At 38.1% G+C, this 72,089-nt stretch overlaps 1 protein-coding gene across 1 annotated transcript; it reads right to left on the minus strand.

The window, feature by feature from the left end:
• Positions 1 to 42,149: 42,149 nt before the first annotated feature.
• LOC127528832 (olfactory receptor 1073-like) lies at positions 42,150 to 44,344 on the minus strand. Its single transcript, XM_051929959.1, has 2 exons — positions 43,381 to 44,344; positions 42,150 to 42,611 (listed from the first exon to the last, which is right to left on the minus strand). The coding sequence occupies exons 1-2, from the start codon at positions 44,183 to 44,185 to the stop codon at positions 42,385 to 42,387; spliced, it is 1,032 nt and encodes a 343-aa protein (XP_051785919.1). The 5' UTR covers positions 44,186 to 44,344; the 3' UTR covers positions 42,150 to 42,384.
• Between the last annotated feature and the right edge of the window lie 27,745 nt (positions 44,345 to 72,089).

Below are 72,089 nucleotides of genomic sequence, written 5' to 3' on the forward strand. Positions count from 1 at the left end.
TGCCGCCTACCTGGATGACGTGGTCATCTATTCCGGCACCTGGGAGGAACATGTAGTGCAGGTTTATATGGTTCTCCTGACGCTAGTGAAAGCTGGACTTTGTATCAACCCCCGAAAGTGCTACTTTGGGATGAACAAAACCCGCTATTTAGGCTACCTAGTGGGAGGAGGATTAGTCAAACCACAGTGCACTAAAATTAAAGACATCTTGGAATGGCCCCGTCCGATGGTCAAGAAACAGGTGCAAGCCTTCTTAGGATTGTCCGGGTACTACCACCAGTTTGTGCCCCGCTTCTCTGAGAGAGCAGCGCCCTTGACGGATCTCACAAAGAAGCGGGCTCCTTTTACTGTGGTGTGGACCAAAGAAGCGGACCGTGCATTCTGTGACTTGAAACGGGCCCTTACCTCGGCACCAATTTTGCGCACTCCTAACTTTTCTTTGCCATTTCTTCTCCAGACCGATGCTTCGGACACAGGTTTAGGTACCGTGTTGAGCCAAAGCATCGATGGTGTCGAGCATCCTGTGCTGTACCTGAGCCGGAAACTGTTGGACCGGGAGACCAGGTATGCGGCGGTGGAGCGGGAAGCATTGGCTATTAAATGGGCAGTGACCCACCTGCGGTACTACCTGTTGGGACGGGAATTCACATTGGTAACGGACCATGCTGCCCTCCAGTGGATGGCCCTGCATCAAGACTCGAATCCTCGTGTTACCAGGTGGTTTTTGGACCTGCAGCCGTTTAAGTTCACTGTCGTTTATTGTCGTGGCTCCCTGCAGGCCAACGCTGATGCTCTATCCCGCATTCATGACCTCTCAGTTCGGGTCGCCCGACCCGGTGGGTCTGGGCTAACGGGGGGGTCCTGTCACGCACGAGCGATTAGGGTGCAGCTGATCGACCCGGGTTGTTGCGTAAAACGTCCCGTGAGGGAACTACGGCAATGTACTAATCCCTGTCTCTTTACTTCCTCAGAAAGACCGAGGTGGCCGGAGCTGTAAAGAGCGCCCGGACGTATCAAGAAAATGTACACTTTCGGGTGCCTTTGTAAATACTGACGAGCCCTGATGACGTCAGACTCCCAGAAACCACCGCAACACTTCCCAGCGTCCCTCCACTTTATTTCCTGTCCATCATTATAAAATGTCCGTCCTTCCCTGCTGTATTTGTCAACTTTGAGTTACTGGAACTGACTTGACCATATACAGTAGTTTGATTTACAGTATACGGGGCCTAAAAAACCCCAAACCCCTAATCTGTTTTCATGTGCTTATTCCACATGAGCCGCGGAACGATCCAAAAGGTAACACGACATCATATGCCAGACGGGAATGGCGGGGTACTAACCTCTCTCTCTCTATTTCTACAGGAAGAAAGACGCACCGCCGCCATGAGTCCTCCTAATCACGGAGAAAACAACACACCACTTCCGCCTTTCCCCTGTCTCACCCCGATGACGTCAGCAGTCCCACTATCCACCTCGGTTTTCCCATCAGCCCATGCTTCCATTTCCGGTACCTCTGCTTAAATGTTCCCCCCTCCGTCATGCCGGCGGAGGGTGTTATGACATTGCTTGTATGTTTATGACAGCAATCTGTGACTCTTTACAGTATACGGGGCCGGAAAACCCCAAACCTTTATGTGGTTCTTGTCTTTCTTTTACAATACATATATATATAATATAACAAATCAAGTGTACAGTTCTGAGTAGACATACTCCAAGACCATATCTAAATCCCAATAAAATGTAGTGAAAGGACTTGAAAGGAGCAGTTTACCTTTGAAAGTCCATTAGTATTTTTAATTTGAAGCACTTATGTATAGTTGAGTGGGACAACATTCCTTCATAGCACAATGGCAGACCTTGTTGAGGTTTAGATCAATTATCGATATGTCTTCTTATTGGTTTTAGATCTATTGACTATTGAAAGGAGTTGCTTGACATCTTTTTAAATGGCTTAGACAGGCACTATTATTTTATAGGCGGCTGTTTTTGTTTTTAATCTGTCCTGCTTGTTCTTTCACTTGCCTTGTTAGTTACGAACTAAGGATGCTGTGTTTTTTGAGGGAACTGAGTAAACAAGCTTTTGTTTGGGGACATGGCGGCTCTGCTGGACCTTTTGACTCACCAAAAGTCTAAAATAGTCAAAGTAAAATAGAAAATGTCAGAAGTTCATAAAACTAAACTGAAAATGAAATGATGGGTAAAAATAGTACAGAAATAAACATTGCCCCCCCCTCATCAAAAGAAGAAACACTATCAGCATTTTTGGAGGAAGTCTTAGCCAATGAGAAAGACTTGAAATATATATGATATAATATATGAAATTCATTTAAATAGAAATAATTTTTAATCATCTATTAAATTTAACAAAGCTAGTTTAGGTGTGGTACATTAATATCTTTAAGATTATTTTATATGCTACTTTATTATTATTAATGGTTAATTAAAAAGATGTAATACTGTAATACATATATTTTTACACAATAAATGGAGTCTATTAAAGCCTTATTTATTTTTACTGCATGTATCTCCACTATGGTTTATGGAGTGACAGATTCTAACATTCCCAAAGCCGCTTAATCTCCTTCAGGGTGGCAGCATCAGATGCAAGTCCATGACAGGGCCTCTTATGCACACACCTATTCCATTTGGAATCATCAGTTAGGTCTATCTGGATTTTATTTCGGTACCCCATTTCCCGTTATGTGAGGTACATGTTCTGTTGATTCGCTCAGTGGGTTATATACAGAGGTGTACTCTGCAACTGATGTGTTTCCTGCCTTGCACATAATGATGTCAGGATAGGCTTCTGCTTCCCACAGCCCAGTAATGGATACAGTATGTTCTGAAAATGGCTCAATGGATGAACACTAAACCTAAACCAGGTGCACCTGTGCTGCAGCATTTTTCATTGTTACATAATAAATAGAAAGACAAATCTTTCAGTGTACTGGCATTTATTTTATACATATACAGATGATATTTTATTTTCAATTAGTTTTAAAGCTATGTAATATGTCATTTTCAATATGAAACACCAAAAATAATATGTTAATAAGGTGTATTTTTGTAGTGATGTATTTGACATTCAGCACTCCGTTTTATTGGGCGTTACATTTGGGACATGCAGTAGTATGGACCAGTGGAGCAATATGAAAGTTTTATTTGGGGCTATGGTGCACACTCTTAGCTTTTTCTCAAAAGACTCATTCAGCTCCCCAGTATGTTCCCAATCTAGAAAGGTACACTAAAGTTAAATCATGTACTTGTATGCTGTCTGAAATGGACTGGATGTCTGTCTAAGGTGAAGTACCCTTTGTCACCATGCATCCTGTAATAACGAACTGGAAAAGCAGGCTGGGAACAACACTTACTGGAAGTATTCATCAATTTCCCAGATATGGCTAATCCAGTTTAAGTATCTTGAGTCAGGACAGGAACTGACACTGGTATGGGAAGAGACAGAGTATTTAATAAATGAAGATATTTCAGTATAATTATTTTGAGAGTATATACTGTAGTAAACTATAGTTATGAAATAAACTGTTTTCCCAAAACATTGGCTTTACCGTATTCTGTATATTGAAGTGCAGATATGAAAAAATGTGAACTTCTGTCTTGACAATACCACTGGATGCTTAACTTGATAATGTAAGAAGCACTGTAGTTAATAGTCGTCATGACGTTAATATTACTTAATCATGCATAAAGCATTTTAAATTGACTGTGGTAAGGAATCAAGCATGTGTTAAGATTGTAAGGAAAGAAGGCAGAAAATATTTTCAGATAAGTCTTAAATAACCAGTCTCAGATTTAAAAAAAAGATTTACTGCTAAAATAAATTTAAATCAAATACTATTGTTTTCCTTTATGCATAATAATATACTGTATTCTAAAACAAACAAAAAATCACTGTGTTACTCACTGTTTTCTGTAAGAATTTGACAAATTTATATTCAGAAAGGGTAGCACAATGGGCTGCCTCATGCATCAAGAGTCCTAGGCCTCTATGTCTGCTCATTTTCTGTGTGCAGATGGCACATTCTCACTGTGTCTGAATGGTGTGGCTACTTTGGGTACAGTTAAGCAGACCGTTTATCCAGAGAAGACCAGATTAAATAAAAAATAAAAGTTATATTAAGAAAAATGGTAATTGAAAGATATAACGAGATGGAACAATAATGTAAATACACTCAATAAAACAATAAACACTGTGCCTCTTTGGGCCTTCCAAAACAGCAGTACAAAACCTTCCCACCTTCAAAATTTTCCATTACAATTAAATTGCCTTCTACTTCCTCCCTTCCTGGTGGACCCATGTCCTCCCTCCACTATGAATTCTGGACTCAGCTGGGCAATGGATAGTAGTCTCTGTTACTGACCCCTGAGTACTTCTGGAGTCACTCTGACCTAACCATAAAGAACCTCCAGGTCAACCTGAACTCCAATAAAATTGTGAAATTGTCATTTTAGAACTACCTCCAGTGTCCCCAGGTTTTGTAGGTGAAAGAGTTACAGATGTAAATTACAACTCCCAAGCAATCCTGTCGAAAGCTGAACTGCTGTAACATATGATATATGTTACCATGTTTTATACGTTATGGAATGATTTTGAAATTTAACATTTTATTAAAGAAAGAAACATCCCCTAATAGGACAAATCAGTTATCTGGCAGGAGAAAAGCTGTTCATTGTATCTTTTAATTACTCCTCAGTAAAATGCCTTAGACGGAGCATTCTTCAAAATCAGTCTGTTACAGCATGGTCAGAATGGTCATTGAAACAAAGAACAGGGGTTCCTTTTATAGAATGCTGAATTTACATACAGTGTCAATCAATGCATACATTTTACTCTGGTTGGTTCATTGGTTTACACCCAAATGATTTATATAAAATATATTCTGGTCCTTCTTAAACCTTTGAGTTGCGCCACCACCCTTGAAATTTCTGTGCATATAACAACTGCCCATTCTCGTTTATAGGACATCTACTGATTTCTTTGTCATCTCTTAGTCATCCTTCCGTACAGTTTGTAAATTACATCAGCCTTTCTTCTGGTAATTCTTTATTTACTTCACTATCTCAGTATTTTTCCTAAACCAATTCTTGTATTTCAGTGTACATTTTGTTGTTCACTTGACCTTTATCTGGTTTCCGACATTTATTAACCCGTTATGCTATTTCCTAAAGAATCCTATGCTACCCTAAAATTATTCTTCCACAATGGCCATTCTCCATTATGTTATCCCATGTGAGAAATACATCATTCATTATCTTGGTTGGGGCTTCTACCTCCCAAACAAGTGATATCCCCACTGTCATTCTGGATGAGATATCACTCCTCTTCAAAAAATGCAGGTATGCATGTGTGTGTCTTGTGTTGGACTGGTGCCCTGTGATGTCTGCATAGACTTGAGAATGAATGTACACTGTCATTTATAACATACAGTATTTAGATGGAAGGTAGTTTACTCAGAAACATTCACTTGACATGTTTAATGCTTTGGTTTACATAAATACAACCAGTTGCACACACAGTATGTGCTTTTATGTTTCTTCTTAGATCACATGAAAATAAGGCTCTAAAAATAACTAAGCTTTTAAAATGAGTTTTATTAAAAATAAAAATGGATGCAAAAAGTTAATATGAAAATTCAGAAGGCTCAAAGGAGCAATGCACCTGTTAAATGCATTCACTTGGAGACTTTCACTGCAGTTGAGGAAGAGTGTTATGTTCGAACAGTGCTGAGAAAGATTTCAACTGAAAATTTTCAAAAAGTTGATTTATAAAATTTAAGTAATTCTGTATAACATGGAACTGGAAAGAAATCAAGTTAATGGTAACACCGGCTTTATGTTACTGGGATTAATTTACGATATCCAAGAACGGCTTATCATTGTTCCAATTCAAATTGTTTTTGTTATAGTACTGCTGGCAAATATTTTGATTATCAGGATTGTTCATTCCAAGGACACTCTAAAGAATCCCAAAAATATGCTAATCTTTCATTTGTGCATTGCTGATGTCTGTGGGCTTCTTACCTTCTGTCCTTATTTCATTACAAGATTCTGTTTGTCCAGTGCTGAACCTATTACTTTGAAATGGGGTCTTATTCAGTACTATTTTCTGAATGTTTTTTACATGCATTGAAACTTGGATGGTAACATTTATGGTAATTGATAGGTTTTTTATAATCTGTTACCCTTTTGACTATCAGATGAAAGTCTCTAACCATCGCATTAATTCATTTGTGATGATCTGTTGGATCACAGCTGTGATCTACCCCATGTTTTAGGTTTTTCCTTTTGCAGGTCATGACTCGTGTTACTTGGTCACATCCTATAGTTTTCTGTGCCCTGGGGCTTCTTTAGAGGCAAGTGTATGTGCGCCATCTATCACTATCTTTCCTAAATACTACAGATTGCTGATGCTTGCTATTCATTTGATGGGGGCTCTTTTAATTGTTGCCCTATCATACATTAAAATATATAGAGCAGCACAACATGCTCAATTAGATGAATGTTCAAAGAAAGCAATGAACACTGTTGTGACCCATGGTATTGTGCTTTTTATCTACTTTGCTAATGCTTACATACTGTTCATAACAGGGTGTTTGGAAACAAGTGATGCCCCCAGTGGAAGTGTTCTCACTGTGCTTCGTCTTACAGCAGATCTGCTTTACATGATCTGCTTTACCTGAATGTTCCACCCACCATGAATCCTATAATCTACGGTATACGGAATGAGGACATGAAAACGGAGATATTGCGTCTTCTAAGGACCAATGCAAAACTCATAAGACCGTTGGTAAAGTAATTCGTATGACTGTGCTTGGGAACAAAAGATTTCAAACTGGCCAATGTAAGACTGGAAAACATGATACTAAACGTAATTGTTTCTGAAATGATCAAGGCATAATTAAATTTATGTACTGCATGCTAAATTGTCTATATTAAACATTTCATTAGTAACTATACAATTTGATCAGCTTTAATGTTTATTGAAAGGTTATTTTTAAATGTTGCACCTTTCCCCACTTATATGTGATATTATGATATATTACATGCCGTACTTATACATGCTTGAGTTTTTCCTGTGGATCAGTCTAACAGATAAAGTTTGAAATCACCAGCATTTAGAGAAGAAAGAAGTCCAGTCTTTGCAAGTCAGTTATTAGATGATGTGAAAAGTATATTGACAGCAACAGGCAACAATCTGAACACTGGAAATGATTTGCATTTCGTTATTTTGTTACAACATGTATGTAATATGCAAATTGTATATTTTTTTCCCTGACAAACATACAAAAATAGTTGGGTGAATTAGAATTGAGGAAAGCATTTATACTTAGACATAGTTGAGATGCTCTTTGACATCTTGTAAAACACTTTGAGCTACATTGTTTGTATGAAAATGTGCTATATAAATAAATGTTGTTGTACATACAGTAGATTATGTATATATTATTACATAATTATATAGTTACACTTTTAAAGAATAAATGTGATATAAAGGTTTATACATCATAACATAGTCCATTATTATTTCCTAGAGAGGCTGCATAGAAAAACACATTCTTTATACTGTATACATTGAATTTTACAATCCATTTATCTACTATTTGTCTTATAAATAAAAAATACCTTACACTCATAACTTTATAAATATTATTAATAATCCTAACATTTATTCCTCTTGTGAATATATTCATATAGTAATTGCAAGGTGTGATAGTAGATGGCGCTATACCAGCACTTAACCCAGCACAGACAGACACAAGGGGCACACTCACTCAGGTTAACATTGTTATTTTCTTCTTCGGCACAATACACAATTCTCAAACTCACAAGGCTCAGTCCTTTTCTTCTCTTAAGTCGTCTGCCGCCTCTACTCCTCTACTTGCAAGGTCCGTCCTCTTCCACCCGACTCCGGCTCCCTGAATGGAGTGAGGCGGCCCCTTTTATAATGCACCCAGATGTGCTCCAGGTGTTCCCTGATGACCTTTCTGCAGTACTTTTTGGTCTCTGGGGTCAGCCATCTCAGCACTAAGTGGTGGTCAATTAATTGCTTAGTATCTCCCTTAGTTTCAGTTTCGAGAACATGCAGCTTCAAATCAAATTCTGATGTGGCAGGCCCTTCTTCCATATCATTTCCTTCCATTCAACTTTGTCATTCTCCACATGAAATCCTTATTTTATAAAAAAAAAAAAAGAACATTCAAATTCAAATTTTTAAACTGAGAAAATGTACCTTTTCAAGAAAAGAACAAAGACATTTTGAATTTGATGGCAGCAACATATCTGAAAAAAGTTGGGACAGGGCCATGTTTACCACTGTGTAGCATCCCTTCTTTTTTAACAACAGTCCATAAACATCTGGGAACTGAGGAGACCAGTTACTGAAGTTTTGAAAGGGGAATGTTTACAGTTCTTGACTGTTATAGGATTCTAGCTGCTCAACAGTCCAGGGTTGTCTTTATCGTATTTTTTGTTTCATAATGTGCCAAATTTTTTCAGTTGATGAAAGGTCTGGACTGCAGGGAGGCCAGTTCAACAACCAGACTTTTCTACTACGAAGCCATGCTGTTGTAATAAATGCAGTACGCGGTTTAGCATTGTCTTGCTGAAATATGAAAGGCCTTCCCTGAAAAAGACGTCTGGATGGGATCATATGTTGTTATTGTTCTTCTTCTTCTTCTTTTGGCTGTTCCCATTAGAGGTTGCCACAATGGATCATCTTGTTCCATATCTTCCTGTCCTCTGCATCTTGCTCTGTCACACCCATCACCTGCATGTCCTCTCTCACCACATCCATAAATCTTCTCCTAGAACTTCCTCTTTTCCTCTTGCCTGGCAGCTCTATCTTTAACATCCTTTTCCAAATATACCCAGCATCTCTCCTTTGCACATGTCCAAGCCAACGCAATCTCGCCTCTCTGACTTTGTCTCCCAACCATCCAACCTGAGCCAACCCTCTAATGTACTCATTTTTAATCCTGTCCATGTGTTGCTCTAAAACCTGTATATACCTTTCATCATTGATGGTGCCTTTCCAGATGTGCATGCTTCCAATTCCATAGGCACTAATGCATTCCCATACCATCAGAGATGCAGACTTTAGAACTAAGCGGTGATAACAAGCTGGATGGTCCCGCTCCTCTTTAGTCCAGCATCTATGTTTTCCAAAAATAACTTCAAATTTCAATTAGTCTGACCATAGAACAGTTTTCCACTTTGCCTCAGTCTGTTTTAAATGAGCTTTGGCCCAGAGAAGACGGCGGTGTTTCTGGATCATGTTCACATGTGGCTTTTTCTTTGCATGATAGAGCTTTAACCTGCATTTGTGGATGACACAGCAATGATTTCTGGAAGTGTTCCTGAGTCTATGTCGTGATTTCCATGACAGCATCATGCCTGTTTTTAATGCAATGCCTCCTGAGGGCTCAAAGATCACGAACATCCAATATTGATTTTTTGCCTTGTCCCTTGTACACAGAGATTTCTCCAGATTCTCTGAATCTTTTGACGATATTATGTACTGTAGAGGATGAAATATTCAAAGTCTTCACAATTTCATGTAGAGGAACATTTATTCTGAAATTGTTCCACAATTTGTAGACACAGTTTTTTGCAGATTGTTGAACATCTGCCCATCTTTACTTCTGTGAGATTCTGCCTCTCTAAGATGCTCTTTTTATACCCAATCATTTTACTGATCTGTTGCCAATTAACTTAATGAGTTGCAAAATGTTCATCCAGCTGTTTCTTTTTAGTATCATTTACTTTTTCAATCTTTTGTCGTCCCTACTTGTTGCTGCCATCAAATTCAAAATGAGCTAATATTTTTCATTAAATTGTAAAATGTCTCAGTTTCAACATTTAAAATATTTTCTATATTCTGTTCTGAATAAAATATGGGTTTCTAAGATTTGCAAATGATTGCATTCTGTTCTATTTTACATTTTACAAAGCATCCCGACTTTTTTGGAATTGGGTTTGTAATGCAAATATAGAACATACAAACCACTCAGAATTTTCACTCTGAAATTTGAACTGGAATTGAGGAACATTGCACATCCTCTGATAGAAGCTCCAATTGTATGTTATCTAAAGCTGCTTCTGTGGTCGAATCCAGTAAAGAAGAGAGACTACCCCAAACATCACAAGTTTGTAATTGTAACTGTAGGTTTTGTGGGGTGAGTTTGACTGGACTACATGGATCACCTTGTAACTTGGCTCTTACCAGTGAACACAGCACTGATTTTGTTACTGAAATATGTCTATCTATCCATCTCCGTAGTTAGATTCAAACCAATTCTACTTGACAGCGAGTACAACCAATATGTAATAGATACCTCTCACTCAATTTCTGATTGCCTTTTTTACCATCACTTTGATGCTGTTTTTACATTAAATACAAACATTGAAACAAGGATCTGGACCAAGTCTGATATTTCAGTCAAGGTGGTTTCAGTACAAGCGAGAACTCTAAAGATGTACGTTGATTGCATCAAATGTAATTGGTGGATATTGGCGTAATTGCTGAAGTAAAACAAATCTTTGAAGTAAAATAAATGAAAGTACAATGGTGTTTGGAAGATGAAGGGTGCTTTGGAGGCATACTTGAATCCCTGAGCAAAATGCAAGAAGCCAATGTAATACAAAGAAAGAATCTTTAATATGAAAATACATTCACAATGGATGGTTCATCAAAAGAATACTAGTGGACAACTAATTTCTGATGGATCTATGGCCCTTCAGTCATATATTGCCTTGTGTATCGAGTGAAAGGGGCTAGCTGAATTCCCAACTTATTATCACTGTCCTCTTATTTCTTAACCTCCTATTCCTCTTTTTTGAACCTCCAGCCTCTTTTCCTTCCACCAACCAATTATCCTAATTCACTTCCCAGCTTCAAGCTGTGGCAAATGGCCAGGGCCCTTACCTTGTTGGGACACCTATGTTATGGAAGGACAGGGGGAAAGGACTTGCACAGGGCATTATCTCCCCCCGGAGTGCTAGATGGCACAGGGCTTCATGGGAGTTGGGGTGCAGGATAGAAGAAACCTGCTGCCACTGCTCCAGGAACCAGAGTCAGGAGGACTTGCTGGACAAGACAAAGCTTGCTGGAGGAGGACCGGAGGTGGAAGAGGGGAGAGAGAGATAGAGAGACAAAAACACAAGGAGAAGAAAAGACAAAGGCAAAAGAGTGTTTAATTACTGTGCTTTACTGTACTGTGTTTTGGTGCTGGTGAGAAAACAAAAAGCAAGTGTTTCCAACAGCTGAATAAAAGCCATGTGTGTGAAAGAACTTGTGTCTATGTTTGTCTTAATAATAATTCTTTGCATTTATATAGCTCTTTTCTCACTACTCAAAGCACTCCGCAATTGCAGGTTAAGGGCCTTGCTCAAGGGTCCAACAGAGCAGAGTCCCTATTGGCATTTATGGGATTTGAACCGGCAACCTTCCGATTGCCAGTGCAGATCCTTAGCCTCAGAGCCACCACTCCTGGTGCGCCCCCTGCAGCCCACAAATCGCAAATTTGACAATACAGTGACTAAGACTATTAAGGGACTCTTTGATGTAAGATCACTAACAAATAAGACATTTTTTGTAAGTGACCTTATTTTATAGACAATGATCTAGACTAGGAGTTTTCAAAAATTTTCAGACCAGGGACCCTTAGAAAGACAAAAAATGTGTGCAAATCATTTATTATCACAGAATGCATAGAACTCTTGGAACTAAAACACCTTTTCAGAATATTAAGATTTAGAACTGCACTACACCACATTTTTGCATATATTTTCAATGATAATGTGCCTCGTAAATTAGTGAGATGTGTGTGTGAATATGTCTCTGACTGTACAGTTTTTCAGTTCTTTGAGTGATGAATGACAGGCAGACTCTGAGATCATCCTCCACAAGCAGACGTGCCCTGTACTTTGTATAGATAGACAAACCTCACTTGTGTTCTTCTTTTAAGATGTTACATTGTATTGGATTAATAATATGTGAAGATTTTCAAGTGTGTTGTTTTGTATTAATTGACATTTAATCAAGGGATGGATATTACAAGTATAAATATTAGTTATATGAAATTTTGGGCAGCAGAGGAATAGATTGGTTAGCTGTGATGTCTCACCACTCTGGGGCTTTTGTTTAAATTCTGGAGTTTGCATTTTTATCTCCACTTCTGTGAGTCTTTTGTTCTAGCTGCTCTAGATTCTTCCTGTATCCCAAAGACATTATTGTTTGTTCGACTGATGACATTACATTGCCCTGGTTGTGTATGTGCATCAGTGTGTCCTTGATGGATTTGAACCTTTCCAGGATTAGTTTTTGTTTTGTGCTCCATATTTCCTCAGATCAGCTTTGCATTTTTCATCCTTGAATGGAATGAGACAGAATTTTTTTTAGAACTAACTAATTATATTTATCTACTCTCTATATATAAAATCCTAAGCCTAAAAGTGCAATGATTTTATGCAACGATTTTATGTGACTTTTTTTGTCATGCTTTAAATCGGCTTATTTTAAAACCTACATATACATGTATATGTTTGGTATCATTCTTTCACAGTTTATCGAACTTTAATGTGATGTTGACAGATTTTCAGATTCTTGTTCTGTTTTTAAATTATAAACTAAAATATCAAGAAAGTCGTGGTTGTTAGTTTTGATCGAGTAAACTTTCTTTCACAGGAACAACCTATTAAAAAAAATTATCTATTCATAACACCAATGTTTGTATTTTGGTGATTTAGTTAGCTGAAGGTCGAGTTACGATGACCCATTGCATACCACTTTAGTTTTCATGTGATTTTTCCTGTTATTTAAATGAGTAATTTTTTTAAAAAAGTTTTTTTATCTATAAGAATGTCAGTTAAAACAACTGGATCATTTATTTTGTGTCTTATAAATACTCATCGAGCATAGTGGACCTCAGTTTAACGGGAAGACTCCAATCGGTAAGACAGTAAATATTTTATTCTCATTTCATGATTTTTACTCAGTTAAATAATAATTAATTTTTCTTTTATATATTTATAGAATTTCGTGATTTTGACTCCAATAAAAATTTTTCTTTTGTACATTTACAGATTTTACTATTATTCTGGCCGCAACTGGGAGTTGGGCACCAAAGGTGCCAGGGGGCTTGGCCCCCCTAGTTTATTATTTAATTTTTATTTATCTCAAAATAGGCAGCAGGGTGGCCAGATTAGACTGGAGTTTTAGTCTCTAATCAAAGTCAAAATTCAGCACAATCATAGAAAACTGTTATCCAATATTTGTTACTCTACCCTCTAGTCATCTCACATCTCCGACCCCAGTCTCACTTCAACAGTAGTTATAGCAGGCTTTCATAATTTCACCCAGCACAGAAGTGATCCATTGTTTTAGGGTGATACATTTCAAGTTAATGCACTGCAGATATACTGCTTCTGCATTCTGATATTTGATTTTGATTTGATATACATTTTTAATCCCTGAGGGGAAATTGTCTTGTCACATGACATTTGGATATTCATTTGTGCTTTTGTTTGTTTTAAAGCCAGACTGTTTTACCTCCTCCAATGCCTGTAGTACTAGGGTATTGTACCATGTTAGCCATTATGGATGTAGTGAAAAGTCAAGCAAAACGACACCTTTTATTGGCTAACTAAAAAGATTACATCTTGCCTAAAGAAGGGGGCTTGAGTTGCCCTGAAAGCTTGCATATTGTAATTTGTTTAGTTAGCCAATAAAAGGTATCATTTTGCTTCACTCCTCCAAAGCCCACATTTATATGTAACTGAATAGAACTGAATGGTTAAAGGAACTGTAAATATACTGTATGTGAATCGAACTATTACTACAGTATATGCTTTTAAATTTTAAAAAGAGCACCCTTTTTTAGTCACTGCAAAACCAGGCACAGTTTTAAGAAATATCAACCACAATTTAGAGTCACACTTAGCCATTTGTTTTATTTACAATGATTTTACAATTAGCCTAACTGGGCATGAAACTGCTCAGTCTGGCAATTGTGATGTCAGTGATACTCCTACATGAAAATGAACACTTCTCTTCAAACCAAAATGTATTTAATTCAATATTTGCTGCTAAATAAATTTTGTTGCATCTTTATGTTTATTACATTTATTGCCATTAAAACACACAATAAAGCACTAACTTGTAAGTATAGTTGAAAAACTTTTGTTAATTTACTGTATTTACTGAAGATATACAGTTTTGTACATTAACAGTAAGCAGTATATTGCAGTATGTCTTACATTAATACAGTATCAATAAAATGTGTTTTTCCATTATCTTTGCCAAATGTCAATGTTAAATATTGTTATATTACTGAAACATTAGTACAACATAATTCAAAATGTGAATGATAATTTGTTAAACAACAAAATAGCAAGAATATCATCAAATGTAACAAAATATGCTCAAAATTATTATATAAAAAGTAAGCTTAAGCTTTGTTCTCCTTCTTCTTTAAAGGTATGCCATTCTTTCCACATAACAGAATACTGATCAAAGGCTGCCATCATCTGCCTGTGACTTTATGCTTATCAAAATGACAAGGTGAGCATGGACAAACGGAGGCTTGTATTTAGTGGAAAAGTAAAAAACAAAAACTATTGGGGTGTCATCTGTTCAATATCTTGAAGTGCATCACTATAATATATATAAAGAGGAAGCTATTTTGGTCTGAAAGTAACTTATTTTAAAAAAGTGAATATATGTATATAAAACGTGAATTTATGAAGAATAATAAAACTCATCAGAGGGATTAATAAATCAGAGTATTCTGATTTGTATTTTAAATACAACAGAAAAACTAGAAGGCTTAATAAACCACTTGGGGAAATAAAGGCATACAAATAAGTTTTTCTATGGAGGTTAACTAGAAGCACGCTTATGTTATGGTATGTTAAAGAGTACAAACCTTCTTATAACAATTCTTCTTTAACTCAGTAACTATGTGAATGTTTAATCAGAAAAAAATGTGCCATGCATATGTGAAACAGAAATTCAAATTTAATCAACTAAGAGTAAATATCATAATGTTTGTATATTATAAATAACATGCATTAAAACCAGTAAATGATTGCTCCCTCATATATTTTTTTTGTTCCTCAGGGAAAATACTAATTACAGATATGAGCAGTTACTTAATTAGATTGTAATTCAGGCACATATAATAAATGTTGTAAGACACACTACCTGGCAGTAACTGCATGTGTGCCCCCTTCAGATCGACATTGTCAGATAAGAGGTCTGCAAGGCTGTGATTGATGCAGTCATCTCTTCATTTGCTCGCCTTAGCTCTGTAAGTGTTTCAGGCTTTAATGCATACATTTTATGCTTCAGTTATCCCCACAAAGAAAATGAATTTATACTTTTTTAAAAATCAGTATATATAATATATATATTATATTGTTTTGAACATGACTTTTTTTAATAAAAAAAAGATAGAGTGGTCCATTAAAGCAACTAATTAAGGCACATTTTAATAAACATTTAAATAAATAATAACAAAAATCAAAATGACATCTGGACACATTCACTAAGAAGTGCAATTTTCCATTGGTATTAATTATTTTTGAAATATAACAATTTGGCATATAGCATATATAATTACTTCTGCTCAGAATATTCCAGTCACAATTAGATACTGTACAATACACTGTATACATATATAATCTTACAGTCTTACATTTGTCAGTTTGAAACCTTTCTATCTTTCATTCCCAAGCACAGTTGTACGAATTACTTTACCAACGGTCTTATGAGTTTTGCATTGGCCCTTAGAAGACGCAGTATCTCCTTTTTCATGTCCTCATTCCGTATACCGTAGATTATAGGATTCATGGTGGGTGGAACAGTCAGGTAAAGCAGATCTGCTGTAAGACGAAGCACAGTGAGAACACTTCCACTGGGGGCATCACTTGTTTCCAAACACCCTGTTATGAACAGTATGTAAGCATTAGCAAAGAAGATAAAAAGCACAATACCATGGGTCACAACAGTGTTCATTGCTTTCTTTGATGATTCATCTAATCTAGCATGTTGGGCTGCTCTATATATTTTAATGTATGATAAGGCAACAATTAAAAGAGCCCCCATCAAATGAATAGCAAGCATCAGCAGTCTGTAGTATTTAGGAAAGATAGTGATAGATGGCGCACATACACTTGCCTCTAAAGAAGCCCCAGTGCACAGAAAACTATAGGATGTGACCAAGTAACACGAGTCATGACCTGCAAAAGGAAAAACATAAAACATGGGGTAGATCACAGCTGTGATCCAACAGATCACCACAAATGAATTAATGCGATGGTTAGAGACTTTCATCTGATAGTCAAAAGGGTAACAGATTACAAAAAACCTATCAATTGCCATAAATGTGATCATCCAAGTTTCAATACAATTAAAAACATTTAGAACATAATATTGAACAAGACACCATTTCAAAGTAATAGGTTCAGGGCTGGCCAGACAAAATCTTGTAATGAAATAAGGAGAGAAGGTAAGAAGCCCGCAGACATCAGCGATACAAAGGTGGAAGATTAGCATATTTTTGGGATTTTTCAGACTGTCCTTGGAATGAACAATCATGATTATCAAAATGTTTGCCAGTAGTCCTACAATAAAAATAAAGACTTGAAGCGGAACAATGATATGTCGTTCTTGAATACTATAAATTAGTCCTAGTAAGATGAAGCCGGTGGTCCCATTAATTCCATTTCTGTCTAGCTCCATGCTTTTGGAATATTTAAAAGTTTTATATGTTCAAATTGTAAGCTTTTTTTGTGAACAAACAGCTCTGAGAAAGATTGCAAACACCTTAACTGTCTGAAAGGTGAATGTGTTTGCCAAATATATTTAAAAGGCACGTAATTCCTCTGTGCCTTGTGTTATTTGCATATTGGCTTTTTTTGTCTGTTCACAAGAGATTTAAATGAGTTTCAAATTGTGTGCTAAATGCTTAGCTTTTTTTAAACATTTATAAAAGTGCTAAACTTCAGCCTTTATTCCTCATGTACTTACTCTAAGCAGTGAATTTTGACCACTTCGCCAAATTTAAATTGAAATACTAAGTATCCATTTGCTTGAATTTCTGGGAAATGAATAAGTTAAAGCATGGCATGTCTTTTAAGCACATATATTTAAGCATATATATATATATACATACATACATACATATACTTGTACACATGCCATTTTATGGCATCCTGCAGGATCAAATGTCCTCACTGGGTGTCTTCTCAGGGCTGCAGGTAAGAGAAAGGGCAATTAGCAAGAGCGCCTCTTCTTTTTTCTGGGTGGAATTGCTATAAAATGGAGTAATGGAGTAACCCTAATGTAAAGTCTTTTTAGATAAATGAATATTGATTTGAAAAAAAATTTGTATTAATTTTTTTTTTTTTTGACCAGGATATTTTTCAGGCTAAATAACATCTTTTCAAAGGACCTGATAAATGATCAGGCAATTGAAATAAACCAATGTTATACATTTTATTGTACTGCATATGTATGCTAGAACATTCAACGCATTAATACACAGTTTTCATAACACAATACTGTGTATACAGAACTTTTTAGAATGCAGATTTTGATGTTCTCAGTGTTTGTTTATTCTCTATTTTTTGTTGTGAACAATTACAAAATGAATTGGTGCTCTGAATGGATTTTTAAGAGTGCAAGCAGTACAGGGACATGGAAAACAAATAAGGGGTTTGCAAAATCATAGTCAAAAACAAGCTGGGCTTGGAGTATTTAAAAGCTAACAGACTGATCAATGAAGTCAAAATGCTAAACTCAATTCTAAGTCAAAAACAACATTATGAAAATATCCTAATACTAGCTTGTTTTCATTGCCACAAATTATCCTAATTCTTAAAGTGATTTGTTTTCTCTTCTTTTGAGAAACACTAACATAACTAATTTTTGATAAATGACATTAATCATTGTACTTATAATTTTTGTTACATTTTCACAATGCCATTTTGTGAATTATTCACTTTGGCAACTCAGTTATCCTCCCAGGAATTTGGCACCAGCATTTTGAGACAACATTTCATCCGAGTTTGTTATGCTGTGTCATGTGCCTAAGCTTCTGAATGCAATTTTTAAACAAATGTGAGCACTGAGCACCAGCTCCAGCGCTTATCCTTAAAGGATGATAAAAGATGATATTTTTAACACCACCTAATTCTGAAAAGGTTCCTCTCACCATAACCAAATTGATAAACCTTAATTAAAATAAACAGATCCATACAGTATAAGTCTATGTAATATTATAGGTGCAATATTGGCCATTTCACAATGGATGAGATGAACACAAAAATTTCACTCAGCAGTATTCCTGGTGAATATAAATATTTTGTTGTTCTAGGCAATAGGAGTGATCATAGTCAGTTATAATAGAAAGATATAGACAATGTCAGGTATAGTTCTGAGACTTAGGTCAAAATAGCTACCAACCCCACCTCTCACACTACTATAACTTTATATAAGAAGAGTGAATCCTTTCCTTATTTTATCCCAAAGCTCCCAGTATCGCTGTTGTCTGTCCCGTGGGTAGGAGTAATTACTTAACAGTATGGTAGTTGCAGCAAGAAATACCACAGCAAGATACTGTGAAGAGGAACAGGATTGAGTAGAGTCAGTTAACAGTTTACAATTATTGTCACGGTTATTTACTTTGTGCAAATGACTAACAGATTCACTAAGAGCATCTAATCAGCAGTTCTAATTAGGGTATACTAAACAAAACTATTGAGTCTTCAACTGGGATTTAAAAGCTGAGACTGATGGGGCATCTCCTAAACAAATAAGAAATCATTTTGTGGCTTTGGGCTCTTCTAGCTAAAACCTTCACCTCACTATTGTTTTATTAATCCTTGGAAATTTTAATTGAGCAGTGTTTTGAGATTGTAATGCATAGATAATGATAAGTTTGGTTAAAGAAGTAGGGCCTATGCAATTTAAAACTTTATATGTAAGAAGAAGGATTTTGAAGTCAGCTCTAAACTTAACTGGAAGCCAGTTTAAAGACTCAAGAACAAGTGTTGTGTGGTCTTACCTGATAGTTCTAGCAATTATTCTTGCAGCAACAGTTTTTATTAAATGAAAGTTGCGAACAGAACAATTTGAACAGCCTGTGAATATTGTAGTGTGCTAGTCAATACAACTAGAAAGGAATTCATGAATTAATTTCTCAGCATCCTCACCATTTATAAATTGTCTTTATTTTTCTCTATTTTAAGATAGAAAAAACAGGTTTTAGCTAGTGTTATAATTGTTTTTTAAAAGACTATCTAGAGTGAAAGATAATGTCTTAGCTGCACACTGATTCAATAATACTAACATTTACACCTACTGAGCTAAATATTAACATGACCTTGTTGCAGTCTGCATCTTTACCCCCAATAAATAACAGTCTATTATTTCTGTATTAAAAAACAAGTTATTATCATCCATCCACTCTTTCATTAACACAAATAATGTCCATAGAAGAAACACTTCTTTTGGTTTGAAGCAAATGTATAGCTGAGTAAATATTTCTGCCTCTTCCCACAGAACACAAACAGTGAATAATTAATCCAAAGTAATCTTTCAAAAGTACAGGCATAGCCCGGAGTAAAGAATAATTTAGCATGTTTAATTAGTAATAATTAATATAGTTTTAACAAAGGCCTGCCAGATTTTAAAAAATGTTAAGAGTTCCTCTTCCTCGTAAAATGATTTTAAATAAAATTGAAGACTATTTTCCTATTGTACTGTAGTAGGCAAATTAGGAGTCTTCCAATTGAGTAAGATCACATGTTGTACTAGCAGTACAGTGTATAATGTCCATTATGCAGAAACATTCTATCAGGCGTTGTTATTTCAGATAGAGCCATTAACATATTACTGATTGTTGTGATCCCAAGATTGCCTGAGAAATAGAAGTGGGCATCCCAAAACCTGTTACCCAGGGAAGTGGGTGCATGCAGGTATCTCACAAGTAGTATTTTGAATTGAGAATATCTTTGACAATCAAGAGAGATATATATTGTATGAAGTTTTTAGCTATGTTTATGTTTCATCCTGATCAAAGAATAATCTCTTTTATTTATGTCGACTTTAATTTATTGTCTGAAAATCCAACTTAAATGCTTAATTTCCAAAGCTGTCTAAATATTCTGTTATACGTTCCAGATATCTGTTATGCTTGTTTTTGATTATCTTGTAAGTGTGCAATTGACAGTAGAATCTCAGTTTTTAAGTATCTCCAGCACTGCTATCATTTTGTAATAGAATGCTGAACTACTGAGTTTCTACTTGGATGATGACAATTAGTAGTACTTGGTGTTGAAAACAAAGAAAATGGTAGAAGTTAATGCCAAATTTCCTCCTATCTAGCCATTCAAGTAGAAATTATTATTTTTATGATTTCTTTGATATTCTTAGAGTGCATATGTTTGAAACCAATACCTTGCTACCCCGTTCTTTAGTTTTTTGAAGAACTGTCTTTTCATGCATTCTTCGTATTTTAAACAAACAAAGTTATATGTGTTTCTAGGATTGGTCAATCTTCTTCTTCTTCTTTCAGCTGCTCCCGTTAGGGGTTGCCACTTCGTATCATCTTCTTCCATATCTTTCTGTCCTCTGCATCTTGTTCTTTTACACCCATCACGTGCATGTCCTCTCTCACCACATCCATAAACCTTCGCTTAGGCCTTCCTCTTTTCCTCTTCCCTGGCAGCTCTATCCTTAGCATCCTTCTCCCAATATACCCAGCATCTCTCCTCTGCACATATCCAAACCAACGCTATCTCGCCTCTCTGACTTTGTCTACCAACCGTCCAACTTGAGCTTACCCTCTAATGTACTCTTTTCTAATCCTGTCCATCCTTGTCATACCCAATGCAAATCTTAGCATCTTTAACTCTGCCACCTCCAGCTCTGTCTCCTGCTTTCTGGTCAGTGCCACCGTCTCCAACCCATATAACATAGCTGGTCTCACTACTGTCCTGTAGACCTTCCCTTTCACTCTTGCTGATACCCGTCTTTCACAAATCACTCCTGACACTCTTCTCCACCCATTCCACCCTACCTGCACTCTCTTTTTCACCTCTCTTCCACAATCCCCATTACTCTCTGCTTTTGATCCCAAGTATTTAAACTCATCCACCTTCACCAACTCTACTCCCTGCATCCTCACCATTCCACTGACCTCCCTCTCATTTACACACATATATTCTGTCTTGTTCCTACTGACCTTCATTCCTCTCCTCTCCACCTCTCCAGGGTCTCCTCATCCTGCTCCCTACTTCGCTACAGATCACAATGTCATCAGCAAACATCATAGTCCACGGGGACACCTGTCTAATCTCGTCTGTCAACCTGTCCATCACCATTGTAAATAAGAAAGGGGTCAGAGCCGATCCCTGATGTAATCCCACCTCCAACTTCAATGCATCCGTCACTCCTACTGCAGACCTCACCAATGTCACACTTCCCTTGTACATATCCTGTACAACTCTTACATACTTCTCTGCCACTCCCGACTTCCTCATACAATACCACAGCTCCTCTCGAGGCACCCTGTCTTATGCTTTCTCCAGGTCCACAAAGATGCAATGCAGCTCCTTCTGACCTTCTCTAAACTTCTCCATCAACATCCTCAGAGCAAACATTGCATCTGTGGTGCTCTTTCTTGTAATGAAACCATACTGCTGCTCACTAATTATCACCTCACTTCTTAACCAACTTCCACTACTCTTTCCCATAACTTTCCCCTGTAGTTACTGCAGTCCTGCACAACCCCCTTATTCTTAAATATTGGCAACAGTATACTTCTTCTCCACTCCTCAGACATCCTCTCACTTTCCAAAATTCCATTAAACAATCTGGTTAAAAACTCTACTGCCATCTCTCCTAAACACCTCCATGCTTCCACAGGTATGTCATCTGGACCAATGGCCTTTCCATTTTTCATCCTCTTCATAGCTGTCCTTACTTCCTCCTTGCTAATCCGTTGCACTTCCTGGTTCACTATCTCCACATGATCCAACCTCTTCTCTCTCTCGTTCTCTTCATTCGTCAGCCTCTCAAAATACTCTTTCCATCTACTCAACACACTCTCCTCGCTTGTGAGTACGTTTCCCTCTTTATCCTTTATCACCCTAACCTGCTGCACATCTTTCCCAGCTTGGTTTCTCTGTCTAGCCAATCGGTACAGGTCCTTTTCTCCCTCCTTAGTGTCCAACCTCTCATACAACTCATCATATGCCTTTTCTTTAGCCTTCGCCACCTCTCTCTTCACTTTGCGCCTTATCTCCTTGTACTCTTGTCTACTTTCTGCATATCTCTGACTATCCCACTTCTTCTTTGCCATTCTCTTACTCTGTATACTCTCCTGTACTTCCCCATTCCACCACCAGGTTTCCTTTTCCTCCTTCCTCTTTCCAGATGTCACACTAAGTACCCTTCTTACTGTCACTCTTACTACATCTGCTGTAGTTGCCCAACTGTCTGGTAACTCTTCACTGCCACCCAGTGCCTGTCTCGCCTCCTCCCTAAACTCAACCTTGTAGTCTTCCTTTTTCAACTTCCACCATTTGATCCTTGGCTCTGCCCTCACTCTCTTCCTCTTCTTGATCTCCAGCGTCATCCTACAGACCACCATCCTATGCTGCTTAATTACACTTTCCCCTGCCACCACTTTCCAGTCTTCAATCTCCTTCAGATCAACTTTTCTTCATAGAATGTAATCTACCTGTGTGCATCTTCCTCCACTCTTGTACGTAACCCTATGTTCCTCCCTCTTCATAAAATACGTATTCACCACAGCCATATCCATCCTTTTGGCAAAATCCACTATTCTCTGACCTTCTTCATTCCTCTCCTTGACACCATACCTACCCATCACCTCCTCATCTCATCTGTTCCCTTCACTAACATGCCCATTGAAATCCGCTCCAATCACCACTTTGTGTTTCCTTGGGTACACTGTTCATCACTTCATCCAACTCACTCCAAAAATCTTCTTTCTCACCCATTGCACACCCAGCTTGCGGTGCATATGTACTAACAACATTCATCATCACACCTCCAATTTCCAGCTTCATAATCATTACTCTGCCTGACACTCTTTTCACCTCCAAAACACTCTTGACATACTGTTCCTTCAGAATAACTCCTTCCCCATTTTTCCTCCGATCCACACCATGATAGAACAATTTGAATCCACCTCCAATCCACCTGGCCTTACTCCCCTTCCATTTAGTCTCTTGCACACACAATATATCAGTCTTTCTTCTCTCCATTATATCTGCTAACTCTCTCCCCTTACCAGTCATACTGCCAACATTCAAAGTTCCTACCCTCAGTTCCACTCTCTTTACTTTCCTCCTCTCTTCTTGCCTCCGGACAGTTCTCCCCCCTCTTCTTCTCCTTCTTCTTCTTCGGCCAACAGTAGCCCAATTTCCGCCAGCACCCTGTTGGCTAACAGTACTGGTGGTGGTCGTTGTTAACCCGGGGCTTGACTGATCCGGTATGGAAATTTGTATTGTTGTCCACATATTGATTTGGCAAAATTTTACACCGGATGCCCTTCCTGACGTAACCTTCCCCATTTATCTGGACTTGGGACTGGCACAAAGAAACACACTGGTTTGTGCATCCCCTTACCAATGTTAATTGTCTTGGAAGGTTATCACTGCTACCTCAAGGATTCAGAGTCCTGGGGTCAAATCCAAAGCCTAATCACCATTTGTGTGGACTTTGTGCATTCTCTTGGTGTCTTCCTGGGGTTTTCAATGTGTTCTCTGATTTTCCTCCCATATCCCCAGAGAAGTATGTTTTAGGACAACTGGAAGCTCTAAATTGTGGGAATGGGTCTTACAATATATACTGGTAGCCAGGACTGGTTTTTAACTTATGCCCAGTGACTTTAGAATAGGTCCTGCTTTCCATATTTGGAAAACGCATGTTATTTTAAAGACATATATGAAAAATAAACAAAACTACAGATGAAAAACTAAACAGCATGACACAGAAAATAAAGTTGAATAAACATATGATTTACTACTTCTTTGATATCTGTTAATGTGAACTGCTTCCATTTACTAATGTGGAAATGTCTGGAAAGTGGATAAGCACATGACCATATGTTCAGAGAATCTGAAAACCAGTTTCCTCTATGTCTCATATCTAGAGCATATTTTTTACATCAGATTCTGTCTGATTCCCTATCCTTTTTCAAAATATTTAACCTTGTAAAACACACAAACCTCTTTGTTTGTATGTGAAACTATTGTGTTAGTAGTGTATCTGGTCCTGCCTTTTATATGCATTTTGCTCTTGACCCATCTCTCAGAATCTGTTTTCTCTGTAGTAGCCTTTCTGCTTCTTTTGCACCAGAGAGTTTATTGGGAGACCACCTCTGAAGCCTGTTTCAGATATACTGTATATTGGGTTAGATGTATATACTTGTATCTTGTCATCCATCCATCCATCCATCCATTTTCCAACCCGCTGAATCCGAACACAGGGTCACGGGGGTCTGCTGGAGCCAATCCCAGGCAACACAGGACACAAGGCAGGAACCAATCCTGGGCAGGGTGCCAACCCACCGCAGGTACCTTGTCATCCAAGTTTCATTTGAATTTAAGCACATTTTAGTTGAGAGTGAGCTGTGAGATTTTTCGAGCTTGGTTCACATATACAGTAAGACAAAACTTAATCCCCAACAATTATCTTGATTTACAATTATCTTGTACAACGGATGGCGCATGTCGGCGGGTGTCCCAACCAAAGTGGGGCGAAGTTTCTTTCCCAGATGGATTGTCCTGCCTCAGCCAGGAGACAAGCACAAGTTGCCAATACAGACATGAGTATGCTGACATCCCTGCCGGAACAGGTTTGGGTCCCTTACCTGGCCAGGAGTCCAGTGTGATGCAAGGACAGGGGGAGACAACCTATCAGTAGTACATGCTCCCCTGATACACTAGATGTCAGCATCCCTGAGCTAGGATCCCCACACACACACACCTTGAGGGTATGCTGGGAGTTGTAGTGCTGTGGAACTTCCCTGTTGGGTTCTGTCGGAGCCACCAGGGGGAGCTGCTGGGATTAGTAATCCATACTTTGTGGGGCTTCCGTTTGATGCAGAAGTGTTTTCAACAGGCTATGTCCTAGCACCAGAAGTACTCCTGGGTCCAGAACTAAAGAAGCCACTCACCCAAATCCAGGTGAGTCAGAGTCAGTAGGCAGCAGGCGACACTCAACTGGAGGCAGAAGGAGAGAGAATCTGTTCATTTTAAAGTATTTAGATGGTGCTTGTGTGGAAAAATGTTGGTGAACAATAAAAACCTTTTATTTTTGTTCTTGGCAGCACTTCATTTTGGTTACACTTAATATAAAGGGTGTATGGTCTGAGTTTGCAAGTAAATTTCCTCTTTCTTTGTTTATGCATGCTTTTGATCTTGTTCTGTTTAGAAATTGCTAAATCCACATTAAAATATACAGTAGGAGGATGATACTGAATAAATGCTATAGAAATCACTAGATGACATGTTTTTTCTATAAAGGTTAATGGGTAGCAATTAGACAAATACATGTTGTAGAAGACATTTGGCCTGGAAGAATAGTTTTAAACATTACTCATCTGGAGTCAACAGAGAAAGTAGTCAGAGCCAGAGTTAAGCAGTCTCAGGGTAAGTTGGGCTATTTTCTCTGAGGGAATGATACAGTGTCAGCTCCTTCTGTTTCTGCTGTTATAGTTGTGATGACCAAGCCTTCTAGTATTTCTCTCTATGACTGTTGATATTGTTGGCAAGGTTAAGTTGCTAAGTGCTTCTGCATTATTTTGATACTTCCCTGTCTAATTTTGTTTTAATTCAAACTCAGTAATACTGCATATCTTATGATACTATATATACACATGCTATCTAAGGGGCAGCTTTCATTTTTTAAAAAGTTATAATTGTGCTTTGTCATCTGTCTCATTTGAAAAATTACGTCATTAAATGCGTTAAGAAAATCATTAAACTCCAATCATTAACACTAGTCCCATGTGTCTAGTTTTATTTCTTTCTGCTGAAAGTGATGTATGAGACCTTTTTTCAATCTAATTAAATTCAATACATTTATGAATATTACACTTCCATTTACAAGCCCTGAGCACAATTATGATGGTTACAATAAAACACAAAATAATGTAAAATGAATGTGTACATACATTTGTACAACCCCAATTCCAAAAAAACGTTGTGATGCTGTGTAAAATGTAAATAAAAACAGAATGCAATCTTTTGCAAATCTCATAAACCCATATTTCATTCACAATACAACAGAAAACATATCAAATGTTGAAAGTGAGGCATTTTACTATCTCATGTAAAATATTAGCTCATTTTTAATTTGACAGCAGCAACAAGTTGGAATGGGAGGCAACAAAAGGATAGAAAACAATTGGTGCTAAAAAGAAACAGCTCGAGAAACATTTTGCAACTCATTAGGTTAATTGGAAACAGGTCAGTAACATGATTGGGTATAAAAAGAGCACCTTAGAAGGGCAGAATCTCACAGAAGTAAAGACGGGCAGAGGTTCACCAATCTGCAAAAAACTGCATCTACAAATTGTGGAACAATTTCAGAATAATGTCTCTCAGCATAAAATTGTGAAGACTTTAGAATATCTCATCACCTACAGTACATAATATCATCAAAAGATTCATAGAATCTGGAGAAATCTCTGTGCAGAAGGGACATGGCTGAAAATCAGTATTAGGTGCCCATGATCCTCAGGCCCTCAGGCAGTACTGCGTTATAAACAGGCCTGATTCTGTCATATAAATCACTACATGGGCTCAGGAACACTTCAAGAAATCATTGTCTGTGAACACAGTTCTCCTTGCCAACCACAAATGCAAAGTTTAAGCTCTATCATGCAAAGAAAAAGCCATATGTGAACATGATCCAGAAATGCTGCCATTTTCTCTGGGTCAAAATTAATTTACAATGGACTGAGGCAAAGTGGAAAACTGTTCTGTGGTCAGACAAATTGAAAGTTTTATTTTTGGAAAACATGGACGCCATGTCCTCTGGACTAAAGTGGAGAGGGACCATCCAGCTTGTTATCATCGCTCAGTTCAAAAGTCTGCATCTCTGATGGTATGGGGGCACATTAGTGCATATGGAATTGGCAGCTTGCACATCTGGAAAGGAACCATCAATGCTGAAAGTTATTTACAGGTTTTAGAGCAACACATATTCCCATCCAGATGATGTCTTTTCAGGGAAGGCTTTACATAGTTCAGCAAGACAATGCTAAACCACATACTGCATTTATTACAACAGCATGCCTGTGTAGTAGCAGTGTTTGGGAGCTAAACTGACCAGCCTGTATTCCAGACCTTTCACCAACTGAAAACATTTGGCACATCACAAAATGAAAAACACAACAAAGATGACCCAGGACTGTTGAGCAGCTAGCACCCTATATCAGTCAAGAATTGAAAACATTCCTCTTTCAAAAGTCCAGTAACTGGTCTCTTTAGTTCCCAGACATTTATGGACTGTTGTTAAAAGGAGAGGGGATACTACATAGTGGTAAACATGGCCCTGTCCCAACCTTTTTGAGACATGTTGCTGCCATCAAATTCTAAATAACTTTATTCTTTGTTCAAAATTGGTACATTTTCACAGTTTAAATATATGTTTTCTATATTCGATTGTATATAAAATAAGGGTGTATTAGATTTGTAAATCATTGAATTCTGTTTTTTTTCATATTTTACACAGCATCCCAACTTTTTTAGAATTAGGGTTATAGTATATACTATAGATCAGGGGTGGGCAAAGTCATTCCTGGAGGGCCGCAGTGGCCACGGGTTTTTGTTCCAACCCAGTTGCTTAATTAGAAAAAAATCCTTGCCAATAATTACATTTCATGGCTTGTTAGTGCTTTAACTCTGCCATGTCAAGTCATTCTCATATCCTAGATTTTTTTTTCCATTCTAAGGATATCATCCAAATACTTTGAAGTGTAAAACGGATGAGTAATTCTCAATCCTTCACTTTTTTCTCTTCTCTTTCCTTCCAAGTATTTAATTAAACCAAATAATGCATGATAAATACATACAGGTATAAAGGGTAACAAGCAAAATAGATAACTGCTGGTTTCTTTTGTCATTTGCATCTTATTGCTAATAAGGAGCAATTAAAAACCAAGAATGCAGCTGTTTAAGACTTAAATAAGCAATAAGGGTTCAAAATCTTAATGAGGGAGACAACTAAAATGAAGCAGAAGTGTTTCTAGAGCAATAAATGCTTCTTATTAAGCAATTGGGTTGGAACAAAAACCTGCAGCCACTGCGGCCCTCCAGGTCTGTCTTTGCCCACCCTTGCTATAGATATTTAACTAACTTATTAAAAACTATAAACAAGAATAATATAATTATCTATTTAACACAATATTTATACATCTTTCACTTCTATTAGAAATTTCCTATGAAAAACCATATGTTTTCATTGATAGATTTGTTACATAATGGTCTGCCTGCTACTATAAGAGATGCCCCTTAAGTCTCATCTTTTAAATCCCGGCTGAAGACTCGCTACTTTAGTTTAGCATATCCTGACTAGAGCTGCTGATTAACTGTACAGACTGCATCTCTGTTGTTAGTCATTAGCAATAAAACATAAGTAACATGATAGTTATAATTGGATACTAACCCTCACCTATTCTGTTTCTCTTCTCGGTACTCAAATGTGGCACTTGGTGCCACGGCCCACCTGTCAAGTTGTTTTGCCTGCCTAAGGTAAAGTCATCCCTGATGGAGGATTGCAGGAATCGTGGGAAAGAGGGGTCCTTTCATCGGATTGGCTGGCCCAGCACTGTTTCAGCCGTGGGATGGCCAAATGTGGGAGGCAACTTGACGGATGAGGTCTCCAGGACTCTAAACAAATCCAAATCATATTATGTGATATCATCTACTGTTAAATTCTGATCCGTACTTCTAAAATTTTTATTTTTATACTGTATTGAGGATTTATTCTGTTCTATGTATTATACTGTATTGTATTGACCCCCTTCTTTTTGACACCCACTGCACGCCCAACCTACCTGGAAAGGGGTCTCTCTTTGAACTGCCTTTCCCAAGGTTTCTTCCATTTTTTCCCTACAAGGGTTTTTTTGGGGGTTTTCCTTGTCTTCTTAGAGAGTCAAGGCTGGGGGGCTGTCAAGAGACAGGGCCTGTTAAAGCCCATTGCAGCACTTCTTGTGTGATTTTGGGCTAAACAAAATTAATTGTATTGTCCTGTATTGTATAACAGATACGGTTCTTATCCACATGAAGCTAAGCATGTTCGGGTCCGGCCAGTATTTAGATGGGAAACCATATAGGAAAAGCTTGATTGCTGCTGGAAGAGGTATTGGTAAGGGAGGAGAAAGCACTTACCCAGTGGTCTGAATGTAGATCCCAATGCCCCAATGCATTGATGGGGACATTGTGTTATAAAAATGGTGCTGTTCTTCGGATGAGACATAAAACTGAGGTCTTGTCTCTCTGTGGCCATTAAAGATCCCTAGGCATCCCTCGTAAAGAGTAGGGTGTATCCCGCTGTCCAGGCTAAATTGCCTTCCATGGTCATTCTGGCCCCTAATCATCCCCTGTCTCTAATTGGCTATCTCTCTCATACTATTTCACTACCTAATAGCTAATGTGGGATCAGTGTAGTATGACAAAAATGGCTGTCATTGCGTCATCAGGTGATGGTAGAAGTGATTTGTGATGGTAGAAGTGGCTCAGTTCTCACTATGAGATCACATCAGTGCTGGCAGTCAAGAACACAGCATGTCCCTGAAAGAATGGCACTGACTTTAAGATGAGATCTCAAGATTGTTCTGAACTGCTTAGTCACAGTGCCAAATTGCATTAAGAATATACAGTCAAATTTAAAAGCAATTGATTTAAATGATTATGTAAAACATTGTACCCCTTAAATATTCAGCATTGGTTATTATTATAGATATAGTAAAGTTAAAGCACAAACATGAAATCAAGATTAAAACATGTTAATATATATACAGATAGCTAGTACTGCAACCAACCATGTCCACCACATGACAAACCAACTCAGGATCCCAGATTAGGACCCAAGTGCAGCCATACATCGGGTGACACCTCAGCACCATACTAGTTCAGATGGAGTGGAACAGTGTGAGGTTTGTTTATGGTGGATGGAGTGACAATTCTGCCACCAACACCCAGGTTTTTCCCTGCAGGTTGGAGGGCCTACATGCAGGGCTGAGTGCAGATTAACGTTATACCCAGGACGGAGCAATTGCAGTTTAAGGGCCTTGCTCAAGGGCCCAATGAAGTAGAGTCACTTTTGGCATTAACGAGATTCGAACCGGCAACCTTCCAATTGCAAGTGCAAATCCCTAGTCTCAGAGCCACCACTCTGCCCAGACTAAGGACTGCTATTAAAATATCAGTTGAGCCCCTCACAAATTTTCACCTAATTCGATGATCCCGATGTATTTAGTTTCAAGGCATTCTTTACCACTTTCTGATTATTTTTACATCAACATGGCAATGTACTGTAAGTTGCCAATGCCAGTGTATCCTTTGTCAGGGCTTGCTCCTCTCCTGCATTGGCTGGACCTGGCTCTCAGTCTTGAACTGGTTCTTCCCCACAGTAACTAAAGATTTCAGATTAAAATTCCAAATTTCCATGGATCATTGTCTCAGCCGGCTCTTCATGATGCTAATATTAGCACTCACGTATGCATCACAACTCAGAAAAGCAGTTCCAGCAAAACACTGCAAAGCTGCCACAGTGGATCTCTCCCTGGTGATAACACATCCACTCCAATTTGCGTTTTGAAATTAGAAGTGATACACTGACTGAACTTCTATAACTTGTTTCCACTCGCGTTTGGTGAGCAAAAAATAAAAGCATGTATTTTCCTGTACACATGACCAGGTTTATTAATTATCATAATTATGCATGCTATAGGCAGCAAGTGTTTTGGTACACTTTAGTGCATGCATCCAGCTATGAATCTTACCTACAAAAGGTTTGCACTAAAACCTGGGAAATTTGGAAGTGAAATCTGTAACAGTCAGATGGCTTCATAATATGGAGCGCAAAACCATGCCAAGGAAGTAACAGACATGTTTAAGAGGTGCGGCACATTATTTGAGAATCATCTCCTGGCTCTGTTTCCTCTGTACCTTATTGTTAAAAGAAATCGGGTCAATAAGTTTGTTTACAGAGTGATGGCTAGTCTTGTTTATTGAGGTGGGGTGTGTTTAGTTTGATTTAGTAAATCCAAACCCTTGCTGGCCGTTTTATTTGTTTTTAGGTGTACAAACACACTTTACGTTATTGTTGCTGTCCTTTCTGAAAGAATAAGCACTTCTTCTTATCAGTACACTTCGGTCCTAAAAATATTTTTTGATAGTCTCAAACAGAAATGGTTTGTTTACAAGTAATAACAGAAGGTAATTAAATAATGGCAAATAAAGGTACAAAGTGAAACAGCAAATATAATAAATTAAATAAAGCTTAAGACCAGTTTGAGTCTCTTAGTCAATAAAATTGTCCTTCATTTGAACCTGCTTCTTTTTATACATAGCAACTTAGATCTTCTAAGTGTAACGCTATTCATAGTCTAAAGGGTTAAGAGCACAAGCAGGATGGTTGTGTTTCTATTTTAGTAAAGGAAAGGAAATGGCTTCAGCCAGTGGATCTTACAAACTGAGGAAGCTCCATGTAATTGTTTAATAGCACCAAAATCCTGATGTTTAGGATGTTTAGGAAAGAAAGTGTGTACCATATTCAGCTGTGATTAGTTTTGTTTTTTCTGACTCATGAACCTTTCATAAAATTGCACTTTTTAAAATAAATGAGTATTACAGTGATATGCAAAAATCAGTATTAAATATTAGTATAGTTATTTTTTATTAAATAATCTTTACCATATTGGTATTTTTTACTAACAATAATCAATATTAAGAATCACTAAGCATTAATAATTTGCAAATAATTAATTCAAGTCAAATTAAATAGCTTACTCCACAAAGCATTTCAACCACAAATCATTATTATTCCAAATAAAGTCCACATTGACAACCCCCAGGTATCTCCACATTGCTGAGCACAGTACCATGTATTATCTATTAGGATTGAGTGCAGTTGGGAGACAGTTGGGAGGCTTTGCCACCTTGGGCATTCCCTCTCTTTATTTTTGAAGGCTCCTTCTTGTAACTGTGCTGGGCTCATTTCTCCTTGTGACACCCTTGTTTATGTACAGGAGTGGAGTACTACTGAAATAGCATTGAGGTACTATCTATCTATCTATCTATCTATCTATCTATCTATCTATCTATCTATCTATCTATCTATCTATCTATCTATCTATCTATCTATCTATCTATCTATCTATCTATCTATCTATCTATCTATCTATCTATCTATCTATCTATCTATCTATCTATCTATCTATCTATCTATCTATCTATCTATCTATCGAGACTTACTCTACTATTTGCACGTCATGTCTACAGGCTTTTGTGAGGGCCAGGTAAGGTTCTCTTCTTTATCACCCTAACCTTTCTCCAATCCTAACTCTAAATATGCTCTTGCTACATAAAGTAATTAAAACATGGACTCAATGACATAGCAATTAAAATTATAAGCATATATTGGTATTGCATCTGTAAGTTAATTTGTTGCATTGCAGATATAACTCAAGTAGAAGTCTTCACAGTTTTTTATGCTTACACTCAGAAAAGACAGAGCTATAAATTATTTCAACAAAATGTCAAAGAGAATATTTACGTGATGAGTTAGGCTTGTTCCCCTGGTATTTCAAATCAGAATATGAAAACTGAAGTATAATTTTACTTTCAGATTGCTCTTTTGATCTTCAAGGAAATAATATTAGAAAGGTTTCTTTCTTTTGTCTGGGTATAATATTAAGATCAGAGCTTTTTTCACTTGTTCGTGTATTTATGAGATGCAGGCTTATAGTATTGCTGACTTTCCTTGGCTTCCCAAGAAAACTACTAATCATAGAATATGTACATAATGTAGCTGCATTGATCTTATTACAAACAAAACTGAGCCTATGTATCATTCCTGTCTGAAACAATTGTTCTGATTTTATATTGCTTTCTAATAAAACTTAATGTGAACTTAATGTCTGTCTGCATATGTTCCATTGCAGGATCATAAATCTGTAAATGCAACTTGAAATATTTTCAGATAAGGGCTACCTGGAACCATCTTTATATCTCTGCTACTATGTGGTAACACCTTAACAAAGGCATGCTTTGTGTTAAAAATCCGACTCATAGATGTACACCACAGTAAGCCCTAAAAGCCTCTGTTCTGAAGATTTACCATGCTGCCATCCTGCAGATACTAACTGATTAATACCAAAAACGTACAGCTGCTTTTTGTTTTAATGCGTCCAAGTTATGGAATCATTGCCATTCTTTATTTGACAGTCACTCATTGTACACACATTGAAAAACGTATCAAAGAATAGACTAATCTTGGGCAGTTTATTTTCTTTTTTTTGGTTTATGATTCTGCTTGCCTTTTAACTTCTGAGTCTGATTAACTCATTGGCTTTGGTTGCCTTGATCACTTAGTGTGTACTGACCCATCCTGTCGGTCCACATGAAAACTATTTTGTGACATATACTGCATGTTGTTCTAAAGTATGCTGATTATTTTAGTTAATGAGTTATCATGGGTAAAATCTTTCATGATAACATTTTCAATTCAGTGTCACACAGATCAAGGACTATCATTAAGAAACCAACTTGAGGTTGGTTGACCATCACAGGAATACATTCATCCAGATTTCCACATTTCTGGGATGTGGAAGACTGGCTGGAGTACCTAAATGAAAACTCAAGTAGACATGAAAGAAGAGGAGCACTCCATTTAGACAGTAGCTAAGCCAAGGTTTAAGCACTGTTACTTGGAGAAGTGAGCCAGCAGCAGTAACCAGTGCTAACAACTGGGATACTGCGTTGCCTTGATTAAATACATTTTCTAAATAAGTAGTACCATGTATTGAAATATATATACTATTTAAAACTTTATCATGATTCATGTTTCATTCCTAATACCTGAGAAGCATCATAAAGCAACAAGCTGAGCTGGACTCAACAAGCCATCCTATCCTTGGCAACATCTTTAAACATATTCTAGGAAATTCACAGACAATCCCAAAAATATAATCCCTCCAACTTGTCCTGGCTCTTCCCCCAGTGGGCCATGCTGCATAACCTCCCATCAAAGGTTTCCAGAGGGCCTTCCAAGTACATGCCCTGACCAACTCAATCCAGAAAAAAAAAATCAGGTCTAGACTGCTTGTCACTCTTTGTTGAAGATAAAATATCATGGGGTACATGGTCAGCTTTTTCAAATCTAAAACTTGCATGTAGATAAAAGTGGAAAATTCCCATTATTACTCGAATATGCAACATGTCAATTGATAAAAAGTTTATTCCATGTTTCACAGCTGGGGTCTAATCTGCATTGTTCCTCTTGGATCTGTGGTCTACAGTAAATAATGGTCGGAATTTTCATACTAGTACCTTTGCATTGGCTTTAGCAGGCAGTCTGATGAGTGCAATCTCTCAGTATTTGGAATCCCCAGTTTCAGGTGTGTTCCCATACAATGCAAAAAGTACCTACTGCAGTCACTTTGTCGGCCTGTCTGCATGGAACAACTGCATGAAACAACAATGTGTCAGGAAAGTTCAATTTGTGTTGAAAACAACAACCACACATAAAAAACTCTGGATTGGCTAATGAAAATGGTGAGACCTCTCCCTATGTACCACAGGTTTACATTTAAAGGCATTATCATTCAAATACAGCAGGCCCAGCTTGCTGTGTCGACAAAATTAACACGCCGTTAAAAGTCTGTTCCATCTAAAGTTGCCGGGTTGAAAACATCAGCGTTCAGAATGACTGATCTTTAGAGTGCTCACAACAGAGTGAATCATTTCAATTGCCGAGTTTAAAGCATCAACAAGATGGTGCAATCCCCTTCATGAAGTCAGACTGCATTTTTAAAGTGTATGTTACAAATTCATTTTAATTGTAATGTGCTTGCGTTTTTAGTATATCTTATTCACATAAATCTCCAGACCCCCCCCCCACACTATTTTTTCACTCCATCTGATTGTGTCAGATGCATCCCATCCAGCACTGAATAACATCTGACATAGGATGTTTGAGCCGATTCTTTGTAATGCACAAAATGCCACACCACCTGAATTTGCAGTAACATCCCATAAGATGTGATATTTCTTTCAACTTAAAAAGCATTCAGGGCTGGCTAATTTTGTATCGTTTCCAATTTATGTTTATCCTTGCTTTGAATCTTCGTCCTTGCCATCCTCAGATGAGCTGTTAGTCCAATACAGTCTGAGAAATCTCTTTGGTGGTAGTAATAACAGGACTATCAGCTGAGTACGTGTATGTAATGGATGGCACACATGGCCTGGCATCCCATCCAGGATTGAACAGGGACCCTTACCTGGCCAGGAGGCCAGTGCAATGGAAGGACTAGGGGAGATGAACAGTACTGAATATTTTCTCCCCCGAAATGCTAGATGGCAGCCTCCATGTAAATAAAAAAAAAACTTTTATTTGCATTCAGGACTGTTTTGGAGTAGTTGTGTCTGGGGCTTAGAGGCTCAGTGGTGCCCCTTGCTGGTTACCATGAATATTTAATATGCAGTTAGGTCCATAAATATTTGGACAGAGACAACTTTTTCTAATTTTGGTTCTGTACATTACCACAATGAATTTTAAATGAAACAACTCAGATGCAGTGAAGTGCAGACTTTCAGCTTTAATTCAGTGGGGTGAACAAAACGATTGCATAAAAATGTGAGGTAACTAAAGCATTTTTTTAACACAATCCCTTCATTTCAGGGGCTCAAAAGTAATTGGACAATTGACTCAAAGGCTATTTCATGGGCAGGTGTGGGCAAGTCCGTCGTTATGGCATTATCAATTAAGCAGATAAAAGGCCTGGAGTTGATTTGAGGTGTGGTGCTTTCATATGGAAGATTTTGCTGTGAACAAACAACATGCGGTCAAAGGAGCTCTCCGTGCAGGTGAAAGAAGCCATCCTTAAGCTGCAAAAACAGAAAAAAAACATCCGAGAAATTGCTACAATATTACGAGTGGCAAAATCTACAGTTTGGAACATCCTGAGAATGAAAGCAAGCACTGGTGAACTCAGCAACGCAAAAAGACCTGGACGTCCACGGAAGACAACGGTGGTGGATGATCGCAGAATCATTTCCATGGTGAAGAGAAACCCCCTTCACAACAGTCAAGCAAGTGAACAACACTCTCCGGGGGGTAGGCGTATCGATATCCAAGTCTACCATAAAGAGAAGACTGCATGAAAGTAAATACAGAGGGTGGACTGCAAGGTGCAAGCCACTCATAAGCCTCAAGAACAGAAAGGCTAGATTGGACTTTGCTAAAGAACATCTAAAAAAGCCAGCACAGTTCTGGAAAAACATTCTTCGGACAGATGAAACCAAGATCAACCTCTACCAGAATGATGGCAAGAAAAATTATGGAGAAGGCGTGGAACAGCTCATTATCCAAAGCATACCACATCATCTGTAAAACATGGTGGAGGCAGTGTGATGGCTTGGGCGTGCATGGCTGCCAGTGGCACAGGGACACTAGTGTTTATTGATGATATGACACAGGACAGAAGCAGCCGAATGAATTCTGAGGTGTTCAGAGACATACTGTCTGCTCAAATCCAGCTAAATGCAGTCAAATTGATTGGGCGGCGTTTCATGATACAGATCGACAATGACCCAAAACATACAGCCAAAGCAACCCAGGAGTTTATTAAAGCAAATAAGTGGAAAATTCTTGAATGGCCAAGTCAGTCACCTGATCTTAACCCAATTGAGCATGCATTTCACTTGTTGAAGACTAAACTTCAGACAGAAAGGCCCACAAACAAACAGCAACTGAAAGCCGCTGTAGTAAAGGCCTGGCAGAGCATTAAAAAAGAGGAAACCCAGCATCTGGCGATGTCCATGAGTTCAAGACTTCAGACTGTCATTGCCAGCAAAGGGTTTTCAACCAAGTATTAGAAATGAACATTTTATTTCCAGTTATTTAATTTGTCCAATTACTTTTGAGCCCCTGAAATGAAGGGATTGTGTTAAAAAAAATGCTTTAGTTGCCTCACATTTTTACGCAATCGTTTTGTTCACCCCACTGAATTAAAGCTGAAAGTCTGCACTTCAACTGCATCTGAGTTTTTTCATTTAAAATTTATTGTGGTAATGTACAGAACCAAAATTAGAAAAAAGTTGTCTCTGTCCAAATATTTATGGACCTAACTGTATGTATTCATTTAACTATTAATTCAACTATTTCTATGAAGTTTGCTTCCTTAATTGTATCTCTCAATTGTAAAATTAAGAGAAGAGCAAATACAAGGTTAAAGGACACTGAATGCTAGAAAGATGCAGCTACTTTGGTGTTACACCCACTAGTGTGCTCTTTTTTTTTAAAAAAAAAGCATAAAATAACCAAAACACTTGGAAAAGCAAAATAAAAATGATAACAGTGATGAGGAAATCCTTAAAAACCGAGGGAAAACAAAAATACTATACAGTATTATACTCATGTAACATATATAAATGCTTGCTACATTCCAAGAAGAATTAACAAAGCCAGTTATATCATTTCTAGACTAATCCCAAAGTAGAAACAGGTGAATGCTCTCCTGCTTAATGAAGTTAAGAATCCAACTAAAAGCCAAAGCATTTTTGGCAAAAACTGCAACCCCACTGTCACCCAGGACTGCATTCTAGAAACACAAATTCTGCTTTGGACACATTTACTTACATGTTTAAAATGGATTTTTTCATAAAATGTTTCTAATATAGTGTAAATTTAATTACTTATAAGTAGTTTGTTTTGTGTTATTTAAGGACCTCTGTTATGCATTGTAATTTTATTTTTCATTATGTATAATTACTGCTGGGCGGCACGGTGGCGCAGTGGGTAGCGCTGCTGCCTCGCAGTTGGGACACCTGGGGACCTGGGTTCGATTCCCGGGTCCTCCCTGCGTGGAGTTTGCATGTTCTCCCCGTGTCTGCGTGGGTTTCCTCCGGGCGCTCCGGTTTCCTCCCACAGTCCAAAGACATGCAGGTTAGGTGGATTGGCGATTCTAAATTGGCCCTAGTGTGTGCTTGGTGTGTGGGTGTGTTTGTGTGTGTCCTGTGGTGGGTTGGCACCCTGCCCAGGATTGGTTCCCTGCCTTGTGCCCTGTGTTGGCTGGGATTGGCTCCAGCAGACCCCCGTGACCCTGTATTCGGATTCAGCGGGTTGGAAAATGGATGGATGGATAATTACTGCCCAAATATATAAGGAGTAACATTTCTGCCTGTGGTGAGCTGTGGTCTCAGCTATCCTTCTGACCTCCTCATTCGCAGAGTGAACTAGGGCACATGCAAGTAAAAAAAAACAATTCCTTAATTATAATTCTTCATATAAATATAAAGATGAAGTATGGCATAGTATTAGTGGTAAATAAAAATGATATAGTATTGACATCTGGCATAAAACTGTATCAAAGATAAAATATATTACCATTAATGTACAACAGTGACACATCTGCTTGTATTTTCTTATACATATGTTTACCACAAACAAATGTTTTAACTGTTATGAAATAGTTTAGGGTACACTCATATTTCATATTTGCTTGTTTTAATGTATATAATTTTTTTCATGTATTCCATATTTAAAATCAATTTGTTTACAGGTAACATATTTATAAAGCAGTGGCTAAATCTCTTTGAAAGCTGTCCATAACAAATTTTGTATTATTGCAGTAGTTTTAAATGTTATTATTAATTTATACACTTAGAAGCATTTATAAAAGACAACATTCTCTGAAGAACATAATGTTCATAATTTGTTATGCATGTTTAAATTAGTAATGCCCATTGGTACATTAAATTGTGAAAGACACACAGTCAACTTGATTCATTTCAAAACTAAAAATACTATTGTTGTCAATTTTAAAAAATGAATTAGTGCAAGACACCTTAGTTTGAAGTGTTCTTAAGAAATTTACTAATTTACTTCATGAGGTTGAAATACATAATGAACACTTATAGTTGCATCAGATATGTGAAATATTAAAGTGTGTGCTTGAATTAAATTGTTTAAAGTCTAAATGTTCTTAATTATAATAGAAATTTGATCCTTAGAGAGGCAGATCTCTAGAAAAGGTTTGTAATTCCTTATTCATAATTGCTGACCTTGAAATAGTCTAAAATGATACCCCACATGCTTATGTTTGTAATTTGTCAATTTTAACATTCTGCTCTTAGAGGGTTAGGACCACCTGTAAAAAATCAAAAAATAAAAATATTTTCATATGTGTAATCAGTAACCCCAAAGTAGCCTAAAACGAAACTCCACATTCCTTTATTATTAATCACCATTTTTATTAATTTTTTTGAAAAAATAGTAACTTTAACCCCTCAAATCCCATTAGGCAGTGAACCTCTGGTGTTGGCGGATGTGGCATGCACAACATCAAGTACTTCTGTTAATTGCTTCTGAAGACACCTATTGGCTTACTCTTTATCATAAGGGTGTAATTTCCTGCATAAAATATAGTCCAAAAATGGCCTAAAAATGTGTTTTTCAGGTCTAGAGGACCGAAAATAGACAGGAATAGTATATCAAAGGTGGAGGTTTTCTTTTACAAGTCAGTCAGGAGATGGCAGACACAAAAAACGTCTTCTTTTTATGAACACAATTAGTAATTTCTGTTGTTCTATTAAATAACAAAAGATGTGCACTAACGCAGAAATTGATTAAGCTGAACTGAACATGAGAAAATATGTTTTATCTCTATACAGTGTTAAATTTAAAATGGGATTGCATGTTTAGTATTGGTAAAGTTTCTTGCATCATCTTGTTGAACACTCACTACACTTCATTTTCCACAGCACCGCAACATTTGCTGGAATCCAATTTGAAGTTTAAAAAAAAATGACAGGCGGTTGTAAATTTTCCATTGTACATCAATTCTGTGATAGACTGGTGTCTTGTCTAAGGCTGGTTCTTATCTATGAGTCTTTAGGTGTCACAATAAGCTCCAGATCTCCACATTCATAAATATGTGATCACTTACATTTCCACAACTCCTTTTCCCTACCAAAAAAATGAAATGGACTTGTGCCACCACCATCTACTCAAAGCACCGTGATGTTCCAACAGTGATGGATTAAAAGCCAGAAGTCTGCATCACCATCATCATCAAGTCCTTCTGTTAGAACCCTAAATACAAAGAGGACTATTTCATTTATGTTAGGTAGAATGCCCAGAGGGGACTGGGAGGTCTCGTAACCTGGAACCCCTGCAGATTTTATTTTTTTCTCCAGCCGTCTGGAGTTTTTTTTTGTTTTTTCTGTCCTCCCTGGCCATCGGACCTTACTCTTTTCTATGTTAATTAATGTTGTCTTATTTTAATTTCTTATTTTGTCTTTTATTTTTATTTTCTTCATTATGTAATGCACTTTGAGCTACTTTTTGTATGAAAATGTGCTATATAAATAAATGTTGTTGTTGTTGTTCATACCAGTTACTTTTTTTCATCACATGGGTCTTTGCAGGCGACTTATTTTATATGGCAGTATTTCTCTTTGTTTGAGAACAAGGTAGAATGATTCTGCAGCTGCAGATAGTACTAATTCTTTCCCCTTTTCTGTTATTTCCAGCAATCTAGGTGTCAGAAGACACATTTAAAAGAAGCGAGGTGCACAAAGTCTGGAGGAACTGGTGTACAAGCAGAGGTTTCATTTTGTTGAAGAAACTCAACCAAATTTTATATATATTTTAGAAAAACATCCAGAAAACAGTTACAATTAGTTAAATGATGATTAAAATGTGGTTAACACATTAGGTGAGGCTGCAAACTGTGCAGGAAAACTTAAAAGTAATTCAGCGTTAATATTAATCATCATACCTGAAATATACATGAGCTCTCGCACTATTGTGCTTACTTCTGTTGAAATTAAAATGTACTTATATTTGGAAAACAGTGTGTGAAAAAACATAATAAATAATGTTCACAGCTCTAAAAAAGGTCACCCCACACCATTTAATTAGAGCAACATAAGTTATCAATAAATGCATTTTACTCACAAAACAGCTTTCACTTGAAATACTTTAAAAGCATGACATCTATATGAATCACTAACTGGAAAGAGCGGCTAATTCCTTCATCATATGCATTAAACCAGGGGTCTCCAATCACAGCCCTGGAGTGCCGCAGTGGCTGCAGGTTTAGCACTAATTGCTCAAGTAACACTTCTGCTTCACTTTAGTTGTCTCGCTCATTAAGATTTTGAATGCTTATTGCTTATTTTCATCTTAAACAGCTGTATTCATTCAGTTTTTAATGAATCCTAATTAGCAATAACATGCGAATGACAAAAGAGACCAGCATTTCGCCATTTGGCTTGTTACCATTTACGCCAGTGTGTATTTATCTTGCATTATTTGGTTTAATTAAATACTTGGAAGGAAAGTAAAGAGAAAAAAGTGAATGATTGAGAATTGCTCGTCCATTTTAGCCTTCAAATCATTTGGATGATATCCTTAGATAGGGGAAGAAAGTCTAGGATATGAGAATGACCTGACATAGCAGAGTTAAAGCACTAACAAGCCATGAAATTAAATTATTGGCAGAATTGCTTTCTAATTAAGCAACCGGGTTAGAACAAAAACCTGCAGCCACTGCGGCCCTTCAGGACTGTGATTGGAGACCCCTGCTTTAAACAATAACCTGATTGATTATTTTCTAACTTTCCTTTTGTGGTCATGAGACCGTAACTCATCTTGTCTTCTTTGGGTTTCCTCCCATATCCCACACTGTGCGCATTAGTGCAATTGTCAATTCCATGTCAGCTCGGTGTGAGCATCGGTGTGTGGTTTGAAATGTTGTTTTTCAGATTTTTTAAAGAAAAAAAAAATACAATATATTTTAAATTATCTTGGCTACAAAAAATAAGGACAGCAAAGGTATTTTGGTATTTTGTTGAATTTTTGCCAATTGTTTTGCATACATATTTTGCAAATGTCTAAACTTATGGTATAATCTTTTGAAGAGGCAAATCAAGGTTACATGGTTCACAATTAAAAACTAAACATACATATGAACAAACGATTTTCAACAGAAATTACTGAATTCAATATGAGTTGTGTTCAAAGCAGCAGCAATTCACAGTTCATTAAATAACTGGATGTAGTGTGGAACTGTGGCACAGTAAGGATCATTTAATGCATCTTTTGATTCTTTCATTCTTGACTGGGTTCCTTTTCTGTGGCAGTTGAATTTTGTGGGGTTTTCCTGCCACAGTCCAGCAACATGCTGTTGTATTGCTTGGTAAGCTAGTGAGGGTGTGTGGGTGTGCGCCACATGATGATTTAACGTACCATCCAGGGTTCATTCTTGCCTTGTACCCCTTCTTTCTGGGATTGGCTCCATCTACCCAAGTCTCTGTAAAGGAAAAATTAGACTGAGAAAAGGGATGGATGGACTGATAACTCTTCTTATTCCTTTGAGTAGTTACACATGTTATACTGATATCAACTTAATTTAATATCTTTACCTCTTGAGCTCTAGGAAAGCAGATGTTTACAAAAGCCAAAATCAGATTGCATTAGATGTATTCAGCTACTCTGAATAGCACACAAGATAATCACTGTCCTCTGTGTCCTCTTTTTACTTATACCAGAACTTTAATGATCGTACTCCATTTTGTTTATAGCCCTACCTTTTGAGAGATTAACTGAATGTGATTGTTCTCTCTGTTGTATAAGAGCTAAGTGTGCCATTCACAATATATTCCGTAGTGTACAATGCCTGTACAAACAGAACTACAGTATGTCACCACTTATTTTAACTTTTATTTTTTCTTAAAAATATTTAGAAGCTGTATTTTTTTCTTTGCATGCTTTTAAAGCCACTTTTTGAATAACATATTGAAAATGTGACAAATTCTAACTCATGGATTTAAAAAAAAAATTACTATTACTCAGTTCAGTGCCTTAGTTTCATAATCTGTAAACTCCGTATAAAGATCTAAGCCTGGTTAAACAGATCTACTTTGTCTGAGGTTTTGAGATACTTTGTCTCTTAATAAACTTCAGAAACTCCTGCCTCATTTCCTCATTTCTCAAACCATAAATAATGGGATTAATTGTAGTTGGCACACTAAAATAAACCAAGTCAGTGGCAATTCTCAAAGTGGAAATGGCTTCCTTACTGTTGCTTGTTTGAAGGCTTCCAGTAACAATAAGAAGAAGAGATGTCACAAAGAAGATGGCGAGAACAATGCTGTGTGTGACCACTGTGCTGAGAGCCTTGCGTGAAGAGTCTGAGAGTCGGGCACTCTGAGATGCTTGTAAGATTTTGGCGTAGGAAAAGCCAACCATAATGAGACACACGGTAAGGTGGGAACAGAGCATAAAGAGCCGGTATACTCTCTGAAAGGTTGTGGGTATACACATGCTTTCCTCCAATGAAGAACCGGTACACATGAAACTGCAAGACAAGACCAGATGGCAAGAGTCATGGCCAATATATGAAAAAGCATAAAACATTGGGTAAACAATGGCAAACATCCAAGACACTGCTAAAGATAAAAAGACTCTTTCATTTGTAACTTTCATTTCATACTCAAAAGGATTACAGATCACATAGTACCTGTCAACAGCCATTAACGTCACAGTAAAAACAGAAAGGCAGCTGAATACAACATAGAAGTAGTACTGCATCAAGCAAAGCTTTGTGTCCATTGGTGTAAAATCCCCTATAACAAATTTAACAATGAAGTAAGGACAGGTGGTAATAATGCCATAAATGTCCACAGCACATAAATTACAGATGAGTAGATTTTTGGGTGACCTTAAGAAAGTCTTTAAATAGACAATAAACATGATAAGTGTGTTTGCAGAAATTCCTAGTATCACCAAAAAAATTAAAATGGGGACTATGAGACCCCTTTCATTTGCGCTATAAATAAACCCAAGCAAGACAACTCCAGATGTCTTATTGTACTCTGTTTCCATGTCCTTAGTAAAGGAGTTCAGAAAAAATGCTTCTGTTAAAGTGCATCATTGCTTAAAATGTCAGGTAAAGATGCAAAAAGCAAAGACAAGATGCACCAAGCAAATAAAAATGCAAAGATCTTATTCAGATGCAATAATCTGAGGCATTGCAGAAGTTACTATTAGATTAGAAGTTGTTCATTAAAACAGTAAGCTACAGTGTGAATAAACAACAAGCTGTTTTGTAAAAATATATACATATCCCTTGAGACAGTTGTACTATATATGGAGAATATTTGTTCTTGTTCCTATTAATTGGACTCTAGCAGTTCCTCTTGAGAACCTTCAGTTGTTATTAGGTATTAACACTTTCGCTTCAATCAAACAAGTTGAAAAATAGAAGCATAAAAATAGTTTCCAACTTTTCTTATCATGGCACAGATATATCAGTGACCATTGCATTTTAACCCTCTTGAAGAAGGCCTCTGACTGTACACTCCACACTGATTTATTGAAGATGTGGTAGGAACATGGGAAAGAAGGACATATGATGTTTGTCATTAGGATCCTTTGTTTTGGTGTAAGTGTCATGTCTGCACTTGGTTCAACTTTATGGTCCATGTTTAATTGCCAATTCTATCTCTTGTACAGTTGACATTATGTCAAGGTGCTGCTAAAGTCCAAAAGTATCTCGTCTGTGGACTTCACATTGTTATCTGTGCTATGGACTATGCCTTAATGCCTTAACAAAGGTGTTAATTGTGTTAAAAATCAATATGTGACTGATAGAGGTACACCATAGTAAGCTCTAAATGCCCCTATTCTGAAGTTTTACCATGCTGGCATTCCTGCATATACCAAGCGATTAATACCAAAAAACTATATACAGGTACAGTAGCTTTTTGTTTTAATATGTTTGAGTTATGGAATCATTGCTATTGTTTATATGACGGGCAGTTATTGTACATGCATTAAACAATGAATCAAAGAACAGATTCATCAGCTAAAAAAGACTAACTTCTTGGACAGTTTCATTTCTTATTAGTTTTTTTTGGTTTATAATTCTGCTTGCCTTTTCACTCCTTATTCTGATTAATTCTTTGGCAATGGTTACCTTGATCACTTAGCGTGATCTGACCTATTCTGTCTGTCTACATGGAAAAATATTTTGAGACTTATACTGTATGATGTTCTAAAGTACGCTAATGATTTTACATAATGAGTTATCATGGGTAAAATCTCTCATGCATCCATTTTCAATTCAGGGTCACAAACAACACTGAAACCAACTTGAATGGGCTGGTAGACCATCACAAGAATACCCCAATCTAGATACCCACAATGATTCATATCAGTCCAATTTAGAGATGTCAGTCACATTTTTAGAAAATGGAAGATTGTATGTAGTACCTAAATGAAAACTTATGTATACATAAATTGAAGAGGAAAACTCCATTTAGACAGTAACTAAGCCAGAGATATAAACTATGTTCCCTAGAGCAGTGTGGTAGCACTACTAACCAATACTAACCACTGGAACACTGTGCTACATTGAACAAATACATCTTCTAAATAAGCAGTACACTGTATTAAACATGATATATTATTTAAAATGTTGGCTTCATCCATATCATTATTTTCACTCCACTTATCCTGAACACGGTCATTCAGCAACACACTGAGCTGGACTCACCAAAACATCCCATCCTTGGCAACTTCTTTCAAAATATTATAGGAAATTACCAGGCATTCCCAAAAATATAATCCCTACAACATGTCCTGGCTCTTCCCTGGGTCTTCTTCCAGTGGGCCATGCTGTGCACACCTCCCATGAAAAATTCCCAATTGGGCATTCCAAGTACATGCTCTGAACAACTCAATCAAGAGAAGGAGGAGGTCTAGACTCCTTCTCAACCTTCCGTTGAAGATAAACTATCATGGGGTACATGGTCATCTTTTTCAAATCCAAAAATTACATGTAGATAGGACCAGCAAATTCCAATTAATCCTCAAATATACAGTATGTCCAATGATAAAGAGTTTATTCCTTGTTTCACAGCCGGGATCTAATCTGCAATGTTCTTCCTGGATCTGTGGTTCATCTGTTGGAAGGATGTTTTCATTCAGGTACCTTCACATAGGCTTTCCTGGGCAGTTTGAAGAGTGTGATATATCAATATTTGGTATACACCCTTTAATCCCCAGTTTCAGGTGCGTTCACATACAATGCAAAAAGGTATGTACTGTGGTCATCTTTCCTGTCTGTTTTCATCAAACAACTCATCTATCAGGGGACTGATTTTGTTGAAATTTGCCACACTTATTCTTCAAGGAAATTTGTCAGGAAAGTTCCATTTGTGTTTAGATATCTTTGAATACAGTGTAATGTGCAAAGTTTTCAAATTTCAAAACCAATCATTGAAAAGTAGTTTAAATTCTTCTATCTTAAATCCAAGAAACGTAGTTTTGTGATTAGTTTATCTTTTCATGCTTACTTTGAGAGAGTTTGCATCAACTTGAATATTTAATATATTTTCTGCTACTAGCCAACCCGCGGCGTACCATACGCCGCATAATCAGGCCGCTTTTTAAATGATTTTTAAGCACAGGGAAAAAATTAACATTTGAAAAATCCGTAATTTAATAAACCACCAAGAAAAGTAACATTGTAACAATGCACGGTACGAACCAACATACAATTGTCCGTGACTGAAAACTGGAGGACCGCCGTCGCGCCTTCTCCTCCCAGAGCGAGGGACGGGGGTGGACGGCGGTCGGGCACGGAGGGCGGAACGGGAGGAGAGGGGAAGGACGCCCATTCCGCCCCCTCCGTCATGCTAGTCTGCTGATTTCTTGTTCAGTATGCACTGCCTGCTCATGTGCGCACCCCCAACTCGTCACCTGAGTCATTTTCGTTTTTGCACAGTCCACATGCACCTGTGAGTCACGTAGACATTTCATTGTTCTTTACGGTTCTGGCTGCTAGTAGCGGGGGGGGGGGGGGGCGGGGGGGGGGTTGGGGGGGGGGGGTTTTGAAGTTGCGGTGTGTGTGTGTGTGTGTGTACAAAGGGCAGGGACGTAATCAGTGTGAGCGTATGACTTACTGGGAATTCCTCGTTCGTGGGGAACAATTGCAAGCCCCGGTTTCCAGCACAAATGGGGTTCAACGGCTTACCCATGCCTCTCCGTGCCGGGTAGACACACGTTGATCCATTCAGTGTAGCGTGCGTGCAGTTACCTGATGCAGGAATCTGTATAACATTGAAAGAAGTGTTGTTTCCATGAAATACATTTGAAGCGGTGGCCATGGAAGGCAAATGAACAGTCAACATGGCTTACAGCTGGATTGACGCCGTGTTTTGTGTCACCCGACCATGGTAGTAGCAAGGGGGGGGTGTGTACAAACGGCAGGGACGTAATCAGTGCGAGCGTATGACCCGCACTTACTGGGAATTCCTCGTTCGTGGAGAACAAATGCAAGCCCCTGTTTCCAGCACGAATGGCGTTCAACGGCTTACCCACGCCTCTCTGCGCCGGGTAGACACACGTTGATCCATTCAGTGTAGCGCGCATGCAGTACGGGACATCCAAGGGCATCACAGACCTGTTAATGCTCAATCTCACGCATAATTATTTATTGAATGCTAAACACTTCCGGAAAGACACAGTTGTCTAAAAGGGGTTGGTCTGAGGATACAACAGTAAGTGAATGAAAAGATGGAACTCTGGAGAGAGCAAAATACAACACAACAGTGAACCCGCGGCATAACAAACGCCGCATAATTATTTATTGATGGCTGAACACTTCTGGAAAGACACAGTTGTCTAAAAGGGGAGGGTTTGAGGATACAACAGAAAGTGAATGAAAAGATGGAACTCTGGAGAGAGCAACATACAATTGTCCGTGACTGAAAACTGGTTTTGGCAGATACAGGCATATCGTTTTGAAAGTTTGGCCCTGTGCCTTATTAATTGTCATCGCAAATGCCAATCGAACAGGAAATTGTCTTCGGGTAAAAGTAAAAGGCAAATTTGAATCTGACGGGGTCAGGCATATCCGGGGAATAAGGACAGTTTGTGAGGTAGCAGCTGTGATAGTTTTACACTCCAGTACATTGCGGTGAATGGTGGTAACAGACAGTCTAGTGCCATTACAAAGACCTTTTGCAGGCAGGAGGTTTCTGAGAAGCATGATGACGGATCCAATTTTAATTTTGAGTTTATGTGGAGGCATGCCAGTAGGAGTAAGACTATTAAGAAATTCCTTGGGGAACGAAAGTTGATCTGCAGGATCATCTGTGACGATGGAGTCCATGTTCGTGAAAGTCACCTCGTTGTTAGGGATAAGTTTTAGCACTTGTTCATTAAGGTATAGCAAGTCTTCGTTGGTGACGCTTAATATAGCTCACGTGCTGAGTTGTTCCAGAGTGACAGTTGAGAAGTCGATGTCGTCATACAGTTGTTGAACGGGATTAGAAATTAAAGGAAAACAATGTGAAGGCAATGTCACAGGTGTTCCGTTTATCCCGTCTCCAACATCGAGGAGCCATTGTGCGAAATGTTCTTGTTCAGGAAGAACTCTCATATTTGTTGTCAGTGTAAGAACATGCATGTGACGCCACAAAGGGTGCTTGTTAATGCAACTGGCGACAGTAAGCGCGCGGGAGCCACGCATAATGACGGGGAGAATTTGTCGGAAATCTCCACCCAATAGTATTGTTTTGCCTCCAAAAGGCTGTGTGTCACCCGTGAGGTCATGTAATAACCTGTGAACTGCCTGGAATGCGTATGCGTGTGTCATTGGCGCCTCGTCCCATATAATAACTTTGGATTGTAGAAGATGTTCAGCATGTGGTGAGGAAGGTTTGATGTTACATGTGGAAGTAGTATTCAGCTTCAACGGTATTTTAAAAACAGAATGGGCAGTTCGTCCACCCAGTAATAATGTTGCAGCTATTCCTGTAGATGCTACGGTTGTAGGAATGTCTCCCCTAACTCTGATGGTACGAATCAGGGTTTTGTACACAAAGGTTTTCCCTGTTCCTGCAGGACCATCTAAGAAGACGCATGTTTGTCGCGGATGCAAATTGCTGTATGTAGCGTGTAAAACAGTTTGCATTGATGCACGTGGTCGTGCGTCGTAACCGAAAAGTCAACATGGCTCAGAGGTGCATGTGGACTGTAGCACAGACGAACATAAATGACGGCGTGTTTTCCGAGGGGTCGCGTCCGAGTTGGTGGGCGTGGCTCTGCGAGTTGTCATCGTATCCAATGGTCTTAGAGTTGGTGGGTGTGGCTGTCTTGCGTGCTTTCCATGGGTGTCTACTTGTCAGTGGCTTAGTGAATTATATATATATTCATTCAATTGCCTCTCCCAACAGCAAAGTGATGAATGATTAGAGTCCTGAGTGCCGCTGCAGCTTCTGCTTGATATACTGCCATTCTTGAAATTTCAAATCTTTGTACAGCGAACTGTATTCAGGATACCTAATTGAAAATTGACCTATCCCAACAAATTTTCTTAAAGAATAAATTTCCCAGATTTCAACAAAATCTGTCCTCATGGAAATGAAATTGTTTTAATGTTAAAGTGACAGATATAAAGGGTAACTGCAGCATACACAGAAGGATATCATACCAAAAATGGTGAAATTAGGGTTAAGAATACATCAAAAGGAAAATTTACGGTACTTATATATAAAACAATGGTATGTAGCCATAGCTAGCAGTTAATATTTATCATAAATTTTAAGCAAACATGTCTCCTTCAATACCTGCTTGTTGCACACTCTACAGCAGTTTCTGGAAAAAAAAAACATAGCACCCTTTGTATCCAAAGGTCTGAAGTGTGTCACTGTGATCTGTGAAGTTTATTCCAAACACATTATCAGCTGACAGAGAGAAACTGACAGGGAGAAGGACAAAACACATAAAAGATGACTCAGGCAGTCTATTTAAAAGTGCTGATGTGCCCTGTTTGGTGATAATCAATATATGGCCAAAGGGCCACAGTCTGCAGAAGCCATGAGTGATTAGAGCAGGTGCAAAAGATGCTATCTGGGTCTGAGAAGAACACAGCTCAGATGGCGCTTGTCCATATCTGGCAAGGTTCATGAAAAACTCAATGAATATGCAAAATGTGTGAGTATTTAAAATGGGGAAAAGCCATCCATATGCTGCCTACAATCTGCTGAACAGGATGTACATTCATCAGCATTCCCCACTGAAGAACCAGATGATTTGTATTGTTCCAATGGCTTCTCTCCAGTGTGTACATGTATTGTGACGCGCAAGTCACTGTCTTGCACCTGAAAAAACACGAGGCTGAGTCTCAGTACTTTAACAAAACCAGCTTTATTCAGGTTGGAACAGGAACAGCATGGTTATTTATTGTAGCAGGATCTACCACTCTCCTCTACATATACACAGCAGTCAGGCATAATCGTGGCCAGGTTAGTTCATCACCCATTGACGACAGCTGTTTATAGCACGACCGTGATTGGCTCGGATTTGCTTCAGTGGTGAGCTGCTGCAGCTCTGTGAGCCCGCAGTTGCCCCAACGACAGATAAACAGTCTTCCACAAATGCTTCGGGATGCTCTTTGGAGTATTGTCCTGTTGTGGGGAGTCCCAAAAGAGTTTACAAACCCCACAGTATGTAAAAATAATTATACCACATTGTATGTTGGGAGTGGAAGCTAAATTTTAAAGAAAGTGTATTGTGACTGGGGCTGCCAGCTATTTGCCATTTCTAATGGCAGCGGCATCAAGGACAGCTCTGTATCTGCTCTGCTGTATCTGGTAAACAGTGCAAGGGCAAAGCAATTGGTTGTCCTCTGCAGGATTAAGGCTACTGCATACTGTGCTTGTTGCACAATGTTTTAACATTTAACACCAGGCTCTGATCTGCTCTTCCTCATACTCTCCTGAACTGTCTTCTGCAGATTGTGTCTGTCACAATGGTGATTCTGAGCCACTGGTGTTCCTCTAATCTGAAGATGGGAGCTAAAGCAGAACGATTGCCTGCGCTGCGGCTACTAACAGGTCCTATTCTGAATGAAGTCCTGGGACTGTACCTGCCTTCTCTATGCAGTAATAAAGTACCTGTATTTTCCTTGAAAACCTGTACTCATCCTCCTGTCTCTTGTGCAACTCTGTGACCTAAGCTTGAAAACACCTGTAAAAAAAAAAACAGCGTTTCTTAAAGTGCAAAAAATATTTTACATGAAAATGAGACATATAACTTTTTTTTTAAACAAATACAGGTATGAAAGTACAGAATGAAAATGAGACGTTAGATATAATTTTTTATTAGAAATACAGGTATGAAAACAGAATGAAAGTAAGATGTTAGATATAATTTTTTTTTTAAATAGAAATACAGGTACGAACACAGCATGAAAATGAGACCTTAGATGTAACTTATTTTAGTAGAACTACAGGTATGAAAATACACAATGAAAACGAGTCGTTAGAAGAAGATGAAGATGAAGGCACGATTCCAAAATGATTTCACCACGTCATTTTTCTTCATCCCAGAATCAACTTTTTACAGGATTGTTAATTTTTCTTTCAGCGTAAACTCACACCGTTTCTCCCTTTTTATTTTATTCATCTCAAAGAAAACTTTGAGAAGTGCTATGGAACTCAGACGCTCGGTGGATCACTGACTCAGAATTTGTCTATGTGTATGATGTCATGCCTACATGCTCATCAAGCCTCCCCGAAGTTGTCCAAGACCAGACATTTCACAACTGACTGTCTCTCTGAAACAACCTGTTGCAAGGTTCCTGAGACTTGGCACGGAAAGTGTAGGAGCAGCATTAAGTATTCTTTTCATCACATTATTATCTTCTGTGGCCATTTTTCATCTAAAAAAATGTTAGTTATACTGAGATTTACATTTTGTTGAAATGAGATTCATGTAACATGATGTTCTATGAACGTTTGTCCGGCCTCACAAAAAGTGTTCATTATTCTGAAAATATTCGTTGTAATGGGATTTAACCTATACAGTGACCTCCAGACACTCGGCACAAGTGCAACAACACACGTTTATTTATTTATGCTGCTCCCCACAACAGCGCAGTACACAAGCACCAAATCCTCAAATAAATACAGTCCTTTTTCTCTTCTTCCCTTTCTTTCTCTCTATTTCAGTTCTTCTTCTGCCTCCACTCCTCCTGGCAAGCTTCATCCTTCACCTCCTGACTCAGGTCCCCTGAATGGAGTGAGGCAGCCCCATTTATAGAGTACCCGGAAGTGCTCAAGGTGTTTCACAATCTCAGTCTGGCCGCACCTGCAGAGGACGGCTCAGCTGTTCTCCATGCACCCCTTGGCAGTGGCCACAGGCTCCAGCATGGTTGAGTTTCCATGCTCCAAACCCATGACACCATAGCAAGCCGGGGGGCTGCCCTCTATCATCCCAGGGAAGGTACTGCCCTATGCAGTCCTTCCGTTACAAAGGTGTATATAAAGTGGCTGTCTGTTTGCATGATATTTCTCTTGTCTGATTATTTCTGCTAGGGTTACTGAAGGTCAATAAAGAACTTCAATAAAGAACACAATCCAAGGGAGCAAGTGCCTCCTGTTAGAGACAATTGGCACTGCGGGCAGAGTGCAGCTTCAGATTGAGCCACTTTCTTTAATGTTAGTGGAGGTGGGACCAGCCTCAACTGTAAAGGGAGCTGGCTACCCTAAAGTTTGTGGGCTTACAGCTAGATTTAAAATGTCGGTGCAAGCAGTAGGAGAAATACTGCTTGTCATCACATTGTATGTGAGTTGGACTGAAAGGTCCAAAATATAAGAAAACGTGGGAAATTAAAAGAAATTCTAGTGAAACATGTGACATCCATTATCTGGGTTCAGCAAACACTGTGAACACAGTTCAGTTTAACTAAGATCTCCACAATGGTGAGGAGGATATCTATGGAAAAACATATGAAAGAATTGGCTGCCTTACAGATGTTCAAAAGCTTGCTAGAATTAAAAAGGTACAAACGCTTGTTAGAATCATAGATATAAAATAAAAACCATGTTGGGGTACACTGTTATTCACAAACTAATTATATAGATATGTTAAATCATTAACTAATAGAAAATGATGTGTTAATAAATGTTACTTTTATGAGAAACTGCACGATTTACTAGCTAGCATTTATTATTAAATCTTAAACATAGAGTTGATACATACAGATACTGTGCTTTGTGCAAGCAGACATGCGTTATGTTACCTTGCCAAATGACAAGGCAACTATAGCAGGAGCCGGAATTCAGTCAGTTAAAATGAACAGATTCAGCGCAGATGAAGCCTGCGAAGTCTGGAGCCGTGATAACTATAATCAACAAATTCATTGGTACTCAGCAAAAGCGAGCACAACAGCTACCAAAAATAAAGTGTCTCTGTCCACCTGTTAAAAGTGCCATGTTGTGCACCCCCCACCCCACAACACTGGTGTAAGCCACCAAACCGTGAATTAAGTTATTCCTGACAAGAATAGAGAAAAGAAGAAAAAAAAAAGTTATCTTTAAGTATTGCTTAAAATGCATGCTTGTGTTAACACTGGTTTTATGAGCAATTCCTGAAAAGGATTTTGAAATATCTTTATATATAAAATTTAACATCTGTCTGTCTGTATGTCAGTCCGCTTTTCACGAGAGAACTACTTAACGGATTTAGATTGGGTTTTTTTCTATAATTTGCTTGAACATTCCGGTTCATCTTGCAACTTCTCTGATCATAAGTATTATAGTTCGGTTGCAGCAGATTTATTCTCGCAAATCCGAGAGTTAGGCTGCGGGCTGAGGAGAGGGGGAGGCATGACGTCAGGAGTGGGGAGCCGGACAGGGCTATCCTCACGTGCCAGCCTCTGTTCGAGTCGCTCTACCTCTCACCGTGTGTTGGAGCTTACCTCGACTCCTCTTAGCTAGCGATACCTGTTTGTTCAGTAGACATTATCGTCTAGAGATTGTTGAAGAATAACATATGACATTTTTGAGAGAGAGATCACAACTATGTGTGTTTTAGAAGGTACCTGCTCATTGGCAGAGATATCACGGCTACATGCTGTTCTCCCCACACGGGGGACACTCTCCATTCAGAGCTGAACATGATCAGATACAGTGGCAACATTTGACGTTAGAGCGTACCCACCTTCTGCTTGGCCTGAGATATCTTCACAACTTTTTACATTTTTGGCAAATAGATCACAGCTACATTCTTGCCCCTGATAGCAAACCAAAAATATTGTATATTAAGAGGCCCTTGGATACGAAAGCTATCAATATAAATTCTTCTCAATGCAAATTATTACATTTTTTGTATTGATTTTTAAAATTTGTCCTGTTTCACTATTATATTGGGGGAGCCACGTGGTACAGCAAGTCTAATATAAATTTATTTCCAGAACTCTGAGTTAATTTGGGTTAAAGTATGTGAACTATTTGGTAAAATGAAGATATCTCCACTTTTGCTTGAATACTCCTTGTGAACATTGCGAAATATCTTGTTTTTAAACCCTGACAAAGTTTTAAGGAAAATGGCATTTTGAATAATTATAAAATATAAGGGAGACAATTTCTTTCAACAATCAAAATGTTCCTGATGTGCTGTTGTATGAAAGGATGAAGCAATTGATAAGTGTGCATAAAAGTGTACAAGGTTGGGCTAATATCATGGCTGAAATGGTGGGTGTTGCCTAACCTGGCTGGGAGGCCACTGTAACAGATGGACAGTAGAAGCTGCTTATGTGGAAAACTGTTTTTTTTCAGTATGTTGAGTGTTGTGTTGTACTATTTTAGTTATAACTGACCTAGAGCAACTGTCTGAAAGCAGTAATGTTTTACTGAAAATACTTGGCGGTCTGGTATGAAAGAAAGTGCTTCTGCTTCAGTGAAATGAGCTACTTGAGGTATTTGGGAAAGGAGTTTGATAAAAAAAAACCTATTTGGGGCCTAGTGAAGAGAAATAAATTGGACTTGGATTGAGAAGGAGATGAAAGAAGAGTATTTTTTTTTGGTTGATGAAAGTGTCTGAAGAAGTTTAAAGGATCTTGTTCAGGGTCTGGGGTGGAAGATGTCCCCTATATGTCATCATTTGTATGATGTATATATGCACGTTTATGAACAGTACGTACATTTTTGTTTGTCAGCTGACTAATTAATCATTTTAAGCAGATCCCAAAAGTGGGGGATGCCCCAAATAGTAATATCCAAATTTTAGACATGATGCCTACAAGTGAATAATAATATATTTGAAGTTTTTTCTTGAAGTACTCGAGCATGTAACTTTAACAATACAATCACTTTTTCCATAATTAATCCTGTAATAAACAGAGACTGTCATTTGTGCTAACCAGAGGGCAGATGGTAAAACTTAAAACAGATTGAGTACTAAATAAGGTAACGACCTACTGACCCTGCTGCTTCTCAGTAGTGAAGTCAGCACACAGGGCAGAACAGCTTGCAGCAGTGCTCAGTAAGAACTGTAAGATATGAATTCATACAAATTAAGGTATTATATGGATAAAAGATTTGTAAACAGTCTGTGGCCAATAGATGGAATTCACGGGTTATCAGAAATACAAGTTACAGAACAAGGAACCAGCCCAATCTTGTGTGTATCTCCCAGACACTCCCTTTGATTTTTTAGTAGCCAAGATATTTCTAATGGAAGTGAAGCCTGCACCGGGTCTTTCTGAACCACGGAACGAACCCCCCCACCCAGAAACTCAGCCCTGGTACTCTCCCACTTGGTTATCCTTCAGGTCCTGTCCCGGTTTCTTCTGGGCTTGCATCCTACCGACTACGCCACTGTGACAAGAAAGAGACACTTACATCAAAAAAGGTTTGGGGCAGCCACCCATATATTGTGCCCCAGCTGATGAGTTGTGTTCAGGTTGAAGTCCAAAGCAGAACTGATTTTGGTTTGATAAGATGGCCACTTTAAAGGCCATGACAGGAAGTGACATCATCTGGACAGGAACTGGAAGTGACGTCTTAGGGACCGGAAGTGACTTCATCTATGGACCCAGAACTGGAAGTGACTTCATCTATGGCGCCAGTAGTGACATCATCTATGGTGCTGGCACCTACTGGGAATTCCTGGAGACAGTGCGGCTGGTACTATTATTTAGGTCCTTTAGCTGCCTTCCAATCGCACGTGCGTTACAATATATACAGTATATACAATATATATATATATATATATATTGTCAGAAAAACAACCAAAAGACATTGAGAAGGTTTGGGGCAGCCACCCATTTAATCGTTTACGGCTGCTAAAGTGATCAAAAATCAGAGACATGCTCATTCAACCGAGTCCAAAACAGAACTGATCTCTAGGTTGAAAGATGGCAGCTTTAAAGGTCAGCAGCGGAAGTGATGTCATCAAAATCGGAACCAGAAGTGACGTCAGTGGCTGCCCCAGAGCCGGGTGGGATTTCTCTAGAATGGTCTGTAAAAGATCGAGAGGGAAATTTAGTGCACTCCGCCACCCCCTGGTCTGGCATGGAACTACCTGTTTTTAAGCCCTTTAGCTGCCTCCTAAACACACGTGTGTGACAATATATATATATATATATATATATATACTAGCAAAATACCCGTGCTTCGCAGCGGAGAAGTAGTGTGTTAAAGAGGTTATGAAAAAGTAAAGGAAACATTTTAAAAATAACGTAACATGATTGTCAATGTAATTGTGTTGTCATTGTTATGAGTGTTGCTGTCATATATATATACATATACACATATATTATATATATATATATATATATATATATATATATATATACACACATACATATACACATATATTATATATATATATATATATATATATATATATATATACACACACACATATACAGATATATCATATATATATACATATATTATATATACATATACACATATATATATATACATACATACATATACACACATACATGCACTTACAATAACATAGAAATCAATATAAACAACATTAACATCATTATCATATGAGAATATGAAGTAATATATAAGAAGCACATTTCATATAAATATAAATTATTAAACAGTAAAATCTTCTTCTATAATTTGCTACCGTGGCTATTCGTTTGTCTGTCCAGGATTTTAAATCACCTCTAGCTCGCAAACCGTTTCACCTATTGACTTGAAATCTGGTACACATATAGTACGTCACGTCTGCTATCCGCTTTATGGGTGATGATTGTATTACTCTTTTTATGTTTATTTTATTTTATTGTAGAATCAACTCCTATCTGCGCACACCAGGGCGGCCGTGGGCGGATGCGTATGGTGTATTCACTCCATGTTATAGTGCATTGCGCTGTCACTGGTATTTTGATAAAAGAATTTGAACAACATATAAGAAGCGTATAAATTATTAAACAGTAAAACATTAACATTAAAGAAGTAAAGTTACATTGAGTACTACTGCAGTGCCTTTGGGTATACCTCATTTTTTCTTTGCCCATTACATGCTTAAATGTATACATTTTTTGGTGTACCTACCCGAGAACACGCGACATATAACCGACCATGGGAGAAGCATGGATTTTAAACACGCGTTGAGTTCATCTGCTGGTCTCCCTCGAGGAATAACTGGTAATGTTTGACTAAAATCTACAGCGAGTAAAACGACATTACCTCCTTTTTTTTTTTTTTACGATCTCTGAGATCTTGCTTTTTTCGGTTCAAGGCTGCATAAGCTCTTTTATGTTCCATGGTGTACTTATCCCAAACCATCATCTTTGAATGTTGCAAGACTTTCGCCTTGTATGTAAATCGGGGTAATTACATTCATTGCATTCCTAGTCTAAATCACAATCTGATTGTATGGGTGGTTACCTGGCAGGTAACGCTTATGCTTGGTCATCAAGTCGTCTAACATCCGCTACGTGCCCTCTTTTAATTGTGAGAAGCAGATATATATAGTCAAATTCTTGCGCTTCGTTGCGGCGAAGTACTGCTTTTAATTTTTTATTAAGAAGAAAAGAAAACCTTTTTAAACGGATCGAAAATATACCAATAACAATTTGTTAAGGATCTGTTTTTTTGTGAAGCTCCCTTTTCACAGCTGTCGCGCTACGGCGTGTGTTTCGTTTATTTGACAGTATGTAGATCGTGGTAATTACATTCATGGCATTCATTTTCTGAATCACAATCTGATTGTATGGGTGGTTACCTGCCAGGTCACGCTTGTGGTTTGTCAGCAAGTCGCCTTACGTCCGCCACGTGCCCTCTTTCTGTTCCCAGAAGCAGATCATAGAATGGTTTTAATAGTTTACTTTCAAATAATGCAAAGAGTATGCGACATGTGTTTCTCCCTAATTCTAGGCTCATCAGGCGTACACACTCACTGCATCCCCTCTCGGGAATCGAATCTCTATCGTCAGCGCCAGAGGTGAAGCCCCTAACGGTGCGCTACGGCGTGTGGTTCGTTTATACCTCGTGTCTTCTCATTAAACTTTTATCTCGCGAATATGTTATTGCAATCCGCAGCGGGAGCGTTTCTATAAACTTAATTTAAACTTACGTTTTACACCGTGCTTTTTTCCCTTATGAAGATGCTTGTATGCTTCACTCGCTCGCTTCTTATTGTTTTGCTCCCTTCTCAATTGTTTAATGAATTTTTTGTTCTTAACAGTTTGCGGCTCTTCCTTCATTTCTCCCTACTGCGTTCTTTTATCTCGCGAATATGTTATTGCAATCCGCAGCGGAAGCGTTTCTATAAACTTAATTTAAACTTACGTTTTACACCGTGCTTTGTTTCCCTTATGAAGATGCTTGTATGGTTCACTCGCTCGCTTCTTATTGTTTCGCTCCCTTCTCAATTGTTTAATGAATTTTTTGTTCTTCGCTGTTTGCGGCACCAGAGTTGATGCCCCTAACGTTGCAGTCAGCAAGTCGGCTAATATCCACCATGTGCCGTCTTTCAGTTGCGAGAAGCAGATCATAGAATGGCTTTAATAGTTTACTTTCAAATAATGCAAAGAGTATGCGACACGTGTTTCTCCCTAATTCTGGACTCATCAGGCGTACACACTCACTGCATCCGCTCTCGGGAATCGAATCTTGAACGTCAGTGCCAGAGGTGAAGCCCCTAACGTTGCGCTACGGCGTGTGGTTTGTTTATACCTCGTGTCTTCTCATTAAACTTTTATCTCGCGAATATGTTATTGCAATCCGCAGCGGGAGCGTTTCTATAAACTTAATTTAAACTTACGTTTTACACCGTGCTTTTTTCCCTTATGAAGATGCTTGTATGCTTCACTCGCTCGCTTCTTATTGTTTCGCTCCCTTCTCAATTGTTTAATGAATTTTTTGTTCTTCGCTGTTTGCGGCTCATCCTTCATTTCTCCCTACTGCGTTCTTTTATCTCCCGAATATGTTATTGCAATCCGCAGTGGGAGCGTTTCTATAAACTTAATTTAAACTTACGTTTTACACCGTGCTTTGTTTCCCTTATGAAGATGCTTGTATGCTTTACTCGCTCGCTTCTTATTGTTTCGCTCCCTTCTCAATTGTTTAATGAATTTTTGTTCTTCGCTGTTTGCAGCTCCTCCTTCATTTCTCCCTACTGCGTTCACAGTCTTTTCACGTGATTACGTGGGAGGCGTGATGACGTGACACTCAACTCCTCCTCCCACGGCCATCGAGCTGCCGTCCATTACAGTATATTGTGAAAAAAGAGGTTCCAGTTATGACCATTACGCGTTGAATTTCGAAATGAAACCTGCCTAACTTTTGTAAGTAAGCTGTAAGAAATCAGCCTGCCAAATTTCAGCCTTCCACCTACACGGGAAGTTGCAGAATTAGTGATGAGTCAGTCAGTCAGTCAGTCAGTCAGTCAGTCAGTCAGTCAGTCAGTGAGTCAGTGAGGGCTTTGCCTTTTATTAATTAGTATAGATATACTAAGTCAGTATGATCAAGGGGGGGGGGCTGTTGTATAGTTTAATTATTGTGTACATGTCCTTCTTAAGTTGGCATATTCTGGATTTATGTCCAAGTGTCTGTTGATGGTGTTTTTATCAGATGTCCCCAGCAATCTCCCACCAACACACCCCAGTGTGGTGGAAGTGCCGGCTGTATCCCCGGAAGCACTCCGGGTGTCCCTGTTCCTCTTCCCCCCAGCACTTCCTGGTGTGGCGGAAGTGCTGAGGTCCAGGGTCCTCCAGGTATTGGGGTCCCCCTGGCGGTGACCATGGGCCCCTACAGGGTCGAGCTTCCCAGCTCTGTACCCGTGGCCCCCAGGGCGGTCACCCCCTTGAGGTCTGGAGGAGGCACAAGCCCTGCTCCGGTCTTCTCGGGCATCCCGGCTGGGTACCACCCCCATCCGGGTACCACAATATATATAAATTGTCACACATGTGCGAAAAGTAGAGGATTAAAAATAATATTTTATTATCATTATTATCACTTTTTAAACAATACAACAAGATAAAACAAGATAGTCTGATAAAATAACATAATAAAAATCAATTTCAACAGAAACAGAAACTCCTGAATCACAGAGATTGACAGAAATAACATCTAAAAAATGCAAAGCATCTCCTTTAAATACCAATCTAAACATCACAAGACTAGATAACTCTTTCTTAGCTCTAAGAACCTAGTAACAAACCCACTATCAATCAGAAACAAATTCACATAACAAGAGAATCTTCAAACACAGTGAGGGATTCAGCAGTTTGGAGAGATGTGGGCAGCTTGTTCCACTAGGTAGGAGCCACACATGAAAGAGTCAGGATTGAGATTTGATGCCATGTATGCCCTTCATTAGCAGACCTGAGTGCAGGAGAAGAAGCAAAGAATCTCGAGTGCTTCTATATACTTTACATAGGTGTTGATCTATTGATTAGTCTGTTAGCAAGAATCTAGGATCTGAACTTAATGTGTGGAGCTATAGGGAATCAGTGTAGTGACCTAAAAAGAGGAGTTAAGTGTGCCTTCAACACAAAACACGCTGCTGGTTTTTGAATAATTTGCAATGACATGGTAGAACATGCCAGTAAACAGTTGCTGTAGTCAACACATAGAATGTTGAATAGATGAACTGGATGGGAAAACATGGAGATCTGTGTTTGCTAGGTTGATCTGATTGTGGTGTTCCTTCATCCAACTTGAGGCATCAATGAGACATACCAGCACCTAATGCTGTAATTGTAGTAAAGACCATGTGACCCACTGGAGGGAAGAACAGGTAAAACTGTGTGTCTTTGGCATATCACTGATACGAGAATCCATGTGACTGGATGGTAAGGCCTAGTGCAACGGTGCACAGGGAGAAGAGGAAAGGACTAAGCACCAGTCCTTGGGGCACCCTTGTGCTTGCTTGAACTGTGACACTTCTTTCTTCTACTGGACACAAGGAAGGATCTGTCTGAGAGAAAACCTTTTATTTCTCTAGTGACTTTTTTTTTTTTTTTTGTAATTTACCACAATTCCACTTTGTTTTTCATTAGACACCACTATGTTCTGGCATTGATACTACGTGTAATGTGTTTTTGCCTTTTCTCTCAGAAGTCACGGGCTAATCCATCAATAATATTGATGCCATAGAAAGTCTTCCTTAAGTTCATCTAGCTGTCCAACAAGAAGGAATCCAAAAAAGACCTTTTGCATGCTTTCTTGAGATTTATGTGTTTCCAGCCTTGCTTTCATCATCACAAAGATTGTTGCCTAGCCCTTTGAAAGCCCTGAAAGTGCCAGACAACCAAGTAAGACTTGTTAGAGGTGAACCTACACTGGTTAGGAGTAAAGCCACAAAGGAGCAGAGAAAAACTATATTTTGTGGAGAAGGTTACATGGGCAGAACATGAGAGCTACCTCATTAGGCAGTGTCCCAGGGCCAGCAGGAAGCATGGGCATGATAGGAGGCCTACACAACTAGGTCCTCATCATCAAACTTACCATCCCATGGTGTGATAATGCAAGATCCACAACTTGGGCGGAGGTGAAATAAATAATCAGGTACCAGAACATGCAGGCTTGGGATCGGGTGCAGGGTGTGGCTGCGCTTCGTTGTGGGGCTGAATCAGGTGCCTTATTCATTGCCTTGTGTGGAGCGGTGGTTTACATCTGCACCCAATCAAGCAGAGATAAAAAAGCAGCCTGCACAGGATGGAGGGGAGGAAAAAAATTTATCCAAAGAAAATGAGATCAGAGGGAGGAAAAAAAATCATCTAGAGCAAAAGAAATTGGAGGGAGGCAAAGAAAAAACTCCGACGAACAGGGGCAAAGAAAGGAAATGGAGGTTAAAGGACAGGAGAAGGAGTAGGCAGGAGATGGAGAAAGAGAAAAAACGAGCTGGTGGATAGGGGTGGAGCCCAAAGGAAGAGCATGTGTGTTGTGTGTGATTGTTCAGTAATGCTTTTGTCAATTATTTTATGTTCAGGTATTGATTACTATGTTCTGTGTCTTTTGGGACATATGACGGCTTTAGGGAAGGGTGTGGTATTGAACACTGTATGGAGAGTTAGCTGAACAGGGTTAGTAAATAAACAGCATTAGAAATGTTATTCTGAGTGTGTCTCTACTTCAGTCATAAGAACACTAGGGGGCTGAGGGTTGCTCCTGCTGAGCAACCAGGTAGCATGAGCAAGCATAATGCTCTGGAGGTGCTCTCGCCGGGTGGGGCCAATGGCAGCGCTGGGAGTACAGAGCACTCGCGCTGGGTGGATGCAGGATCGGCAGTACTTCAGGCGGAGCAGGGATTGGTGGTTGCCAGCAAATGCCGTAGGATTGGCAGCAGGGACACGGGCAGGATGAAATGGGTGTCTGCACCTGTTGGCCAAAGTCTCTGCAGGCTGCAGGATCCGAATAGGATAAACTGGAGAGGCATCAGTTTTAAAGGAAGGCACCAGGGGCTTGTGAATTTTAACTGACAGTTTCCTGCACTGTTTTTTTTTTAACCTCATTTTCAATATTTTTTTTTTTATTATTGAGTTTTAACATCCACAACACCTTTATTTTATTACATTATTTATTTATTGACATTATGAGCACTGTACTTTGTAGACACTTTGATTTTTGAATTGTTTTTAATAAAAGCACTGAGCACCTTTAAACCTTCCCCTTGCTTGGATGTGTGAGGGCCTCATTTACCAGCTTATCCTGGTCATCTAATTTAATCTACAATCTAATTTAATGAGTATAGTAGTCTGCTATATATAATCAGGGAGAGAGCAATGAGTCTTTAAATTATATCACTATATTCATCAAGTTTGCTTAGTTGTTGATAAATTAGCTTAATAAAATAAGAGACATTTATCTGACAGAGCTTACTAGATGGGGCAGTGAGAGCTGGATTGTTGGTGTACTTGAATAGTCTATCCATCCATCCATCCATCCAATATCCAACCCGCTATATCCTAACTACAGGGTCACGGGGGTCTGCTGGAGCCAATCCCAGGGCACAAGGCAGGAAACAAACCCCGGGCAGGGCGCACACACTAGGGACAATTTAAAATCGCCAATGCACCTAACCTGCATGTCTTTGGACTGTGGGAGGAAACCCATGCAGACACGGGGAGAACATGCAAACTCCACTCACGGAGGACCTGGGAAGCGAACCCGGCTCTGCTAACTGCGAGGCAGCAGCGCTACCCACTGTGCCACCATACTTGAATAGTATACACAGCTAATGTTAAGATGGCTGAGTTACACTGGGAAGTTATGTAACTTTTTTGATCTAAAGTAAATAGTTTATTTATGCACATCATGTATCATGTATTATAGTAATTTCTCTGGTTAGATACAATGTTTACAGTTAAAACTCACAATAACAATAGCGTTATTCTTAATTAAATTTTAGTACTGGACTCAGGACATGTTATATGCCATCATAACAATATAAACATTATTTTAATATTCAGTGCCATAGATCTATTTTAAAATCAACATTAGGAGCAAGCAAAGTGACAATTTTAATTTAGTTTAGATTTCAGTGAACTAGCTGAAATTAGCTAATGTGTTATCATTTACTGTCACCATGTGGTGAGAATGTAGAATAGTACAATAAAAGCAGTAAAACAGAAAGAAAGACAGTTTAAAAGAAAATGAAGTACCTGTACATTCTATACTGTAAGCTTTAAATGTATGTGTTTTATTTTAGATTGCATATGTGAACAATCTAGGTAATAACACTTTTACAATCACCAGCTAGTTAACCATATTTAGCAATTAACTAATGTAATTGTAATGGAACCACCAGCTAGGATCAACAGGGTTCTTTTACTTCATGGTGTCATACATCTGTATGATCTTCATTATTTTCTGTTTTTTTTCTAATGATGCAATCATTGTTTATTCCATGAATTAAGAATTAAACCTTTTGAGACTTGCCTTCTAATTGACAATTGTCCTTTAGGTACAACTGCTAAATACAACGCAGTCATCTGCACACATGCGCATGGGAGGCAGCTAAAGAACTTGAATAAGAATAATCCTGAGGCAGACCAGGAGGTGGAGGAATTCACACTCTTTTTCTCGTTTTTCTGCAGACCATTCATGGGAAATTCTGCCTGGCCCTGATGTCGTCAATTCTGGTTCCAACCCCTATGATGTCACTTCTGGGTCTGAGCATATGGATGAAGACCCTTCCGGTCCCGGCCCCTTTGAGGTCACTTCCCAAACTGGCCTTTAAAGCTGCCACATTTCCTCTATCCCTTCAGTTCTGTTCTGGACTCCAATCTGTACACATCAGTACAAATCTTTAACCATTCTGCAGCCAGGGAATAATTTGCGGGTGGCTGCCCCAAACCTTTATTTGGCTCTTTTTAATTTTTGTGATAACTGCTTAGCACTGAATTGTCCCAATGCTCTGTCCCTGAGCTTGCATTTTGTCAAGATTTCAGCTGCTTCCTCAAACACTTCTTTTTCCCTGCATCTATAACTAACTTCCAAGTTATAGTTTAGTTTTGTTCTTATTTGTTCATGGTTTCTGTCATTTTAGAAAAGTTCTGATATATTGTTCATTATCTAGGTTTACATCATTTTCTGTCTGCCATTCAGATTATGTATTAGTATATTTCATCAGTTTTATTTCATTTTCTTTGGTTGTTTCCTAATTATGAAAAATCTGGTTAATAGGCAACTATTGCTTTCTTAGTTTTTGGTTGGGCTCTGTCGCATATTTACATTTCCTTCTTTCTTTACAGATGGACAAATAAAAGGAGGTAATTGGCATGTAACACCTGATCTTGATTTTTTCAAGTGAATAAAAGACCAAGAAATAGGTGACAACTACAGACAGGAGAAGAGTACGTGTCAAGAGTGTTTGATAAAGTAGTAGGAGAAAACACATGGACAAGGCATAAGCAACCTTCTGTTTGTAGTTGTGATTGCCATTTCCTGTAGACTGAACAGCAGGATTTTGGGGAGGTTTCAGGAAGTACCTTGTCAGACGAAGTTAAATGAAACTGCATACCAATATAGCATGTTTTGTCCTTCGTTGTTATAATATTCTATGTGTATCAATTTGTGTTTGTATGTTTGTGTATATACAGTATAATATATATTTACATACTGTATGTGTAAGAGCCATTTGCTAGTTATTTAGGTTATGTTAAATTTATAGAAGTATTTTCTTAGTTATGTTAAGATCAGAGCCTCCATTGACTCTGTGAAGATCACAGCATCGTAAGCAAAGTCAAGAAGCGAGGGGCGCTCGAGAGACTGAGTGAGGAGTCTGAGTGTCTGGGCTTGCAAGTGTCCTGGATCAAAACCAAGATCCAGGCCTTTAATGACCTCTTGGGCACAGCCATCAGCAGTGTGTCTGTTTGTGGAGAGAGTGTTGACCTTGTTGAGAGGTTTACTTACCTTGGCAGTGACATTCATGTCTCTGGTGACTCTTCCTGTGAAGTCAGTAGATGGATTAGAAGAGCATGAGGGGGTCATGAGGTCACTGGAAAGGGGTGTGTGGCGCTCCCGATATCTATGCAAAAGGACAAAGGTCCAGGTCTTTAGAGTCCTGGTGCTTCCTGTCTTGCTATATGGTTGTGAGACATGGATGCTATCCAGTGACCTGAGATGAAGACTGGATTCCTTTGGTACTGTGTCTCTCCGGAAAATCCTTGGGTACTGTTGGTTTGACTTTGTGTCGAATGAGTGGTTGCTCATGGAGTCCCGAATGAGGCACATTACCTGCATTGTGAGGGAGCGTCAGTTTCGGCACTACGGCCATGTGGCGCGTTTCCCCGAGGGTGATCCGGCTCATAAGATCCTCATTGTTGGGGACCCAAGTGGCTGGACCAGGCCAAGGGGTCGCCCACATAACACCTAGCTACGGCAGATAGAGGGTCATTTCCAAAGGGTAGGACTGGACCGCGTGTCTGCCTGGGGAGTTGCCAACCAGGATCCCGAGCTGTTTCGATGTGTAGTGGGTGCGGCAACACACTGTACCAGTGCATGCTCCCCAACTTGACTTGACTTGTTAAGATGTTTGCCTATATATTAATGCATAGTCTATGGGATATTCTATTATATCCCCCACAAGCTAAACTGAAATCAACTATTCTAATTATTTCTTGTCCCTCTGATTACAGATTAGTCCCAGTTTAGGATCTGCCTTACAGTTGGTAAGGCAGGGAGGTTAAACAGTTTTCAAACTGTATCCCGTAACGTTTCGTATTGACCATACTGAATGTGCCATACATATGGAACATACTGAATATAATAAGTAAAGCATATGTACGTTTGCTATAGACAAATAACTCAACCTTTAAATACAGAAAGTAACTGAAGTTTAACAAGAAAAAGCTAAGTTTGTAGAATAAACATTGTTTTCCTTTTTTACCTTTTATCCTGTGTGTGTAATACCCCTTTTCTCTATTTTTGTGTGAACTGTTTTGTTTTGAATGTTCACTAACCCTTTTTAAAATGAACTTTACTGGACTGAGAAAATTCTTTTGTTGCATGTTTGACTTACGCTGGATCCTACCTTGTCAACTCAGAATTTTGTGAAACTGGAAAAGACTTCTATATAAAATATTTTTCAAGTGCAATTTTGTTTGCTCGTTTGTTCTTTATTCACAGATTTATTTTTCAAGCCAAAACACTTAAAATTTTGCTATTAGGTACTTCCCAATCAGGACAAGTTTTTGTCACAGAATTGTAGCCATGCCCTTTCTAGGTGGCAGCAGGAGTGCCTTGGGATCAGATCATTAGCAAGAAATTCTGAAGTGTAAGCCATCAACAGAGAGCCAGCACCACACAGACAATGGTGGTTGCGTAGCAGTTAGTACACTTCCCTTTCAAGAGGATTTGGGTTCAACTACTGCCAGTTACATTCAATAGGGATCTGATGTCCTTTGGTTTCTGTTGTCAACCATGAAGTCCCTACTTTACAATTTCAATGCCTGACCTTTAAACTAATTGAATGGAGGTGAATAACAGTCCCAACAAAGTGGCTTGGGGAATAATAAGTGGCCACGATCTTAACAAGAAATGACAATGTATGATCCACATTTATAATGTGGACCCCTTTCATTGTGTCAGATTTCTCTTTCATTTTTAATTGCTGTGGTTCCTTGTGAGGCTATGTTGTACGCCCATAGATCTCTGCTCAAGCTGTTTCTACCATTGGCTACTGTATATTGCTTACTCAGATGAATGCAAAGTGAAATGTACTGCATCAGTTTGAAACAATAACCAGAGATTGCTGTGAAATACAACTGTCATTTAAGTTATGTAAAACATGGTGCAATTAATTTTTTTTGCAGCTTTTTGCTGCTTAAATCACAAATGACCTAAACATTACCTATTTTGTCAAACTAGTTGGCCTATAAATTAAGACATAAGAGAGATCTGCTAAAAATAAAATTTTGGAGATTTAAAATATATTAATAATATACAGGTGTAATATAGCATTTCAGTATAATACATGCTTCAGGACATTCATCTCTATCCTTTATATCTGAAACAGTAAAATCTGTAAATGTATTTAACCGGAATTAGAGTCCTGATCAATACTTGCAGATACTATTTGCTCAAAAGGCACTCGTTTGACATATTAAGGACAACATAATTAATTTCAACCCAAAACTCCAATGACTGTGTACATTGAACAGAGGTGATAGTCAGACACATTTTTCTTGATGAATTTCACTTTAAATTTTGCATGCAGGGTGTATCCACTATAAAATACTGTTATGACATTTATTATTTATTTATTTTTACTTCCCTTTAAATCATATTCAGATCTATGTTTTACAATTGTTTGCCATAAATAAAATGCTTTACTGCAATAGTTTAACTGATCAATGTGCAATTAACATTGCAATTTTATTACCGTTCCTATAATATTGCAATGTTGATGTAGCTGGGTGTGTGTAGTTTAAAGTGTGAAAGTTTAAATTGCCAGTGTCATGACCCTGATAGATGAAATAAAAATTCTTTTTGTGGTTATGCGAATTCTTAAAAGATTGTTTTGGTTTTCAACTCTTGGCTATTATTTGAGTTTGCTTTCTTGGTTAACATTTTGAGGTTATTGCAAAGTGAAAGCAGGTCTGGCATTGTACCTTTGCTTCAATTTATGACTATCCCTTGGTCGCTATATAAAATATTACTTGCCGTGCATCTCATGGTGGCTCAACAGATAAATAAATATATCTTGTTTTGCATACAGGCTGCTGAATACTTCTGACAATTCCAACTTTTTCTCTGGAAATATGAAATGGACTGTTCTGCCAGAAATGGAAGAAGGCAAAAAAAAAAAGGAAAATGATCCAGGAAATAGAAGAGACAAGAATGAAAGTTAAAAAATACAAGCATAGGTCAAAAATACCAGGAGATCAAAAAATAAACATGTACAGTACATACCTACTCAAAGCTTCTGTAATGGTACCACAAAGTACACAGAGAGACAGCAGAACCATAAAAAGTTCACCAGTAACAAAAAAGTGAAGGGGATAACAGAGGCAACCAAAACCAGAGGGTAAGGACAAACTGAAATATTAACAACAAGTATGGATCTAAAGGCAGAAATTCTTTCAGAAAATAAATGCTTAGAGATTTATTTTGGTATTCACAAAGTTGGTCAGTGGTAAAAATAAAATGGCAGTGTTTTACATTGTAACAGAGAAGATGATTGATAATCTTGATTTCCTGGGATTGCCCCTCAGCAGCCCCTAGATGCATGTGGCAATGAAGCCACACAATTATAGCAACCATTACAAGACAAATATGGCATGGCAGCAATACAAAAATAGACCCTTCATATAATGCCATTTAATTATACACATCAAAAATCCTTTACAAAAAATTTTGGAAAAATTTAGATCTCCTAAAATAATTTTATTTCATACTGGATTCATGACAGTGATGAGCACTCTTACTATTTCCAGCAACTATACTTAAGTTAGGGTCCTTTGTTTACAGTCAGATTAAATTAGCAGTGATTGGCTTTGGGGGAAATAATCTACTCTTTTTTGAGGCTGCATTTTTATCAAAACTTTTAAAACGTTTAAGACAATGCAAGTTGTCCTAGGTGAGGTTCGTTTTAGGTCAAAATAGCAGTTTTAAACACATATGCAGGAAGAGATATCTGAGTTGTGGAATTTTTGACAAAGCTGTTCATAACAACCTTAGAGGCATTTCCTGAAACAAATTGGCCACTGTGAGAACCTCTCTGGCTTGCTTAATTTCCCAATGTTTTACTTAACAAGAAAACTTCAGAAGACATGCAGCATTTGTGCAACTTCATCATACCATAACATATACGGCTACATGAATAATGTTGTGAAATATTTCTTTTCTATTCATTTCACTCGCTGAATTTTAAATTACGACTGATTTAATAACAAATATGTGGGCTATGAGCTAACAGGAAGGTTAAGTGCTTCCTGATCAGATGACCTGCAGACTTATTTCATCCTGGATTATTCATTCTGTGATAAGATGTCACCAATGCATTAGGAAATCATTCAGTTATTCAGTATAAATATTAGGCTAACTAAATATCATCAGACTGTCAATTTGCCATTTTTTGGTACACATACCATAACTAAAACGTGACACTAAAATTGCTCAAAGTCATGGGCACCTAGTGCCTATTATTAAATTATATTTATCATATGTAGAAAAAAATATTAAATTACTAGGGACTTGCATATTGGGTTACTTTATGATTCTAAGTTTTCAGCTTAAGCAGGGCAGAAAAACATCTGCACACATATGTTTTCTTTTAGCTACAGTAACATTCATTCTTCTGATTTCTAGAGTAAGTATGCTAAAGGATTCTGAAGCCAATGTCAAAAGTAGTAAGAAAGCTACCCAACCCAATGTGGCAGCGTGTCAGAGGAAATGCTCACATACATCAAAACAAACATTCTTTGTTCTGAGGTTTGTCCAAAGGATGGTATCATCCACTATTCTAGAAGTTCCTTCAGCCATCCATTCTTAAAATCCCGTATACAGTTCTGGGTCCCAGGGAGCCAGGAGCCATTGTCTACACTGGCACAATTTGTACCCAAACTAGATACAATTCCATTGCCGGGCACACTCACAGACATGCAGTCTCATTTATATAATGCCGATTTTTAGTTCATAAATTATTTAATATACATGCTTTTGTGATGTATGAAATCATTTTCATTGACAGTAGAGTTTAACAGCTTACTTTCTGAAGTTCATTAAAGTTATCTTGATGTGTGACTTTAATCTTCAGGAAGGGAAATGGATACTCAAAGCAAATGTTTGCTATGCCTAATTGCTTTTGAAATGTTCCTCTAAACTGTGAGGTCCTACTCACTCTCATTATAAGTTACATCAAAGGCAATTATCTCTCCTGCTTCTCAATTTAAGATGATTATTCAATTACTCTTGATCTTTTCTGCCCTTCTTCTGCTTAGCTGATAAATGCACAGATACAAATCAGAGCTCTGGGACACTTAAATAATAATACTTCCTAATATACTTCATATTTGAAAATAGCTACAGAGCTCTAATGTTAATGTAGACTAATTTACCAACATCTGCATTTTGTTACTGAAAGAACCTTTAGACAAAAGAAGGATAAATCAATATCATTGACCTTTAAATTCAAACAAAAAACAATAGATCTCAAAAAATTCAGCAACTAATAACTGAATATTTACAACCCTTAACTTAAAGAGCTTGAACAACCATTTGAATGAATTATTGTAAACTACAGATGCTGTCTTTACTAGCAATTTACCTGTCAGTTCTCACAATTCCTAAGATCTGCTTTAATCATGTTACTAGTGTTTCCATATTACAGTGGTTTCTTAATATGTAAGTTATGTAAATAATAGTTCATTCATTTGCATCAAATAAACTTTTCTATTCTATTTCAAACCGATCTAATTGCTTTTTTTCTGTTTTACAGTTTATGGAAAACGTGACAATTAGGATTATAAATAGAAAACCCTATGTGATAAATGAACTGAGGTTAAAATCCTGCTGTTGACATTTAATAGATGTTAGGCACAGTATATGAGCCTCAAATTCAGAAATGATCGATCTAATAATATTAGAGATGCCCCAAACATCTTAGTATTTAACCCAAGTCTAAAGGCTCATCATTGTGGTATTGTAGTAGAGCAGATTCCTGTTACAGCTGTTTGTCATTTTACCTTTTTAGGTGCATTCACAGATAATCTGAAAAGCACCAACTGCTATTGGTATGACTGTCTGTCCTTATTAAACAATTCGGCCAAAATAAACCAATTTTGCTGAAATTCTGCAAATATATTTTGTCAAGAAAATTTATCAGAACAGTTCAATTTTCAGTGATATATCACAAATAAAGTGTGCTGTACAAATGTATGAAATTTTAAAATCTTCCATTGAAAAACATTGGTAAATCTATATACACTTGTCTATCTTAAAACAGAGAAGCATTCTGTGTGACTTCAATAACGGATTAGTTTACTGTTTAAAATTTACCTTAGGGATGCAGT

Source organism: Erpetoichthys calabaricus, chromosome 7 (genome assembly GCF_900747795.2).
Source record: "Erpetoichthys calabaricus chromosome 7, fErpCal1.3, whole genome shotgun sequence".
Lineage (NCBI taxonomy): Eukaryota > Metazoa > Chordata > Cladistia > Polypteriformes > Polypteridae > Erpetoichthys > Erpetoichthys calabaricus.

What these genes read in the sequence shown, in the direction of transcription:
- LOC127528832 (XM_051929959.1), bottom strand. Translation starts at nt 44,185, where the DNA reads ATGGAAACAGAGTACAATAAGACATCTGGAGTTGTCTTGCTTGGGTTT. An exon ending in AAGCCTTCAAACAAGCAACA is followed by an intron (nt 42,612 to 43,380) that starts GTAAGGAAGCCA and finishes TTTCCTTTACAG; the next exon opens with AGACTTGGGTAGATGGAGCC.